At 42.5% G+C, this 72,089-nt stretch overlaps 1 protein-coding gene across 1 annotated transcript; it reads right to left on the bottom strand.

Annotated features, from left to right (window-relative positions):
• Positions 1 to 12,569: 12,569 nt before the first annotated feature.
• RAB43 (RAB43, member RAS oncogene family) lies at positions 12,570 to 49,656 on the bottom strand. The gene is made up of 4 exons (XM_043984117.1): positions 49,578 to 49,656; positions 48,843 to 49,223; positions 21,707 to 21,890; positions 12,570 to 18,538 (listed from the first exon to the last, which is right to left on the bottom strand). The coding sequence occupies exons 2-4, from the start codon at positions 49,044 to 49,046 to the stop codon at positions 18,288 to 18,290; spliced, it is 639 nt and encodes a 212-aa protein (XP_043840052.1). The 5' UTR covers positions 49,047 to 49,223; positions 49,578 to 49,656; the 3' UTR covers positions 12,570 to 18,287.
• Positions 49,657 to 72,089: the final 22,433 nt, after the last annotated feature.

Below are 72,089 nucleotides of genomic sequence, written 5' to 3'. Positions count from 1 at the left end.
TTGGGGTTTTTTTGGCAAAGATACTGGAGTGGTTTGCCATTTCCTTCTCCAGCTCATTTTACAGATGAGGAAAATGAGGCAAGATGGGTTAAGTGACTTGCCCAGGGTCTCACAGCTAGTAAGTATGAAGCCAGATTTGAACATAAGGAAGAGTCTTCTTGACTCCAGGCCCAGTGCTCTATCCACTGCTCCACCTAGTAGTCCCTGGCTGAAAAAAATAGCTTCCAGAATTGTAGAGGACCCCACCAAAATCATGGTGGACAAGATAGTTTTCTAGGGAGTGTATAGAAACTCCCATTTGTGTGTATGAACATCATGCCCAGGAAATGGAGGTGTGGACACCCACACTGGGATCTCTGTGAAGATTTCTTGGAAGCCTGGAGAATCATGGTGTTTCTCATGACTCCATGTCCTGCGAAACTTGTAGATTTAGTGGTTTTTTTTTTTGTTTGTTTGTTTTTGGTGAGGCAATTGGGGTTAAGTGACTTGCCCAGGGTCACACAGTTAGTAATTGTTAAGTGTCTGAGGCTGGATTTGAACCCAGGTCCTCCTGAATGCAGGGCCAGTGCTCTATCCACTGTGCCACCTAGTTGCCCCAAAACTTGTAGATTTGGATAACCATTTGGCACAGTCAAAATGACCGGATGAAGCCAGAGACCAGCAAAACCACTCTTCATCCATTCTGGAACTAGCTACCACTGACCAACGTATGAGCATTTCCATTATACTACAGGAGAAAAAAAGGAAGCTTTGAAAGTCTAAATAGAAAAGGATTTTGTATCATGTATGGAAGGGCCCCAATTTTAAGAAATGGGGTATACCTTTAGAGAGGACAATGTGGCTAAGCAGTCATGTTTTTAGCACAAAGATCTCTGAAAGACATACAGACTGTCAAATCTAGCTAGCTGTGTACATTTCATCCCGTTTGTATGTGACTAAAACCAAAGCTTATTTCTGTTTGCCCAGGTTATTCTACTTAAACAGTTTTAATGAACCACAGCAACAAACAAAAAAAAGCAAGGTAGACCCCCGATGAGTCCTTGGATATATTTCTTCTTCCCCCAGGCTATGCCCTGGCTCTCCATGCTCAGCCTAGTTCTGATAAACACAGGTTGCTAGTAATGGCTCTGTAAACGTCAGTTACCATTTTAAAGAGGAAGGCAATGGAATCACTAACATTAGCTTTCATACCACTAGGGGGCATCTAAGGAGTGATAGAATCAGTAATGCAAAGGAAAAAAAAATGTATTTTTTTTATATGCACAGGAGAAAACAAATACAACTAAAGACATTTTGTGAAATATAATGTATAATTTAAAAATCATACATAGAAATTCATTTCTTATACAATCTTTCTTGTTCTTTGTATATTGAAATGTTGAATTCACAATAAAAAGTAAGAACCAAAAGTAAGAACTCAAAAAAAAAAAGTCAGAGTTAGAAAGGATGTTATAAAATTATCTAGGAGCAGCTAGATGGCGCAGTGGATAGAGCACCAGCCCTGGAGTCAGGAGTACCTGAGTTCAAATTTGGCCTTAGACACTTAACACTTACTAGCTGTGTGACCCTGGGCAAGTCACTTAACCCCAATTGCCTCACTTAAAAAAAAAATTATCTAGTACTACCATCTCATTTTGCAAAGGAGGAAACTGAGGCCCCAAGAGATTAAGTCACATGTTCAAGATCATAGAAGTCAGAGGCAGGAGTTGAACTCAGAGTTAATGCCTTTTGTCATAGGGTATCCAACATATTCATTTTGGGGGGTCTGGTTGTTTGCTACCATCTACATTTCATAGTTTAACAATTATAAATGCTGCTGGGCCCAGGAGGACTGGAGTGCCGCATCTTCTTCCTTCTGTTCTGCTCTTAACTCAAGTCCTAAGGCCTCTAATGAAAAGAGTTATATACCCCCACCATGGTCCCTTATGCCTGGGGGAAAGAATTACTTAAAGCTTAGGTTTGGTTCATATGTAGGGTCTCCCTAAAGTGGAGAGAAGGATACTCAGTGTACAATATAGATCAGGTATGGGACAGGTATTTATTTACTATGCATAAAAGAAATCTTAACACAAAAGGTTCTCATAAGTGCATATAACAAGCATAATTTAATAATATAGGGGCCTATGTACCTATCAATTGAGAAATGGCAGAACAAGGTATGGAATATGAATGTGATAGAATACCAAGGAATGATGAAGAGAAACCTGGGAAGACTTATATGAACTGATGCAGGGTGAAGTAAACAGAACCAGAAGGATAAGATCAATGGATACACAATCCCATTAAATTTTCATTATAAGCTTTTTCACTTCCAATAAAGGCAAATGCTAAAGATCAGGGTTTCTCTTATTGTTTTGTTGATTGTCTGGACTTAATAAAGTAATGGCTAAAATGTTAATAATACAGATTAAACTTAAAAGTGTCCAGAATTTAAAATAATTTTTTTGAAAGCTGATCTTTAAACATTTACCAACATACCTCTGCCCTTTTATTATTATTATTATTATTTTTTGCGGGGCAATGGGGTTAAGTGACTTGCCCAGGGTCACACAGCTAGTAAGTGTCAAGTGTCTGAGGCCAGTTTTGAACTCAGGTCCTCCTGAATCCAGGACCAGTGCTTTATCCACTGTGCCACCTAGCCGCCCCTGCCCTTTTTTTAGATGAGAAAACTGATATCCTTCAAGGTAATTACTTGCCCCAGGTCACATAGTTAGTATCAAATCTGGGACTTTTGCCCTGGTCCTTATAGATTTCAAACCTGGGAGGGGACCATAGAAGTCATCAAGTCCAATACCTTCACTTTTTTTTTTTTTTTTGCAGAGCAATGGGGGTTTAGTGACTTGCCCAGGGTCACACAGCTAGTAAGTGTCAAGTGTCTGAGGCCGGATTTGAACTCAGGTCCTCCTGAATCCAGGGCTGGTGCTTTATCCACTGCGCCACCTAGCTGCCCCCTAGATTTTTTGTTTGTTTGTTTGTTTTTTGGTTGGACAATGTGGGTTAAGTGACTTGCCTATGGTCACACAGCTAGTAAGTATCAAGTGTCTGAGGCCAGATTTGAATTCAGGTCCTCCTGAATCCAGGGCCGGTGCTCTATCTGCTGCGCTACCTAGCTGCTCACCTTCACTTTTTTTTTAGGGAGATGAGAAAACTTGAAATTGAGAAAGGTTAGGTAATATGTCGAAGCTCATACGAGCAGCAAATAGCCAGTCACAAGAGGCAGCTAGGTGGTGCAGTGGATAGAACACTGGGCCTGGAATCAAGAGGACCTAAGTTCAAATCTTACCTCAGACACTTACTAGCTGTGTGACCCTGGGCAAGTCACTTAATTTCAATTGCCTTAAACATCCAGGGCCATCTCTAGTCATCCTGATATATATCTTGCCACTGGACCCAGATGACTCTGGAGGAGAAAGTAAAGTCGGTGACCTTGCATAGCTCTCCTTCACTTAAATCCAATTCACCACAATTCATAACATCACCTACTGATGTCATGGTCCCCTTTGAGAATGAAGGACAAACAACAGCCAATCACAAGTAGCTGTCTGTCCTGATACCAAATCCAGCATTCTTTCTACTAACCTACCCTACCTCACAGTACCTGGTACATAGGAGGTGTGCTTAATACATATGTATGTATGTATGTATGTATGTATGTATGCCTGATGTGGGACAAGAGAATAGCCATTTATCTAACAAAATGTGGGAGGGATATTTACAAATTGCCCAGCAGTGCCAGAAAGAACACTGGACCAGGAGTCAGGAGATCTATGTTTGAGTCCCAATTCTTTTCCTGGGTTGAGTCACCTCTCTGGACTCATCTGCAAAATGCAGATGTTGGACTAAGAGACTATTCAGAAATCTTTCAACTCTTCACAAAGCACTGTATTCTGTCCTGAGGGGGGAGACAGGAATGAAGGATATAGTCACTGTCTTTAAGGAATTACAAACCATTTGGAAATTAAGTGCTGACCCAGATTGAGGGATGGATCCAAGCAGTTGTGTGGTTGTGAAAAACCAGTTGTGAGAGACAACATAGTGTGTTTTTCTCAGAAGAACCATATCCTGGTAGTATATTTTGTTATTTCCTTAGTTTCTAGCTTACATCCTGCCCTTGTATAACTTCAGGCACATGTTGGCTCTACCATATATCTTAGCCCCCCAGCATGAGCTCATGGTCAGCTCATGATCAGAGTGCTATACATCATGCCGTTCTCTGACTGGGTTAGATGCCATGTATAGATTGTAAGTGCTGATGACCAGCCAGTGCAAGTTGGACAGGGATAGGAGGGGGCATTGCATTAGGATCATATATAATACTTGCTTCTGAACTTGTGGGTGTGCACTCACCATACACAGGCATGCACCCTTTCTCATGAGAAAGAAATCAAACTTTTTTTTTCTTTAACTCTCCGACTCCAGGTGTTTATTTTGAGCAGGTGGTCTTTTGTCACACACAGTTAAAACCCCAGTGAAGGCAGAGGTTAATGGAGAAGAGACAGGGACTGGGGTCTTCAGGAAGAATGCATGGAAATCTTTAGCATCTCCTATTTCAATGTGGTTTAAGAAGAGCTGAACTAGGGGCAGTTAGATGGCGCAGTGGAGAGAGCACCGGCCCTGGAGTCAGGAGGACCTGAGTTCAAATTCGACTTCAGACACTTAACACTTACTAGCTATGTGACCCTGAGCCAGTCACTTAACCCCAATTGCCTCACTTAAAAAAAATTTAAAAAAAAGAAGAACTGAGCTTTCAGTTTCCAGGTTTTCTAAAAGGTGTCATTGGCAAGGAGACTAAATAGAAACTTCTCAATGTAAGGTGGACCCTTTTATATAATAACATAAAGTCCAAGGAGTAAGGTAGGGAATCATTGGGAGGGGATAGTTTTCTTGGAGGAGATCCATAAGTCAATCAAGAGTCTGGAACTGACAAAGATTTGTCAGCCCTAGGCAATTCATTGGCCTGGGAATGGAGAGTAGGTGGGGATCAGTCAGTTCTCAGTAAATTTGTAGTTATCACTATAAAAATCTAAAGTAGGAGCTACTACAGGCTTAGGGTGGGGGCTATTATTGGCCAGTCCATGAAAGCCAGAGTGATTTGGGTTTAAAGGCCTAGTTAAGTAGCTCTATTTGAAACAAAATGGCCTGTTTTTTCAGAGCTAAGTTTCAAGAAATCATAAAGGATGGCTGGATAAAAATAAGTAATACACCCTTCTGGTCCCCCAAGAGCTTCTGCTCTAGGAGGCAAGATAAGATTTTCCCTCTTTTTTTTTTTGGTGGGGGAATGAGGGTTAAGTGACTTGCCCAGGGTCACACAGCTAGTAAGTGTCTGAGGTCACATTTGAACTCTGTTCCTCCTGACTCCAGGGCCGGTGCTCTATCCACTGTGCCACCTAGCTGCGCCTATACCAATGATTTTTTAAAAAATTTAGAATATATGGGGCAGCTGGGTGGTGTAGTGAATACAGCACTGGCCCTGGAGTCAGGAGGAACAGAGTTCAAATGTGACCTCAGACACTTGCTAGCTGTGTGATCCTGGGCAAGTTACTTAACCCCAATTGCTTTTTTTTTTTTGGTGCAGGGCATTGGGGGTTAAGTGACTTGCCCAGGGTCACACAGCTAGTAAATGTCAACTGTCTGAGGCCGGATTTGAACTCAGGTACTCCTGAATCCAGGGCCGGTGCTTTATCCACTGCACCACCTAGCTGCCCCCAGTTGCTTCTTTAAAAAAAAGAAAAGAAAAAAGAAAAAGAAAAGCTAGAATGTAAAGAATGACCTAGGATGGATACCAAAGAAGTACTATGGGGGATCAGAAGAGGGGGCGGGAATCAAAGGAATGAGTTGGGTCCTGAAGATTTTGTAGGATGGTAGATAGTAATACCTTAAATTTGTCTAGTTCGCAAAGCATTTTCTCTTGATGCTAAACCAAAAATTTGGAATAATTTAGGGGGAGGGAGTGGGCCACATTTGAGACTTCTTGGAAGCCTGTAACTCATCCCAAGTTTGTTATTTTTATCCTATTCTCCTAGTGCTTCTAACAGTTTTGTTTTTTAGTTTAAACCTCCAGAGGATTGTGTCTGCCTTAGGGAAGGAAAGGGAGGGGCAAAGATGGGAAATCTCCTTTGGTAGCTCAGTGGGGCCAGGCAGAAGAGAAAGTTTAATTGGAAGCCAAGGAGCACAAAGGAGGTGGCTTGCTAGCTGGCCCTGACCTGGTCTGGGACCCGGGAGGCCAGAAGAAGAGGTAGAAGGAGGGCAAAGGGAAGGACTGGTGTCCTGGAGTGACATGGGGCTCTTACAGCTGCACTGCCCACAGCCATGAGGGTTACTCAAAAGAGTCTCTTCCTGGGCTGTGCCCAGGGCTGAAGATGTGTCTGTCACAGAGTTATGAGTGTTATGGGAATGCAGTGGGACCCCAAGAAACCTAAAGATCCCAACCCCCCAAGGAATCCTTGAACTCTTCCAGGGGAGGGACAGCTCTGCCTCCCACCTCAGGAATGGGAGACCCTGGAACACTAATATGTAAGATATGGATAGGTGCTGCATATCTTCCTGATGCCCCATTATTCCAAAATCCCCTCCTTGTTGTTGTATCTCCCTCCCAGTTCTTTGTAATGCCCTTCCCTCCCTTTTGTCTGGTAAAAATACAAAAGACCAGTCTTCTCTTACTCCAGTGGCACAGTCACCAAGGGGATCTGTTCCCCAGCCATATTTCTCTCTCCTAATAAATCTCTTTTTGTTTTACAAGATTTGTGATGAGCCTCCAGTTCTTTGGGTGAGCTAGCCCCCCCCCATCCAGGCCACAAGTATCCCCTCCAAACAGTGAGCACCCAAAGCCTTTCTTGGAGGCCTTAAGGAGTCTGGATTGGCATGGGTCACACCTTCCTGCATGAACAGGGCAGTGGATGTTTGGAAGGGGCTTTTTTGTCAAACCGGAAACTCTCAGGAACTGTAAAAGCAAAGCAACTACCTGCCTCAGCAGAGACTGAGCCCTCTGGGGCAAGTTCCCCTTTTGGGTTTCAGCCTGCCACCTTCAAATGTCAGGGTTCCCAGGACACAGTTAAGTCTTCCTCAAGAGAAGTTTCAACTCAGGGCTTTCCCCCTCTCGTTAATATTACTTTCATAAAATCACAGATCATTTAAATATAGACTTTTAGGGGTCAGCTGGTTTAACCTCTTCATATATTTTTTTTTCTTTTTGGTGGGGCAAAGACGGTTAAGTGACTTGCCCAGGGTCACATAGCTAAGTAAGGGTCAAGTGTCTGAGGCTGAATTTGAATTCAGGTCCTCCTGACTCCAGGGCCAGTGCTCTGTCCACTGTGCCATCTAGCTGCCCCTCGTTTCTAGACCTTTTTAAAAAACAAACAAAACCATTTAAAGTTGACGTTTTTCTTACAATTATAGAGTTGGTTTCAATCATCTCCATCTTTAGGTGAGAACCTTAAGGTTCAGAGGGCTGAAGGGATTTGCTTGAGGCCTCCCAGCTGGTGAGAACGAGCTAGCAGCGGAAGCCTAGCCTGTTTTCTCACTCTTCTGAGTTGAGGGAGAGAAGGGCAGAGGAGCAGAGGGGAGGTCTGTGCCAATAATGAACTTTATAATTTCATCTCTAGCTATGCCCGGGACCCAGACCCTGGACTGTGTGAACCTCTGAGGAACAGACTAGTTCCCCTTCCTTGACCTGGAGAAAAGAGGTCCTGGAGACTGAGCTTGGGCACCCCCAGGGACTTTCCCCAGCTCAAGTTGGGTTTCGTTTTTTATCTTCACAGTTTGTTCTCCTTTCTCTATCACAGGGCTTAGTCAATGAGCAAACCAAGGGACAGGGCTATCAGCACTGCCCCTCATTTGTTGTTTCAGTCATGCCCAACTCTTTGGAACCCCCTTTGGCGTTTTCTTAGCAAAGATAAGTAGTTTGGAGTGGTTTGCCATTTCTTTCTCCAGCTCATTTTCCAGATGAGGAAACTGAGGCAAACAAGGTTAAGTGACTTGGCCAGGGTCACACAGCTAGTGTCTGAGGCCAGTTTTGAACTCAAGGAGATGTCTCCCTGATTCCAGGCCCAGCACTCTATCCACTTCCACACGTAGCTGCAACTCTACTAAATTCAACCAAATTTAGTTGGTTTAGTTTGGATTTCTTTCTAGCTGACTTTAAGTGAACTGTGGAGTCTTGGATAGCCCTAGGGCCCTTGGGATGCTGGCAAATGGGCAGAGTAAGCACTTTAAAGCAGAAATAAACCCCCAAACAAGTGGTCAGAGGTATTCATCTTGGAAACCTGGAGGAATCAAGAGGCCCAGGGGGCACCGTATCAGAGAGGGACTATAGAGACATTGAATGATGGTCTGGTGGCCCCATTTTCCTTCCCCTCAGTCCCTGTTGTGTAGGAGGTGCGTGGTAGCCTTCGGGCATCAGTGGAGGAGAGGACAAGATGAAAGAAAGAAGCTGTATCCGGTCTGAGCTGGAAATCAGTGTTCTAACTCCTGTGTGGCTCTGCCAGTACCCATTGACTGCCCCAGGGCAAGTGACTTATATTGTTGAGGTCCCATCTTTCATTTCATGGTATAGTGCATGGAGAGCTGAATTCAGAGGATTGAACTTAGAAGCAGGCACAGGTGTCTGAATTCTGCTTCTCTCACTGACAGTTAATGTACTACCACTAGGCCACAGTCATTGACTCCATAGCCTAGCAATCAGAGGGCTGCACCATGCCCTGGAGGTTTTAACTCTTTCCTTGCTGTAAGACCTTCCACCCAATCCTTGGACAGCTGACGACAGCAGACAGAGCATGGGGCCTGGAGTCAGGAAGACTCCTCTTGCTGAGTTCAAATCCAGCCTCAGACACTTACTAGCTGTGTGACCCTGGGCAAGTCACTTAACCCCAATTGCCCCGCCAAAAAAAAAAAGTGACTTGCCCAGGGTCACACAGCTAGTGTAAAGTGTCTGAGGCTGGATTTGAACTCAGGTACTCCTGACTCCAGGGCCCTTGCTCTATCCACTGCACTACCTAGCTGCCCCATGAACTTTTTTTTTTTAAGTGAGGCAATTGGGGTTAAGTGACTTGCCCGGGGTCACACAGCTAGTAAGTGTGTGTTAAGTGTCTGAAGCTGGATTTGAACTCAGGTACTCCTGACTCCAGGGCCGGTGCTCTATCCATGAACTCTTCTTAATCAACATTGTTCCTGGAATCTCCAAGCTACAGGTCTCTCGTATCGTATTCTTCCTGTGGCCCTAATCACCATCCTAGTCTCTTTCTGGAAGGAAGGAAACAAGCATTAAAGTGCCTACTATATTGGCAGAAACTAGGTATAGATCAACATCTTACACCTTATACTAAAATAAGGTCAAAAAGGGTTCATGATTTAGACATAAAAGGTGATATCACAGGTAAATTAGGAGAGGAAGGAATAGTTTACCTCTCAGAACAGTTTATGACCAAACAAGAGATGGAGAATATTATGAAATGCAAAATGGATGATTTTGACTACATTAAATTAAAACGTTTTTGCACAAACAGAAGCAATGCATCCAAAATTAGAAGGGAGACAGAAAGCTGGGAAACAATTTTTATAGCCAGTGCTTCTGATAAAGGCCTGATTACTAAAATATATCGGGAACCCAATCAAATTGATAAGAATCCAAGTCATTCCCCAATTGAGAAATGGTCAAAGGATATGAACAGTCAGTTTTCTGATGAAGAAATTAAAGTTATATATTGCCATATGAAAAAATGCTCTAGATCACTATTGATTAGAGAAATGAAAGTTGAAACAACTCTGAGGTACCACTTGACACCTGTCAGATTGGCTAATATGACAAAAAAGGAAAATAATAAATGTTGGAGAAGTTGTGGAAAAATTGGAACACTAATGCGTTGTTGGTGGAGCTGTGAACTGATCCAACCATTCTGGAAAGCAGTTTGGAACTATGCCCAAAGGGCTATAAATACCACTATTAGGTCTTTTTCCCAGGGAGATCATGGAAAAGGACCCACATGTGCAAAAATATTTATAGCTGCTCTTTTTGTGGTGGCAAGGAATTGGAAATTGAGGGAATGCCCATCAATTGAGGAATGGCGGAATAAGTTTTGGTATATGAATGTAATGGAATTCTATTATGCTGGAAGAAACAATGAGCAGAAGGAGTTCAGAGAAACCTGAAGGACTTGCATGAACTGATGATGAGTGAGATGAGCAGAACCAGAACATTGTACCCAGTATCAACAACATTATGTGTTGATCAACTCTGATAGACTTGATTCTTCTCAGCAATACAATGGTCCAAGATAGTTCCAAAGGACTCACAATGGAAAATGTTCTCCAAATCCAGAAAAAAAAAGAACTGTGGAATCTAGATGCAGATCAAACCATACTATTTCTATTGTTTTTTGTTTTTCTTTTTTGCTCTGATTCTTCTCTCATAACATGACTAATGCAGAAATGTTTAATGTGATTGTACATATATAACCTATATCAAATTGCTTGCTGTCTTGGGGAGGGCGTAAGGAGGGGAGGGAGGGAGAAAAATTTGAAACTAGAAATCTTATAAAAATATTGAAAACTATATCCAAATGTAACTGGAAAATAATAAAATATTTATATGGGGAAAAATGTGCCTACTATGTGTCAGGTACCACGGTAAGCACTCTACAATTATCTCATTTGGCTCACAATTCTGGGAGGTGGGTGTTATGATGATTCCCATTTTAGAGTCAAGGAAACTGAGGCTAACAGGTTAAATGACTCGCCCAAGGTGATACAGCTGGCAAGTGTCTTAAGGCTAGATTTGACTCTGGAGCCTGATTCTAGGCTCAGCACACCGCCCCCACCCCCCAATCCACTGGACACTTCTCTTATCAAGGTGTTATTTCTCCTTATTAGAATATAAACTGGAGGCAGCTAGGCAGCACAGTGGATAAAGCATGGGTCCTGGATTCAGGAGCACCTGAGTTCAAATCTGACCTTAGACACATAACACTAGCTATGTGACCCTGGGTAAGTCACTTAACCCTCATTGTCCTGAGCTGCCCACCCCCCCCAAAAAAAAGAATACAAGCTGCTAAAGGTAGCAATTGTGTTTGCTTTTCTATCTCTATCTTAGCATAGTCCTTGGCATGCAGTTAAAGGCTTAAATGTTTTTTTCCTTCATCATATGACCATGCATTTGGGTCTGTTTCCTGATTTGTAAAATGAGAGGGTTTGACTCAATGACCTCTAAAGTTTCTTCCAGATCTAGAGCCCCCACTGGGTTGTACAATATCAGATCATTTAATCAACAAATGGTGAGGTCCCCAATGTATACCACCATCCTGGAGACAGTGGAGGAATCAGAAGTCTCAGAGAAGGAACAGACAAGAGGGAATGATGGCCCAACTGTCCTGTGTTCAGTCCCCCTCCAAGTGCTCAATAAATCCAAAGACATTATTCTTCATCACCTGCTATTACTACACATAATGGCCCTGAGCATCCTATGAATCTAGAGGCCAGTGCTCCGGGGCGCCATGTCTGTTTGAGTACAAACAATCAATCTTTGCACTTGTAAAGAAATCCTAGTATGGACACATGAACTTTCTCATCTGATCTTCACCCTGTCACTTTACAGATGAGAATACTGAGGCTTCAGAAGGCATGTGATTCACCCCAGGTCACATCTAGGACTAGAAAATGTCTAATCCTATATCCTTTTGCTTGGGATCTCCAATCCTTAAGCAAATCAGACCACTGAATATTTAAGATAGAAAAGTCTATGGCAGGGCAGCTAGGTGCCGCAGTGGATAGACCACCAGCCCTGGATTCAGGAGTATCTGAGTTCAAATCCGGCCTCGGACACTTAACACTTACTAGCTGTGTGACCTTGGGCAAGTCACTTAACCCCAATTGCCCTGCAAAATAAAAAAAAAGTCTATGGCTCCAACTTGTTATAAACATAGAGAAACTGAAACTGAAACCTGAGGGAGTCATTGGCAGAGCTGGGATGTATAAACCAGCTGGGATGTATAAACCAGCATGATGTATATTTATGGGAAGGTGCACTGGACTGCAGAACAGGAAACTTGAGTTCTGGTCTCATTTCTGTCCTCTAAATTTGGTGTAACTTTGAGCAAACCAATGTTTCTGGGCTTTGGGTCCCTTTTCTCTAACATGGAGACATCTGATCTCTCAAGTCTCCAGGATCCACATCCCCCACTCCAATTTATGATTGTTTTTAGGGTTCCTTGGCCTATAGTTTTTTCCTTTCTCTTGCCCAAAGGGAGAACCACAATGCTATCTCCCTCTGCCCATAAAACCTGTGTGCATGTACACACGTACACACACACACACACATACACACGTACACACACATACACACATACACACACACACACACACACACACACACACACACTTTTACTTCTGCCAGGAAATGAAGATCTGGCCCGGGATGTGGTTATTTTAGCTTGAGCCTAAAGCAAGTGGGGAAGGCTGATGGAGAAACAACAAAGCTCTCTTTGCATGTCTTCTTTCTTTTTTTTAATGAAATCTGTTTAATGGTGTACAGGGGTGTAGCAAGTCTGCTTCTGCTAAAATTTTCCAAAAGGCAAGTTTCATATTTTTAAAAATAAACATTTTTATTAATAAAGTTTATAAATCCATAAATAGACGAAAAGGTAAAATATCAAAAAATGACTAAAGTATACAAAGTTCACTCTCAAGGCCTCACATTCCAAATTGCCTTGGCCTTATCCGGGTAGGTCAAGTCAAAAAAAGAGAATGGTTTCCCGTGTTCTCCTGAGGAGTAAAGTGACCGAGGAGCTACAGGAGACAGAGAAAGTGACAGAAAAGAGAGAAAAGGGGACCCCAAGAGGTGGCCACCCAACACTGTCATCTCTGAAGTCATTTTGGAAATGAAATAATTGAATTCAATATGAATTAAGAGCTTTCTTCCCTCTTCTGCCCATTGGCAATCCAGAATCTATGCTGGACCTCAACTTTCTGCCCTAGAGGGACAAACAAGACAGACCTCTATCGGCCTGGGGGCATCTATGCTCTCCCCCTGCCAGATTCAGGGCAGATCTATTTGGGGGATGGCAGTTTTCACAAAAATGAAAAAAACAAAACAAAACAAAACCCTAGTCTTGAAATGATACCCCACCCCCACCTCCTCAGAGCAGAGAATGCCCAAATCTGTTTCCAGTTTCTATTTTAAATACAACATACAAACCCCGCTCATTGGACAAGCCATCTCAGCAGATGGCCGGGATTAGACAGTTCAGACACCTGGGAGATGTTGAGGCAAACCCTTTGAACATAAATCATGTTTCTCAGCCCCCCCCCCCCACCCCATGCTAGGACAAGGCCACGGCCATCCAAAGCTTCCCTGGGTCATGTTAACTACAGTTGAAACCCAAACTGGCCTGTCAGAGCTGGTTGGAGATGAAATTCCACCAGAAGCGAGTGTCCATTTCATGCTGTTTGCTTCCAGAACGGCCAACCTCCCCTGCTGGCCTGGCTGGCTACACTGGGCCCTAGCAGTCCCTCCCCCTGCTCTTTGGTAATTTATAAACAAGGAAGAGATTAGAACAGGTTCTCCTCACTCTAGGGGGTGGGGAGGCATCCCAGGGAGGGACATTTAAGAAGGTTGGGGTTCAGCCTAAGCCAAATCCTCTAGCAGTTACCCAATAGTCTCTAGTGGGTAAACATGAGGCTGAAGGAAGGAGGGCTCACTCCTCACCTGCTCTTCCCAAGGCCCAAGTGGAATGAAAACTATTCTGCCAATTCCTTTTAGATCTGTATATTGCATTTGTTGAACACATACTTAAAACCTACCAATGTGTGGGCATTGTGCTAGGCCCTAGGGCAAAGCTAAATAAGATGGGGTCCTTGTCCCTGGGGAGCTATCCATGCAAGACCACTACCACCTCATAGCTTGAATATGCAAGAAATAAAGGAAGGGTGGGAAGGCCTTGTTACCTGTGGTAAGAGGTAGCCTTTAATCAGGGCCTTATGGGATGGTTAAAATTTTGATAGATGGAGATAGTGGGTGGTACACATCAGGGAGAGGTAGAATAATATCAGGAAAGGAACAGTGCAGGGAAAGGGTAAAGTCTAGTTGAATGGCAGGCGGCTGAATTTGGGATTTATTCCGCAGGCAAAGGTGAGTGTATGGGTGGTAGGTATATCAAGGGGAAGGATATCAGAGATGTACTTCAGCAAACCAAGTCTGGTGACACATAGGATATATCCCAGGGGGAAGAGAATGGAAGCAGAGGCCTAGTTAAAAGGTTATTACTGTAATCCAGGCTTGAGGTGATCAAAAAATCTGTAATGGGGTAGGAGTGCCAGGTACCTAAAAGATCCTAAAAGAAGAAGTCAAAGGAATTTGGGAAGTAAGAAAGTGGTCAGAGACAAGGGGAACTCAGTTTCTAAACCTGAGGTGCCACTGAGAGAAATAGCAGAAACTGGGTTGTGTGTGTTTTAAGAAGAAGGGAGTTAGAAACTGGCCTTAATTTCTACTCAACATGGGAGAGTGAAATTCAAGACATAACATCAAGGGAAATAGAGGAAGGGCCCTGGGCCAAACTAAGGGAACAACAGCAAGAAGTTGAAATCATCCTCAACAAAAGCCATGAGAGAACCCTAAACCTCACTCTCCACTGTCCCAGACAACCAGGAATGCCCCTATACTCCAGTCTTGTAGCCGTAGCCGAGCCATACATACAACCAAAGCCTTTTCTTCGGCTCAAACGCTACCAAGAAACACTAAATTTGAACTTGGCTTCTCTATAGGGGTTGAAGAGGGAAAGTTGGGGGGGCTGAGGAACCAACAGAATAAGAAAGTAAGCTACGGTTCTGTCCCTGTGGGTTGACAAAAATTCAACTTGTGCCCTCATAGAAAAGGGGAATTCTACAGTAAATGATGGTCTAACAGCGCCATCCTTAGCTTAGATAAATGGCCATTATTAGGGGCTAAGGTGGGTAGGAGAAGCCACTGGTCTCATTTTAGTCCTAGGAAATGATTTTTTTTCACCTCATCTTATTGTCTACAAAGTCCTTTCCTCACAATAGCCCTGTGAGGTGAGAAAGATCTGGCTCCCAGATACCCATTTTGGGTGGTTTCCTTTCCCAACATTCAGGGCCCTTTTCAGAAAGAGGCCTCTCCTTTCCCCCTTTATACTATTAAGAGGGATCTGGGAATGGAGCAACTCTCTCAAATATGTATCTGAGGAGTAACTGTGGAGACCAAAGGGGACAAGCCAGATGACTTGAGACCAGGCACTTTTTGTTGGGTTTTTAGTGAGGCAATTGGGGTTAAGTGACTTGCCCAGGGTCACACAGCTAGTAAGTGTTAAGTGTCTGAGGCCGGATTTGAACTCAGGTACTCCTGCACCACCTAGCTGCCCCCCAGACTAACTTGGTCCTGGTCCCCCTACCCCACATCATGAAGAGGCAAACGACCTAGTTAACCCCCATCCGTGCTCAGAATCATTATGATTTGATGATTTTAGCAGAAGATTTTGACAGTAGATTCTAGGAAAGCTGAGATCTCAGGGCCCTGCACCTCCTGTTGGCAGCTTTGTGAGAAAGAAGGCTTGGGAGAGGAGTTTGGAGCTTGTGGGGAGGGAGGGGGAAGTCTGGGAGGAGAGAAGAACACCCTTCCTACCCTTCCTTCCCTCCCCCACCCCCTCCACATTCAGCCAACCACCAGGACTCCATCTGGGGTCCTCGCTCCCTTGTTCTGTGTGTAGCTACCTTCTGAGGCCAGAACAGGGCCAGGCCTCAGCATGGCAGGTGTTCCCTTTCTGAAGGTCTCTTTCTGAAGGCTAGCAGCTAGCTCACTCTTCCAATCTGCTATCATTGCTCAGTAATGTCAGCCTGGCTTGGTTCCATTCATCCCCAGGGCTAGCTAGCCTGGAAGGGAGGGTAGGAACAGGTCACAGAGCCTACCTCCTTCAGGGATGAATGGTTGGGGAGGATTCTAATCCTGAAACCCAAAGAAAGGATATGAGGACACAAAGTGGCCTATGATATTATTAAAGTGGGAAGACAAGAGTAGCACAATGGTAAGGTGAGGATGGGTTATTTTTGCCCATCAAAATTCTAAAGAGATAACCAAAATGGGGTACTCTGACTCTAGAAGGCCCCTGAGAATGTGCCCAGATTCAGGAGGTTAGTGGTACCTAAGAGATAAGGCTTGGAGATCCAGCCTTTTCTTTTTTTCCATTAACCAAATAGACTAAAACAGAAACCTGTGTACGTGGAAACTCCCGACGGGTTGGCCATTTCTGTGCAGCTCCCAATGATATCAGTTGGCTGGTGAGGAGACCCAAAGAAGCTTTCAACACTGCTCCTTTGGGTTCACAAATCTATTTTCTTTCTTTTCTTTTCTTTTTTTTTTTGCTAGGCAATTGGGGTTAAGTGACTTGTCCAGGGTCACACAGCTAGTAAGTGTTAAGTATCTGAGGCCGGATTTGAGCTCAGGTCCTCCTGAATCCAGGGCCAGTGGTCTATCCACTGTGCCACCTAGCTGCCCCACAAATCTATTTTCAAGAGACCTACAGTGCCTACAAGAGTGGGGCTAAATTTTGTAGGAAGAATAGAGGGTTGTTTTTAAAAAATCATTTTTCACTTGGAGATAGGATAAAGAACTTTCTCTTCACCAGATCTGAGTCTGAAGGAAAAAGCTAACCTTTCAACAGGGCCTCCCATTTCCTGAAGAGAGGAAGTAAAGGAACAGAGGGGACAAGTGGCCCTTTCTGGCCCTACCATGTTAGAAACCAACAGGGAGCTGGTGCAGATTGGTGCCAGCACTGACCCTCTCTCTTTCCTGTGTGCCACAGACTCAATGATGAGCTGTAGGAAAATGAATGTAAATCCATCTGGAGGATTGGATTCTTTGGATGGAAATCTCCAAGCCTGAATCTCTGTCTCAAGAGAGTGAGTCCTCCCCTCCCCTAACCATGAGCGAAAAGCAGGCTGGAAGGGCCTTACCCTCCCCTCTGCTTCTGGAGTATTTTCACTTTCTGTTTAATGAACAGGTTCACATTTCTTCTAAAAATATAAACCTTCTCAGGAACTGGTTTTCACTGAGAAAGAGAACACATCATGACCACAGCTGCTTTGGGTGAATTGCAACCAAACTCCTCCCACCTTATCCTTGTCTGAGCCTGGCCTCTCCGTCCTCATCCTCCATTCCTGCTCCTCAGAACATCTTAGCTGTTTAACTACCCTTAAAGCAGAGCCACCACTGCTGCTTGGCGCTGGGAGAGAAAGAGACTTTTAGAACCAGGAAAAAGAGCCAAGTTTTCTAAGCTAGAAAGAATAAGTTGGGGCCCTTCCTGCCCTCCTGCTTTGGGTCCTTGGGCTCCGAGCCCAGGGGAGAGGGGAGTCTGAGCTAAGCTGATTGATGGGGGCCAAGATGGCGCTCACCACATCCTGCTCATCCGATTCTGTTGACAGAAGGGGCGGCCCTGGAAAGGGCAGATTGCACCCTGGGCTAAGAAAAGAAACCTGAAGTGACCAGAGTCATCCAACCAATCAAAGCAGCATGAAAATCAAACACAGGAAAGGAAAAGGGAAAAAAGGATCTAAACCCTATTCAAACTCCACTCAGGTGGGCCACTGGGTACCTGACCTTAAAAACACCAACCCCCCAAAAAACACACTCTTGGCCTCATTATAGTCTGAATGATTAGAATAACCATGACAGAAACCAGGATTGGCAAGGGGGAAGTAGGTAGAGACAGAGGAAGGTGAGAATGGTACCTCAGGGATCTCAATGGCTATCATCTCCCTTTCTCAGCTGAGGACAATTCTCTCCACTTGTCCCACCAATTAACTTTGGGAGCTTGGATGGCTCCTACAAGGTGAAGGATTTAAAGGGACACAAGCAAAGGATGCTGGGTTGAAACTTTTTCCTCAAATGAGTTTGGGGGAGAATGCTCTGGCCTCCCTTCCTCTTTTCTGCATCTAAACCAAAGTCAACTAATGAGCAAGCCTACAGTCATCCTTATAGCAAAGGAGCCATTAGGGACCTCAGAGGTCCCCTTCCCCCTAACTCCTTCCTTCAGGGAAACTCTCCCCTTTTGCATTATGGCCATAGCAGTAGACCCAACTGCTTTTAACTATGTCCCTTTAAAAAGGAAAAAAAAAATCGGCAAAGCACAATCAAAACTGGTCTGGCGGCTACAGAATCGTTGGTCCCCCATTTTGGGGCAGGAGTTATTGCAATAACACTACTTAGCATTAGGTCAGAGAAAACTACAGTATTAGCACTGCCTATCATCCCATCTGCGCTGGTGCCTGCCCACCACCTGAGCATGGCACCATCAGCACCCACAGCCCCAGCTTTCTGCCACGTCCTTGCTGTCCAGTTTGATGTTGTCCGTGTTCTTCTCATTGAACACAGGTCCCCCGTGCCTCATCATGAGCTCGGTGGCCACCTTCACAAAGGCTTCCTCTACGTTACTGGAGTCCTTGGCAGAGGTCTCGATGGCACAGAGGATCTCGTAACGCTCGGCCAGAAGCTGGGCTTCAGCCAGCTGAACTTCTCGAAGGTCACTTAAGTCTGACTTGTTTCCTGTCAGGAGAAGCCAGTTTGTGTCAGTTAGGCAGATGGAATCTTCTCTCTGAGGCTTGAGGAGGGGAAGGGAAGATGTGGATAGAGTAGGAAGGAGGCAGACAGGAAGATTAAAAAAACCAGCAAACCTCCCCAGGGGAGGAGAGTTCTGCATACAGTCAATAAGCACTGATTAAGGACCTAGAGGTGCTTATCATCTTCCCCAACACCACAATTAAACTAGCTGCCCCCTAAAACTTCCCTCTTCTCTAAGTCTCTCAATAACACTGCTTTTCCTCTATTTTTCTATACTCCTCAAAGCTACCTCTTTGTATCTCCCAAGCCCAATTCATTACCTAGCAAAGGGCCAAGCTTAATAAATGCTCATTCACTTTTTCTATAGCTCATCTCCACAATAGTCCCCTTCATTCTATTTTCCCTACCCCCTTAATCTGATTATAAAGGCTCCTGAGTAAGTACAGCAATAGGTGCTGGGGAAAACACCAAAAGATTGTATCATGTGGTCCTGAGGTCATGGAACTTCTTTACAATTCATCAGGGGGAGATGCAATGCCCACATGAAATGGAAAAACTATAATGCAGAAGACAGAATGAGTATGAGACAAGATACAAGTTGCCATGAGTCAAGAAGAGGAAGAGATTGAAACTGGGGATGAGGGGGGCAGCACAGAAGGCATTTGAGATGAATCTGGAAGAATAGATGAACAATGATTCTCATCTGCCCATCCAGATGGGAGATGCTTCACATACTGGGGGTAGAGATCCAATAACTCACTTGTTGAGTACCCCAACCTGGTTTAGCCTGTCTGCTGGGTGGTTTTACCAGGGTGTGGCCCCTGTGCATGCTACAGCTTCTTGGAGCCACAGGAGAGAGTTGGGTGACAGGTAGACCTCAAAAGGTAGATGAGCAGCCTGACGGCTCAGCAAGCCCTCACACCAGAGGTACTAGTCGTCCTCCTTGAACACTCCATACACCCCCATACAATTAAGAGCAATGACTGGACATTTCAAGAAGGCAGATTTCAGGTTAACATAATGGAATTGGTTTTGCTTGACTGTGCCTTATCTGCTACAAGGGTTTTGTTTTTCAAATGGTGAGGGGGAAGGTGAGAGGAAGCAAGGGGTAGTGACAAAGAAAGGATACTGGGGCAGCTAGGTGGCTCAAGCACTAGCCCTGGAGTCAGTAGGACCTGAGTTCAAATCCGGCCTCAGACTTTTAACACTTACTAGCTGTGTGACCCTGGGCAAGTCACTTAACCCTCATTGCCACCCACACACACAAAAAGGATACCAAAAAGTAATGTACAGAAAAGAACAGAATGAAGGTCAGAAGAAAGCAGACAAGAAGCTTTGAAGAGTGAATTTATTTATATACTTATACACATATATTTATATATGCGAGATGCAAGTATATAATAAATTTACCTTTCAAAGCTTCCTACTTGTCTGTTTTCTTTCTTTCTTTCTTTCTTTCTTTTTTGGTGAGGCAATTGGGGTTAAGTGACTTGCTCAGGGTCACAGGGCTAGTAAGTGTCAAGTGTCTGAGGCCAGATTTGAACTCAGGTCCTCCTGAATCCAGGGCCGGTGCTCTATCCACCACCTAGCTGCCCCTGTCTGTTTTCTTAAAATGGGCAATGGATTTGGAGTCAAAGGACCTGAGTTCCAATTCTAGTTCTACCACTTAATACTTGAGTGACCTTGGATAAATAAATCACTTAACCTCCCTGGGTCTCAGTTTCCTGAAGTGATGGCTAAGGTCCTGAGTTCTAGATCCAAGTTCCTATGAGGTTAAGCAGGGGACACAAATCTTGCCAGCATCTCTGTTCTGAGAGCACTTTCTATAAGGTAGTGGTGACAGAAGTCAGAAGATGAGCGAGTGGGTAGTAAGTCATGGTGGCATCTGATGGAGACCCTTTTTTCCCCAAGAACATGGGAGAAGAAAAGAGAGAACAGATGGCAAGTTTGATGGAACAGAAGGGTCAAGGGATTTTTTTTTTCTTTTTGGATTGTGGAGAGCTAAGCATGTTTGTAAACAGATGGATAGGGACCAAGAGAATGGGAGAGATTAAAGACATATCACGTGGGTAACTGACAGGACAAAGTTCTGGAGGAGGGGCAGGAGAATCTAGGGATTCTCAAAGTATAATTGAGAGCTAGGCAGAGGTGTGAACCTTAGCAAAAGGGAAGGTTTCCTTTGAGATGGGAGGGAAGGAGGTTTGAGGAGAAGCAGGAAATTGAGGGAACTGAAGAAAAATGACTTTCATTTTCTCAATAGAACTGGCAACAAAATCGTGACCATGGAAGGAGAAGGGCTGAGGGCTTACAGAGACACTTGAAATAGTCATGGGGAATCAGTAAATTCAAGTGCTTAATAAATTATTGAATGAATGAAGTTTAAGTATGGAAGTAGAATAAGGTCCAATAAGAAATGCCTTTTGAGTAAACAGCTTTTTTTCCTGGACTAGCTGAGTACCAGTGGCTTGCAGTAGGGGTTTTGGAGTCAGAAGACTTGGGTTCAAATCCTGGCTCCCCCTTCCCCCCCTACCCCCCCCCCGAAGATTCTGGGCATTTCATTCCTCACATCTTGTCCTACATAGAAAATAAGAGGATTAGGTTTGGTGACCCCTGACGTTCTGTCCAGCTGATTCCTGGATTCAAGCTTGCATTTCAGGACCTAGGGCAGGTCAAAAGCTAATCAACTAATTGGCACTGTCAACTCACCTTTGCACTAATGACCACCGTGACATCCTTTTTTCACTCCTGCTCCCTACCCCAGCTAGCCCACAGTTCCAGTCTCATATCACATTTTGAGAAACCCCTGGTGTGCGTGTGTCCAAGAGAGACAGAGACAGACACACACAGACACACAGAGAGACAACCCCCCCCCACAGACACACAGACACACACACCCCCTGAGGGTTGCCCTAAAGGTTCTAAGTAGGACTAGAAGTGAAGATATTTGGGTTGAAACTCTGGCTCTACCACTATGCATTTGGGCCTTAGTTTCCTCTCCTATACAACAGAGGATTAGGCTATAACACAGCAACCCTACTTGGGTTAGGTGGCCAAAGCACTTGGTACACTGTAGGTGTTTAATAAATGCTACTCTACTGAATTGAATAGATTTGACTGCCCGGAATTCAGAGGAAAGAAAGTCCTATAACTCACCAATCAGTAGCTGGACTATGTTGGCGCCTGCATACTTTCTGACATCCTCAATCCAGTGGGGCACAGAGTGGAATGAACTCTTTTTGGTGATGTCATAGGCAAGGATGGCTCCATTGGCGCTTCGGTAATAGCTCTGGGTGATGGTACGGAAACGCTCCTGCCCAGCTGTGTCCCAGATCTGCAACTATAGGAACACAAGGGAGAGATCTAATTAGGCACCAGTGATTGTAAGAACCAAATGAAACCAAGGGACATAAAGGGCTTTGCTCACTACTGGATGGGCAGGGAGACAATACAACAAACAGGAAGAAATGTAGCTGTTTGCAGCTTTGATCAAGCTATACCAATAGCAAGGAAGGACTCTGTTGACCTGGCTAGTCAGGACCCCTAGCAACATATAGTATCCTTGTTGGAGATCTATCTGCTCCTTAGCCCTGACCAGCCCAGTCTCATAGAAGGATTCCAGTGAGAGGGCCCAGGGAACTGGGCAGAGAGTACACGACATAACTCCTGGTTTGGGACAGCAAGCAACGAAGGGAGTGGGCACCTAGGTTACCGTTTGCCTCATGCTACCCAGGGAGTTGTACCTTAGCCAAGGTCCTAGGAGTTACTTTCTGGCTTTTCTATTTTGAATAGTCCCCACAGTCTCATTTTGTAACACCCTGGACTACTGTTCTCATAACACAGAAAACCCCCCACCATCTCCATGAGTCTCATTGAGTCTCAATGAGTCTTCTCAATGACTCATTTCTTAACCAGAACAATAAATAATCCTATTAACTGTCACTGATCAGGAGGTCCAGAAGGGCCTCTTTAAGCCCCACTACTCACAAGACAAAGGTAGCAACTCTAAAGTCGACCTTGCAAACTCCCAAGGAGAAACTGAGAAGTATCCAGAAGCCAAGATGGTCCCTGGGGGGGGGGGGGAAGAATCTACCACCTAGCTTTGTGGAAATGATCTTGTTTACCACATCCTTGTCCACCCATCACAGATATAAACTTTCATAAGGGAAGTTTCACTGGGATACTGGGTAACTCTGTGCTGACCAAAGTCCATACCACGCCCAATTCTGTTTGTAACGTTGCTATGGGTAAAAGATGTGGCATACCTCATTGTAAGACATGAGGGTCTTACAATTCCTGTTTCCTCATGCCTTTCCTTAGCCCAATAGTGACATTACCTAACATGAGCCTCTAAAACTACCAGTAAGGGAAAACTGGGAGATAGTATGGCAGAAATTAGACCAATATCTTACACCTTATACTAAAATAAGGTCAAAATGGGTACATGATTTAGACATAAGAGGTGATACCATAGGTAAATTAGGAGAGGAAGGAATAGTCTACCTTTCAGATCTTTGGAAAGGAGAAAAGTTTATGACCAAACAAGAGATGGAGAATATTATGAAATGCAAAATGGATGATTTTGATTACATTAAATTAAAAAATTTTTGTACAAACAGAAGCAATGCATCCAAAATTAGAAGGGAGGCAGAAAGCTGGGAAACAATTTTTGTGGCCAGTACTTCTGATAAATGCCTCATCTCTAAAATATATAGGGAACTCAATCAAATTTATAAGAATCCAAGTCATTCCCCAACTGGAGAAATGGTCAAAGGATATGAACAGGCAGTTTTCTGATGAAGAAATTAAAGTTATATACTGCCATATGAAAAAATGCTCTAGATCACTATTGATTAGAGAAATGAAAATTAAAACAACTCAGAGGTACCACCTGACACCTATCACATTGCCTAAAATGACAAAAAAGGAAAATAATAAATGTTGGAGAAGCTGTGGGAAAATTGGAACACTAATGCATTGTTGGTGGATCTGTGAACTGATCCAACCATTCTGGAGAGCAATTTGGAATTATGCCCAAAGGGCTATAAAGCTGTGCATACCCTTTGACCTAGCAATACCACTTTTGGGTCTTTTCCAAAGAGATCATGGAAAAGGGAAAAGGACCCACATGTACAAAAATATTTATAGCTGCTCTTTTTGTGGTGGCAATGAATTGGAAGTTGAGGGGAATGGCTGGACAAGTTGCGGTATATGAATGTAATGGAATACTATTGTGCTGTAAGAAAAGATGAGCAGGAGGAATTCAGAGAAACCTGGAAGGACTTGCATGAACAGATGAGAAGAAACAGGAGTACATTGTACCAACATTATGTGTTGATCAACTGTGATAGACTTGATTCTTCTCAGCAATACAATGGTATAAGAAAGTTCCAAAGGACTCATGATGAAAAAGGCTCTCCAAATCCAGAAAAAAAAAAAAGAAGCTGTGTAGTATGGATGCTGATTGGACCATACTATCTCTTTTGTTTTTGGTGCTGTTGTTTTTCTTTTTTGAGATTTTTCCTTCTTACTCTGATTCTTCTTGTATAACATGACTAATGCAGAAATATATTTAATGTTATATATCAGATTACCTGCCATCTTGGGGAGGGGGGCAGGGAGGGGTGGGAGGGAGAAAAAAATTGAAATTGGAAATCTTATCTAAACAAAGATTGGAAACTTAAATAAATTATTTAATAAAAAACTACCAGTGAAAAGGTATTCCTTTTGGAGGAGTGGGGGTGGGGAAAGAACACAATATAGGGACCATAACAAAACATCAAAACCCTATTGATGGAAGAGCTGAAGCTAAGAGACTGCTGTCCAGGTAGCTGATTCTAGGAGGCAAAGGTGGATTGTCTGAAAAATACCCCACTCTTCCTCCTACCCTGTCCCAATGAGAAAACCTATGTAAACTGATGCAGAGTGAAATACATCTGACACACAACCCAAACTATTTATATAAGAACAACAACATTGTAACTTTTTTTTTTAGTGAGGCAATTGGGGTTAAGTGACTTGCCCAGGGTCACACAGCTAGTAAGTGTTAAGTGTCTGAGGCTGGATTTGAACTCAGGTACTCCTGAATCCAGGGCTGGTGCTCTATCTACTACGCCACCTAGCCGCCCCCAACATTGTAACTTTGACTTAGTTCTTTTTGTTTGCTTGTTTTTGAGGGGCAATGGGGGTTAAGTGACTTGCCCAGGGTCACACAGCTAGTAAGTGTCAAGTGTCTGAGGCTGGATTTGAACTCAGGTACTCCTGAATCCAGGGCCGGTGCTTTATCTACTATGCCACCTAGCCGCCCCTGAAAGACTTAATTCTTAATCTTGAATGCAACAAGTGGTATTGTAATGAAACCCGCTACTTACTCACCTCCTAACACAGGTCACAGACTCAAAGGGTGCAGATTGAGATGTTTTTCATTTTGGACACGGTCAATGAAGGAATGTTTGCTTGACTATGCCTATTTCTTTCAAGGACTTTGTTTTTAGTTTAGTTTTTCTTTTTTCCCTTTCACTGGGGGGTGGAGGGATATGTATATTTGTTCATTGTTAAGAGACCCAAGTAGGTCTAAGACTATTATTTAGGGTTCAATGAACAAATTTCCACAAAAATGTTTTTTTTTTTTTTACACACAACCACAATACAATTCTACTTGGAAAAGAATCCCAGGTCTGCCACTCACTGGTAATATGACCTTGGGCAAGTTATACAACCTCTTTGGGCCTCAAAATTTCCTCACTAAATCAGCTTTCATTTTCACCCTTTATATACTATTTGATGCATTTAAAAACATTACTCAGGAGTTCTTGAACTTTGTTCAGACTTTTACCCGTGAAATTTTCTTTACTGCCAACCCAAAGCGAGTTCACCTTGTGTGGCTAGCTAGCTCACCCCTCCCCCAAGACCAAGTGGAGAGTTAGGTGCCTTGGTCAACAAGAGGAGAAGCCACTGTCAAAATGTTAAAGCTTGTCATGCACTGGAACAAAACATTTCTCTGCTTCTCCCATCCGTCTCTTGCTCTGTCCCTCCTTATCCATTCTACAATTAGGGCCACCTTTACCTTCTCCTAGGTTTCAGAATTAAGTCTTCTTCCCCATTACATTCATCCTCTTGCCCTAAAAATTCCTATTCCTTTGGTGCTAGGTATTAAGAAAACAAACTAAGCTACAAGATATACCTTAAGCATTTATAGATGAATGATTCAGTTTTAAGGTACTAAGGTATTAAGTTTTAAGGTTTTTTTAATCTCTCCCCAAGCATCCCAATAGAAAATCTCTAGTCTGGGCTGCTAGGTGGGTCAGTGGATAGAGCACTGGCCCTGGATTCAGGAGTAGCTGAGTTCAAATCCGGCCTCAGACATTTGACACTTACTAGCTGTGTGACCCTGGGCAAGTCACTTACCCCCATTGCCCCTCAAAAACAAGCAAACAAAAAGAACTAACTCTTTCAAAGTTACAATGTTGGGGGCAGCTAGGTGGCGCAGTGGATAGAGCACCGGCCCTGGAATCAGGAGTACCTGAGTTCAAATCCAGCCTCAGACACTTAACACTTACTAGCTGTGTGACCCTGGGCAAGTCACTTAACCCCAATTGCCTCACTAAAAAAAAGTTACAATGTTGTTGTTCTTATATAAATAGTTTGGGTTGTGTGTCAGATGTATTTCACTCTGCATCAGTTTACATAGGTTTTCTCATTGGGACAGGGTAGGAGGAAGAGTGGGGTATTTTTCATTGCCCTGCAAAAAAAAAAAAAAAAAAAGATCTCTAGTCCAGCCTAATTTTCTACAGATAAAGAGGTTAAGTGACTTGCCCAAAGTCACACAATCAGTAGGTATTTGAGGCATAATTTGAGCCTTACATTTTCCCTTGTGATAAAGAAACATGATTAAGGAAACAATGACCACACTGACAATGTTTAGAAATATATAATAGTCTTTCTAAGAAGTCTGCCCCTTCTCTGTTCCCAAAGAGAGAGCTGTTTCATTATCTATATTCTAAATCTTGTCAAGTTATTTTGTATTAAGTTACCTGTTAACTAGAAACATTTTGCTCCTCCTTATCTTCACATTATGTGTCTTTTTCTTATTTCAGAAGTAGACGCAGCAATAGTAATAGCTTATTATTTATATGGTGCTTTCATATAATGGTCCTGCAAATTAATCTACCCATTTTATGGATGAGGAAATTGAGGCTCAGTTAACAATACCAGTGATAATCACCTGATTCTAAATCTCTTTCCACTATTCAAAGCTTTCTCATTTTTTCCCTTTCTCTGTCTAATGACCACCTAGAAAAACAATTACATGTTTAAAAAGATTATATCAGTCCCTGGCTGTATGTAACCCTGGAATGAATGATGTAATCTCAACTCCACACAGTATCATCTTTATGGTGTTCTTTTCCTCCCAAGAATATCATGCCTCTGTAAGCTAATTTTCCTGGGGAAGGACTCGTGGAGAGGCAATATACTGTATGTAGTGAACAGTGCTGGATCCAGGAAGACCCTGTTTCAAATTCCACCTCACACACTCACTAGCTGTGTGACCCATGGCAGGTCACTTCCCCTTTTAGTTTCCTAATATGTAAAATGAAAAGATTGGACCACATGGTCTTTACAGGATTCGTTCCAACACTAAACCTCTGGTCCCACAGTGACTAAAGAAAAGGAAGAACCCCCCCCCCCTTTCAATGCAAACAAGTTTGAGAATGGAAAATAATTCATAAACGAATATATGCTATATGATGCTATCCCTGTCAGTTATACAGGAAAAAAACATGTGTGAATAAATAGTAGCTAACATGTATATAGTATCTTACATACAATTATCTTTACAACAAGCTGGAAGGTAGATGTTAATATTATCTCCATTTTACAGATGAGGAAACTGAGCAGAGATTAAGTGACTTGCTTAGGTTTAAATAGCTAATAAGTATCTGAGGTGGAATTTGAAACAAGGTCTTTCTTCCTGACTTCAAAGTCCAGCTCTTTTCTCTATTAGCTATGTTATTTTATATTATTAGAAAATGCCAGCTATTTACACAGGAATAATGTCAGGCTTCAAGACAAGCAGCTCACGTACAGCTTAGACTTTCAAGCGCCGCTCCTTATTTTTTTTATAATATCCCTTAGTTATTTGGAATCCATACAATTTTCCTGAAGGATCTTAGATCACACAAAGAAAAAGGAAAAGGACCTAAATGTACAAAAATATTTATAGCAGCTTTTTATGGTGGCAAAGAATTGGAAGTGGAGGGGATGCCCATTAATTGGGGAATGAACAACTTGTGGCATCTGACTGCGATGGAATACGCCATGGAATGTGCCATAAGAAATTACAAGGAAGGTGGTTTCAGAAAATACCTGGCAAAACCTATATGAACTGATGCAAAGTGAAATGAGCAGAACCAGAACACTATATATAGTAACAGTATGATTGTACAATGATCAACTGTGAATGACTTAGCTATTCTCAGTAATACAATGATCCAAGACAATTTCAAAGGCCTCATGATGAAAAAAGTACTATGCACCTCCTGAGGGAGAACTGATGTATAATTTTCTTGCTTTCTTCCCTGACATGACTAATATGGAAATGTTTTGCATGATTTCACATGTATGATTAATTGATGTCATTTTGTTTGCCATCTCAGTGTGTGGGAGAGGAGTAAAAGGAAAGAATTTGGAACTGAAAATTTTAAAAGAAAAAAAAGAAATAAAAGAATCTAATATCACTAGCTCATAAAAGCAGAATTTAGTTTATGCTGAATAGTAAATGTATCTGTAATCCAGGTATAACACCTCAAGTCTTCTGTCTTTGTTTTTTTGGGGGTTTTTTTGTGGGGCAATAGGGGTTAAATGACTTGCCCAGGGTCACACAGCTAATACGTGCCAAGTGTCTGAGGCTGGATTTGAACTCAGGTACTCCTGAATCCAGGGCCAGTGCTTTATCCACTGTACCATCTAGCTGCCCCCCGCTTTGTTTTAAATCAAAATCACAATGTATCCATAAGGATATTACCTTAACCCCTGGAGAGGTTAGCAATAGTCACACAGCCATATTAAGTCATCTTTACTCCAAGACTGCTATCCACTACCCTCTGTCTCTCACCAGCACTAACAGGCTACCTTCTAAGTGAGCCAAACAATCTCTGAGGGGCAGGCAATCACTTAATGTTCTTTAGTATCCCCCAGCTACCTAGCCCAGTTATCTCCACAAGAGATGCTCAAAGCGTCCAAGGCTCACTAACGTTAAAAGATGTAAATTTAGGATGAAACAAACTACAAGAAAGGAGTAAATTTGGTATCCTGGGGGTTAGTCAATCCTGAAAATAGAAATAATCTCCAAAAAAATATGAACAAGGATAAAAGATTTAAATGCTTAAAGGAGGGGCAGCTAGGTGGCGCAGTAGATAGAGCACCGGCCCTGGAGTCAGGAGTACTTCAGTTAAAATCCAGCCTCACTTAACACTTACTAGCTGTGTGACCCTGGGCAAGTCACTTAACCCCAATTGCCCCCCCCCCAAAAAAAGTGCTTAAAGAAAGTTGGGCTCTTAAAAGTTACAGATGCATAAAATATTGGCAATGATGGTAGAGATTACCTTGCTTGTTTTAAAATAAGAGGAAACAGGCCCAAAGGGGTAGTCATTTACCCATGCTCACACCCAGCTAGGACCCAGAAGACCCAGGACTAAGATGTTTATTCTCTCCACCTCTGAGGCTGACATCAAGGAGGAGAGTCATGATTCTCCAGTCTGACCTGTGGTGTCCTCAGAGACCAAACAAAGACTGGGCCAAATGGCTTTGGCCCAGCATAGCTATTTTTGTGTTCTTAAGTATAAACTTCTTCTCAGGGGTGGGCATACAGCCCTCAAAAACCCAAAAGAATGGTGGACACTGCCATCAAAGCAGGATGGGATGACTGAAAGGCTATTTTAGTGGGGGTATGTATGAAGACCTGGGTTCTAGCTTTAGCTCTGCCATTAACTTGAAGTATGGCCTTCAGCAAATCATTTCATATGTTTAGACCAAGGGACAAAAGGTTGCCTGTGTCCCAATCCACCACTCACCCCTGTGCACATGGCCTAAGGCAAGTCCTTTCCCATCCTTGGGCCTTGCTTCTCATCTGTTAAAGGAAGGTACCAAACCTGATGAACTCTGAACTCAATCTAAGGTTCTCCTGGGCTCTAGAATTACTCTTGGTAAATGCTTAATTTGATAGATGGTGCAGAAACTTCAGTGGTGTTGGGCTGAACCACTGAATGGTCTGAGAGAAGGTCTGACCCAATGCTGAGTTCATGAGTGCTTTCGTCGTATTCATATTCAGGGCAAGAGGAAAAAACAGTGAGCTAGGCACTGGGGCTCAGATTTGTCAATCTTTGTCTTTTTTTGGCCAGGACTTTAGGATAATGGAAGAGATAAAAAGTCAGTGAGAGTCAAAATGGCAGAAATGCCACTGACCAAGCTTTCCAAGAACCAAACTTGGAAACTGTCACAATCATTTCACTATAAGACTGCCCCCCCCCCCAGGATGAAAAAACAAGGGGAAGGAAAAGAGGAAGTCAATTACTTGGCCGCTCCCCTTATAGTGCAGACCCACATGACCACCACCACCTAAGCCACTAGCCAATTACCTACTTAATTAGATCCCTATTCTTATTAGTGCTCTAACTCAATATGAAATCCCATCCCTCTGACTAAACAGCAAGACCTGATACTTCAGTCTCCAAAGGACCCCAGGGGAAAGAGAGATGTAAAGTTTAATGAGGCTGATTAGACAGTGTTCACTTTAGGGAGCAAGCAGATCGAGGACTATAACACCCAGACAGGTCTCAGCCCAGAATTATCCTTGCCACCTTTCACTTCATCATTATTTCACTCCTCTAAGCATCCTTCCCAGAAATCTAAGGTGGCTTCCCCCATTTCTTTTTCCATAGCTGCCCCACCTCCCTCCCACACCAACCTCTCTGATCTCTACCAAGTCTATGATGGCTAAATGATCTCAAACTCAACACTGATTGCTCTCCACACCCCCTAGTTTCATAATACTGTCTGAGGCATTCTTTCTTCTCTTCTCTTTTTTCTTTTTAAATTATAAAAGTATTTTATTATTTTCCAGTTACATGTAGAGATAGTTTTCAACATTTGTTTTTATAGGATTTCTAGTTTCAAATTTTTCTCCCCCCCCAGACAGCCAGTAATCTGATATAGGTTATATATGAATAACATTAAACATATTTCTGCATTAGTCATGTTATAAGAGAAGAATCAGAGCAAAAAGGAAAAACCCCCAAAAAGAAAAACAACAGCACCAAAAACAAAAGAAATAGTATGGTTCAATCTACATCCATATTCCACAGTGTTTTTTTTCTGGATTTGGAGAGCCTTTTTCATCATGTCTTCTCTTTTTTCTAACTGAATTTTCCTTTTCTTTTCTGGGGGGTGGGTGGATGTTTCTTCTCTCCTTTGCCCATTTACTTTGTTTAAACAAATTCCTAAGCCCAACCAAACTGCACTTGGAAACTCAAGGTTGATTAATTCACACACAGTTGATGCCTCAGGCTTCTGTCTTTCTGAAATTGTCTCTCACTACCCATCCCCATCTCCAAACAAACTATGGGATCACATGATAGACTTCAAACTACTTAAAACAACAGCCAAGTCTAAACAGCTACATGGACTCCCCCCTCCACACATCCTATTTGAACAGTTCTCTGCTTACATTATCTAAACAAACCAAGCGAATCAACACGGACTTTGGATTATAAAATTTATCCACTCCCTGTCTGTCCCCCCGTCCCCCCCCCCCCCTGCCTTGTTTAATAAATCTTAACTTCCAGTTAGCAAACCAGCCTTTAAACTCTTCTCTGTTCTTCTCTGGGAAGAAGGGACTAGGTTGAGCAAAGGTGTAATCCTTCCATAAATTTGTAAGGAAGGATCCCAGGCAGCAAAGGAGGCAACCTTGGAAACTGTCCAGATCACCCTGAGAAGGAGGAAGTTTAATAATATTTGAAGAAGTGAACCAATTGCATTTCCCTCTCAACCTCCCTTTCAGCAGGGGTTAGCCAAGAAAGACCCGGAAAGAACTTTTGTGGGCCCAGGAGGTCTTGGGGTCTTCTAGGCAAATTTACAGTGTGAACCTCAGAACTATGGTTTCAGAGCAATAATGAGCCTAGAGAGGTAAATGTTAAGAGGAGCTATGAGAGTAGTTCTCAAATATCTGGAAGGCTGTTGTGGAAAAGCGCTGATAGATACCCTTGTGTTTTGCTCCAGAAGGAGGAATTAGGGACCAATAAATAGTAATATGGCAGTTAGATGGTACAGTGAGTAGATAAAGTACTGGGATCTGGAGTCAGGAAGATTTATCTTCTTAGAGTTCAAAGTCACTTCCTAGCTGTGTGACCTTGGATAAGTCAGTTAACCGTATTTGTTTCAGTTTCCTCATCTGTAAAATGAGCTGGAGAAGGTAATGGCAAACCGCTCCAGGATCTTGGCCAAGGAAACCCCAAAATGGGGCCATGAAGAGCAGGACATGACTGAACAAATATGGTAATACAGGGAGGTAGATTTCTACTCAGTTAAGAAAGGACTTCCCAAACATTACAGCTGCCTAACAATGGAGCAGGCAGCTTCATGAGCTCTCCCCCTAACTGGAAATATTCCAAGTGGAGGCTTGAGCACCAGGATATTGTATCATAGAACCCCAAGAGATCAAAATGAGGACACTCCTTGTCACGGTTCCTCTTGAAATGTGGTACTTAGCACATTAGATATGGTCTGGCTAACAAGTTGGCTGAGTAGCTAGATGGTGCAGGGGACAGAGTGATAAGCCTAGAGTTAGAACTTAATGAGTTCAGGGGCAGCTAGGTGGCACAGTGGATAAAGCACTGGCCCTGGATTCAGGAGGACCCGAGTTCAAAGCCAGCCTCAGACACTTGACACTTACTAGCTGTGTGACCCTGGGCAAGTCACTTAACCCTCATTGCCCTGCAGCAAAAAAACAAAAACAAAAAAACTTAATGAGTTCAAATCCAGCTTCAGACATTTAGTAGCTGTATAACCCTGGGCAAATCATTAACACTGTCTGCCTCAGTTTCCTCAACTGTAAAATTAGGCAACTGTGATGAGGGTTAAGTGAGTTAGTATTTGTCGAGTGCTTAGCACAGTGCCCGACACATAGTTCATTGTTGTTGTTCAGTCACATCTGACTCTGTGACCTATTGGGGGTTTTCTTGGTAAAGATACTGAAGTGGTTTGCCATTTCCTTCTCTGGGTCATTTTTACAGATGAGGAAGGAGAGGCAAACAGAGTTAAGGGACTTGCCTAGAGTCACATAGCTAGTCAGGTCTTCTTAACCCCAGCCATGTACTCTATAAAATGTGCCATATAGATGCCCCGGCATACAGTTGGCACTTAATAGATGCTTTTTTTCTTCCTTCTAGGGAGAGGCTGGGATGGTGATTAGGGCCACTGGAAGGATATCATGATAATACTACAGCTTAGACCTTCTAGGAAGGTTAAGTAACAATTTAATGAAGCTGGATACAATGCATTTAAAGCTATCACCCAGGCTGTAGAGATTAACACTTATCTTGTAAAAAAAGCTTATCTCTTTCCTTATTTGCTGAACTTGGAGTCAAGACCTGAGTTCAAATTCTACCTCAGACACTTAGCAGCTGTGTCTATCTCTGGGCTTCAGTCTGAATTATAATATGGGGATAACTGCATCTGCCTCATAAAGCCCTTTCACCTTACAGTGACATATGCTAGCTAGATCATTAAGTGATTTTGCCAAAGGTCACTGGACATCTGTGGAATATGAACCCAGCTGATTCTACTGTCTATAAATGCTAGGCAAGTCCTTTCCACCATGTCACGTCTCCCACTTAAAACATTTTGGTAAATACCTGCAATATGCAGTCAATAGGTGATTTTTTTTCTCATATGTGGTATCACATAGGTGCAGATGACTAGGTGTTAATTGGTGTTTTGGCATCTCTCTCATCCTAGAACTGCTGAGAGGATAGTAACTTCCTATTAAAAAAAAAATAATAAACCCTAGAACAGGGAGAAAAGAGCAGCCAGGCCAAGGAAGTACTTTCTAGGGATTTCATAATGTCCCCACTGAGTAAAATTCTTATTTATTTCTGTATAAAATTATCCTTGCTTATTAGGTTAACAGGACATCACCAGGTCTATTATAGCACTTTGGCTAAGCACCATTCCCCCCCCCCCCTTTCATCTAAACAAGAGGCTTGGGTTGAACCATTTTTCTCTCCAGTAAAAAGGGACAGTGGAAATTTCCTTGCTTCTCCAAACTAGCAGAGAAACTCAGAAGACTCTGTTCCCAGGACAACCCTTATGAAAACTGGTCACACTGACCCAAATAGAAATTGCTATTTTTCATCACCTCCTAGGACAAGATGAATCAGAATTGGGAGTGTCATTTGTGACCTGAGTCTACCCACAACCCTTTTGTGGAAGTCTGACTGTCCAATTTCACTTCTCCAGGGATGGACTTCCAACCACCACAGACCAAAGAATTAGGTGGTGAGTGGAAAGAACTGCTTCCCCAGGTTGTGGATCTTTTTAAATTTTATTTTCTTGCCCTCTTATTTCTCTATACATTCATTCTTTTTTTTTTTTTTTGCAGGGCAATGGGGGTTAAGTGACTTGCCCAGGGTCACATAACTAGCAAGTGTCAAGTGTCTGAGGCTGAATTTGAACTCAGGTCCTCCTGAATCAAGGGCCAGTGCTCTTTCCATTGCGCCACCTAGCTGCTCCCTATACATTCATTCTTAGGGAATGCTTTCTTAGGATAGCATGAGTCAAGGTAAAAGGGTCATTCTCTAGGACAACATGGCCGGATGGGAGAGACTGGATTTGTATTCAGAAGTCCAGGATTGGAGTCCCATTGGTGTCAACTGGTCTTGTTTGAGTCCTCCCTTCCTAGTGGCCGGCTTCCTATATGACCTACAGCAGATCACTTTATTAATTTCCTCTCCTTGGACCTCATTTCCTCTAGCAGTCACATAAAGGGGGTAGACTAGAAAGTCTACTGAAAGCAAGGATGGTTCATTTTTTACTTTTCTATTCCCTGTTCTTAGCTCATTATTGATTGACTGATTTCAACCTGGAAAACCTGATTCTCCTAAAAAATCCTACTTTTTATTCCATTTTTATCCACCAAGGGATTTCATGGCTTAATTGCAGGCATACTCCTCTCAATAACAAGTCAGGGTCCTAAAGCATCAAAATGACTATGCTATCATGACAAGCTTGGAAATTCAACAATTATATTGGGTTTCCAATGATTGATGGATATATATGGATATGGTCCTCATCTGTAAAATGGGGATAATAGTACCTACTTCCCTGGGTTGTTATGAGGACCAAAATAAGATATTTATAAAGTGCCTTACAAACCTTAAATCCCTCCATAAATGCTAGATCTTATTACTAGTCCCACAAAAGGAGACAATTTATATAGGAGAAAAGGCGCTGACTCTGAAATCAGGACTTATGGGGGCAGCTAGGAAGCGCAGTGGATAAAGCACCGCCCTGGATTCAGGAAGACCTGAGATCAAATCCAGCTTCAGACACTTGACACTCACTAGCTGTGTGACCTTGGGCAAGTCACTTAACCCTCATTGCGGGGGGGGGGGGGGGGGGGGGGGGGGGGGGGGGGGGGAGAGGAGAATATCAGGACTTAAGTTCCAAAAGTAACCCTCACACTTAATACCTCTGTGACTCTGGCAAATTATTTTTTTTTATTTATTTATTTTTTTAGTGAGGCAATTGGGGTTAAGTGACTTGCCCAGGGTCACACAGCCAGTAAGTGTTAAGTGTCTGAGGCCGGACCTGAACTCATGTACTCCTGAATCCAGGGCCGGCGCTCCATCCACTGCGCCACCTAGCTGCCCCGCAAATTATTTACCCAAACTTCAATTTCCTTATATAAAAAGAGGTGTTAGAGTAGAGGACCTCTGTCCTGGAGGGCAGATGATCGTATTTACTTTTATATCTTCCTTAGCATCATCCCATTTGGCCAATTACATTAGACAACCATTAGTTTTAATTAAGCACCTTTGATATTTGAGGCACTGTGCTAGGCACAGGCGTCAGAAGACAAAACAAAATCCCTAAAGTTTATATTCTGGGGGGGGGGGGGAAGTGACCATAATAAGTACACCAGTATAATACACAAAGGAGAAATCAGGGAAAGCTTTAGAGAGGGAGCCTTGAAGAGATACAGAGAGCCTGAGAAGCAAAGATAAGGGAGTGCATTCCAGGCATGATGAATGCCTTGTGCAAACACAAGGAGGTGGGAGATGGGATTACTGAGTTTGGGGAAGAGCTAGTATCCTAATTTTTTCAAATGCAGAGATTGGGAGTGGGGAGAGTATGAAATAAGGTGGGAAAGGTAGGTGAGAGCTGGAGTCCCTTAAATGCAAGGAATCTGTATTTTAGCCTTATAAGCAATAGGGAGGGGGCAGCTAGGTGGCACAGTGGATAAAGCCCGGCCCCTGAATTCAGGAAGACCTGAGATAAAATCTGGCCTCAGACACCTGACACTTACTAGCTGTGTGACCCTGGGCAAGTCACTTCAAACAAACAAATATAAGCAATAGGGAGCCACTGAAAACTTTTTATGCAAGGGAGACATGATCTTACCAATAGTGCCTTAGAACCTGGCAGCTAAGTAGGAGATGGACTAGAGAGAGACTTCCAAGATCAACCAGTTATTACAATAGTCTAAACCCTAGCTTCTTAAACTGTAGGTTGCACAAGGGGTCGAATAACTGAATGTGGGGGTTGTGGAAAATTTCAAAACAGTAAAAGGTTATGTATACCTATTTTATATATCTATATACCCAGGGTTGCATAAAAATTTCTTGGGTGAAAAGGGATCGAGAATGGAAAAAGTTTAAGCCCTGGTCTAGATAAGTGATTCAAGCAATTCAACAAGATGTATCTTCCATAAAAAGATACACACATATATATAAATTCACATTTTGAATATATGGCACTTAGGTGGCTCAGTGGATAAGAGCCCGGGGCCTGTAGTCAGCAAGATCTAAGTTTTAATCTATCCTCAGCTGGGTGACCTAGGGCAAGTCACAATCTCTGCCTCTTTTTTCTAATAAGTAAAATGGGAATATCATCTACTTCCCAGGAATGTTGTGAGGCTCAAATGAGATAATAGTTTTTCATAAACCCTGTTATGACAGAGATTACATATGACTCATCTGTGTCTCACCTTTTACTACAGGGTCTTACATACACTTCTTAGGGGCCCAGGATTTCTAGTTCAACTTTCATTTTACATGTAGAAAGAACCAGAACTTCAGCAGTGAATTCACTTTTTTTTTTTTTTGGCAGGGCAATGGGGGTTAAGTGACTTGCCCAGGGTCACACAGCTAGTAAGTGTCAAGTGTCTGAGGCCAGATTTGAACTCAGGTACTCCTGAATCCAGGGCTGGTGCTTTATCCACTGCGCCACCTAGCTGCCCCCAACTATTATTCTTAATGCCACATTATGGATGGTGCAGTAGATAGAGTGCAGTGTTTAGAGAGTCAGGAAGACTCTGAGTTCAAATCCAGCCTCTGACACTTACTAGCTTTGTGATTCTGGGCAAATTACTTAACCCTGTTTGCCTCACTTTCCTCATCTGGAAAATAAACTGGAGGAGATGGCAAACCACTCTAGTATCTTTGCCAAGAAAACCCCAAATGGGATCATGGAAGAGTTGGACAGAACTGAAAACAACTGAACAAAGCCTTTGGGAATTCTGGGTTGTAGGGGGAGGACTTGAGTCAATTCACCTAATACAGACTAGTCATGTTGAAAGCTACACAGGGTTCTAAAAGGTTATTTTTAACAAAAATGGCCAATATTTGTCCTCAAACTGGCCCCAGTTTTGAGTTTGTTTAGCCCATTAAAAAGCACCAGGTGGGGGGCAGCTAGATGGTACAGTGGATAAAGCCCCAGCACCAGCCCTGGAGTCAGGAGGACCTGAATTCAAATCCGACCTCAGACACTTAACACTTACTAGCTGTGTGACCCTGGGCAAGTCACTTTACCCCAATTGCCTCACCAAAAACAAAACAAAACAAAAAAAAAAAGCACCAGGTGAGGCCACAGAGATCATTTAGTCCAATTCCCCCATTTTGCAGGAGTAAATGGAAGCCTATAGAGATGAAGTGAGTTGCCCATGGTCACACAACCAAATCCAAATGCATTCTTCATTCTAAGTTTAGAAACCTGACCTCCAACAGAAAACAGAAGAACTCAATTCTCTAGTGATGTCAGCAAAACACGTCCCATCATGCCTCAGACTTCAATTTAGGACCCAGGGACAGACACCACCATGCCAGCTAGCCTCAGACCTGTCCAGCCAAGTTGAGAGGATTACTAAGAGGACTCTAAGTTGATGAATTTTTTGGCCACAACCCTCAAAGACCATCTGTTAAGATGTAAGGCTCAGCAGATCAGATTTAGAGCTGGAATCAGGTTTTAGAGGCCATCTAGTACCCCCCTTTCCTAAGACCCTCCCCCCAACTTCATATCAGCAAGATTAGGAGGCTTGCCCAGTTACATGGCCAGTATCACAGACAGGCTTGTGATCTGTGTTGGAAAGTGATGTATACATAGTAACAAAAATGACAGATCCTTACTGGTTTGGGTTTTTTTTTGGGGGGGGGGGACAATGAGGGTTAAATGACTTGCCCAGTGTCACACAGCTAGTAAGTGTCAAGTGTCTGAGGCCAGATTTGAACTTGGGTCCTCCTGACTCCAGGGCCTGCACTTTATCCACTGTGCCACATAGCTGCCCCCAGATCCTTTCTGTTAAGAATACAACACATACATTCAAAGAAGTGTTTCTGCCTTGGGAGGTCTCTGGAAATCACCTGAAAATCAACTTGGGGAGCTAAACTTATTCAAACAATGTTGTCCAAATGCTGCTCAAAATACATCTCTTCTCTGAGCTAGAGGCCAGGTGATGCAGAGATGCAAGAATCACACATACTTTTCAACTATAAACATCACCAAATTTGTTTTCAACGAGGGATAAACTTCACCAACCCCATTGGTCAGACTTAATTCTAAATGTTCTGAGGCTACTTCAAAAACAAAAAAACAAAACAAAACCCAAAACACCCTTACTCAAAAGATTTCCCAGACCTGAGTTTGCCAAAAATGAATTTTAAAATTCTTAATGTTGTGGAGCCCTTACCCATCTCCTGCCCATCCAGAGGATATGTAGATCATCTTTGCTTACTCATAACTCAATGCTGGGAATCCACCCAATGGCAGCCCCTCTTGAATAGATTTCCCTCCCCCCGCCCCAGGAGACAACATGGGATCTCATCAAGGGACAGTCACTTGGGTTTGGTATTTGCCTTGCTGTGTTGACTGTGACCTTGGGCTTTAGCCTTCAATAATCAAGTTTTTAAACCTGCAAAAATAGGGTTATTCATTGCCCTATGAACTTCACCAACCCCTTGCTAATAAAATGTTTGTTTTCCTGAGCCAGGAAATTTCATCAGTGTAGAGAACGTTAGGGGCAAAAACCTCTACCCTGGTACTTGCCCTTTCAAGTTCTGAGGGCTGTCTGGGGCATTAAAAAGTTACCTAACTTACCCACGATGACATATCTAGCTATTCTCAACTCCAGTGCTCTAAGCACTGCATCTCCCCCCTGCCTCTCACTGTATAAAACATAAAATATTAACTTTCATTTGTTTAAAAAACCACTCTCATCTTTTGAAAAATCCTATTTCATAGATGAGATTGCATTAAGTCCAAATTTTGTATAAACAAAATTTAAATATTTAAACATCACCTGTTTCACTGCTTTGAACTTGTGCCAATTCTCTTGATCTGGAATGGTTCTTTGGTGGAGTTTTGTGTTTTTGGTTTTTTGCACAAGAGAGTGATGCATAATTTATAAGTCATTGGATTTAAAAATCATGTAAAATTTTAAGAGGCAGGAGGTACCATTAAACTTGGAAGACAAAGATCTGAAGTTCAAATCCCCCTTCAGATCATTACTAGTACTATGACCAGTCACTACCGTCTCAGCTTCAAATTTCTTATTTCTAAAATGAGGATAATTACAGCATGGATTGTATTGCAAACCTTTGTCTATATAAAGATAGTAACAACTTGGCACAAGTGTTATCTCATATGATACCAACAACTCTGGGAGGGCAGCTAGGTAGAGCAATGGTCATACTGGATGTAAAATCAAAACTTTCTAAGTTCAAATCTAGCCTCAGACTCTTGTGGCACATCTAATAAGAGGCCTCTACCATTTGTTGGGCAGCTAGGTAGCTAGAATACCAGGCCTGGAATCAGAAAGATTCATCTTCCTGAGTTTAAATCTGGCCTCAGATGCTTAGTAGCTGTGTGATCCTGGACAAGTCACTTAACCTTGTTTGCCTCAGTTTCCTAATCTGTAACATGAACCGGAGAAGGAAATGGCTAAACACTTCAGTATCTCTGCTAAGAAAACCCCAAATGGGGTCACAAAGAATCGGACGCAACGGAAACAACTCTTCGGAAAGAGGTATTATTAGCCTATTTTATACCTAAGGAAACTGAGGCTGAACGGTTAAGCTACTTACTCAGAAACACACGTATCTAAGTGTCTGAAGCAGGATCTGCACTCAGGTTTGCCTGACTCCAGGTCCAGTGCTCTAACCACCAAGCAATCTTGCCTGTGGTAGGGAGTTGCCCAAGGCATGTACAGCTGACTTATTCAGGGTCACCCAGCTGGCAACTATTCAATCTTCTCGATAAAACAAAACTGCTTAAGAATTCAGGCATATTATGTTTGCACACAGCACCACGAACAAGAAACATTTCTTATCTGTTCAATCCAAAGGCCCAGCAGGATCTCTTTAAAAACTGCTGGTAGCTCTTGGCTCTCGGGAGTTATAACAAGGCATGAATCTACTTCAGCCTGCTCATTTCCTCAGTGGATTCTGGAGTCAGAGAAGGGTGGTTTGTGGAACCAATGTGAGATGTGGAATCAAGTGCTAGGATTCTTTGGGGCCCTGAATTTCCTCATTTGTTCAATGGGTTGATGGAACTCATCTTTCAGAGTCCACTTCAAATTTGTCCATTTTCTGTGATCCTGGTCTCAGACAGGCTTTGAAGGACTTAAAAAGTTCCTGCTGTGAGGCTAATGATAATAATAGCATTAATCTGGCATAATAAGGGTCATAAACTCCAAGGTACTAATGAAATGCCCCCCCCCAACTATGAATTTCATCTGCCAAGCGGAACTAGCTGTGTGACCCTGGGAAAGTCACTTAACCCTGTTTGCTTCAGTTTCCTCCTCTGTAAAATGAGATGGAGAAGGAAATGGCAAACCACTCCAGTATCTTTGCCAAGAAAACCCCAAATAGGGTCACAAAGAACCAGACATGATTGAAACTTAATAATAGGCAACTTTGGGGGTGGAAACCACTCCCCTGGTACTTCATCTTATAAGTCATCTGAAAGTTGTCTGGGGCTCTAAAAAAGTCAGTGACTGGTAGTAGCTGGTGGCAGTGGACCTGAACCTCAATCCTAAACTTGGGATCAGGATTTCAAATCTGGCTTCATTAACTTAGTAGCTGTGTGACCAAGCAAGTCACTTAATTTGTTTGCCTTAGTTTCCCTAACTGTAAAAATAGAGACAATGGGGGCAACTAGGTGGCATAGTAGATAAAGCATAAGCCCTGGATTCAGGAGGACCTGAGTTCAAATTCGGCCTCAGACACTTGACACTTAATAGCTGTATGAACCTGGGCAAGTCACTTAACCCCCATTGCCCTGCCCCCCCCAAAGAGACAATGGCAACACCTTACTTTGCAGGGTTGTTACCAGAATCAAATGAGATATTTGTTAAAAAAAAATGCTAGCACCTGACACACAGTAGGCTATTATTTATAGAGACTATGTTATATAATTATCTCTAACTTCCATTATTACCACCTCCCAAATAACCTGGAAGTCTAATACTTAGATTCAAATCCCACCCTCATGACATATACTGTGGTTCAAACCAAGTCACAACTTCCCAGCAGCCCCCAAGTCTCAAAGTCTAAATTGTGTATAAAGTCTTGATGGTGGAAGGAAGAATTTTCCCATTGGACACCCATGAAACCAAAGGTCTGGTGGGGTTTGGGGGTGGTCAGTTGTAGACACTGCACTGGACTTGGGAGAAAACCATCAGGTAGATTGGTACCTGCTCTCTTCAAAATAATTCAGGTTTTGAAATAATGTTTCTTTTTGAGTCATCAGCTCTTTGGGCCCATATGAGAAAGCTTATGGACCCCTTCTGGGATGGATGTTTTTAAATGCATAAAAGAAAATACTTAGATTATAAAGGGAACCAATTATTTTGGAAGTGCAGCTTTCAAATTATTTTACAAGGTCAGGTTAGTTTAAGAGAACTGCATACGGATCACAGAGAAGTAAAATGATTTTTGTCCAGGATCATATATGTAAGGAGATAGGACTCAAAACCTAGATTATTATACTACATCGCTTCCTACTTTACCCACTGGAGATACTGAAAAGAATTGACACAAAGCCAAAAACAGAAGTGACACATGAGATATATCTATATCTTGTATAGACAACAGAATGTAGGCCAATATTCCTGAGGTCTCATTTATAGCCCATTATCAAGAAATTACTCCCTACTAATGAGTCATTTATGGAGTGACTCGAGAGCACATTCCCCAGAACAACTTGAGTACCAGTGAATGCAGTACTATCCCTATTCACAAACAAAGAAACTGAGGCAGCGACCCGAGAAGTGCAAACAGATAATAAATGACTAAGATACTAATCTGTCTTCTCTTTTCCAATCCAGGACCCCTCCCCCCTTTCACCAGCTTGACCTAGTCCCTTCTTCCAGGCTTTGTGGTTTTTTGATCATACAGCATAGTCAATAATGATTAGGAACTGTGAGATACACAGAGGCATTTGAAATAGGGGTTATACAAGAAAATGTGTGTGTGTGTGTAGTCATACAATTTAAAATGTAAAAAAGCAAAAAATGAAGGGTCCCCTCCTATCAACTTTTTTGCTAGTCAGAGGCATGACTTGGAGGTCCAAGATTCAAGGCCAGATTTAGCCACTTACAAAGCTAGGTGGCACAATGGATACAACACCAACCCTGGAGTCAGGAAGACCTGAGTTCAAATGTGGTCTAGCTTTTTTGTGACCCTGGGAAAGTCACTTAAGCCCAATTGCCTGACTTTCCCTCTCCCTTCTCTCCCACCTCTCCCCCCCCCCCCCCCCTCTCTCTCTCTCTCTCTCTCTCACACACACACACACACACACACACACACACACACACACACACACACACACACACATCCCAAAACAACCCCACCAGATTTAGTCACTTACTAGTCATTTGATCCTTTCATCAAATAATTTAAATCTAAGCCTCAGTTTACTTGCCTACAAAATGGGGGTCTACACTTGTAGTACATATCTTACTGAGAAAAAAAGCACTTTGTGCTGCTTCCAGTGAGGTTTTCAAAGTTTTCTTTCTTTTTTTTTTGCATTTTTAAAAAAATTGCTTTTTTTTTTTTTGGTAATGCAATTGGGGTTAAGTGACTTGCCAGGGTCACACAGCTAGTAAGTGTCAAGTGTCTGGAGGGTTTCAAAGTTTAACAAAGAAAGGCTTTCTAATACTGTACTCACCTTAAAAATCACTGCATTAACTATTCCCAAAATGGAATAATCATTATGCCTGAGAATTATTCCTTGAGAGTCCTGGGCTCTTTCATTTTTGTCATTCTATTTTCAGTACTTAGCACAGTGCTTGGCGCATTGTAGACCAAAAAGCCCCAAAACAAAACAAGACACATTGAAAAGAATATGCAGACCACACTTATCTATATAGGGGGTTGCTCCTCTTGCCTTCTCAATGGGTTGAGGGAAGACAGGGGAGAATTGAGAATTGAAAACAACAGAGTTATTGGGGGCAAAAATTCAATACGCATTAAGGAAAGAGACTGGTTTGAATTCACACACCCTCCCCCTTCAGGGTTAAAAAAAGACCTTACTTCCATATATTTCTTTTACTCTTCTCAAAGTCATTGCCTATATTTCCAACATTGTCATCTGGTAGATAAGACAGTATTTTGTCATTCTTGTTTATTAAGTGAGGCAGACCTTAATGATAGTAAGACCATGAAGTGCCCATCACTTCTGCATGGCTTGGCATGCATATCAAATGTTTTGTTTTCCCTTTGATGATGTGCCCCAAAGCATGGTTTACTTTGGAGAGGAGGCACCCGAAATTAAATGGTTTTTGTTGGTCAGCCCACACTGACCTAGAATCTAGAATCTCTTATCTAACAGTATAGATATTTTCTAACTTATTTTATTCAAATCATGTCAAAACCCAATCAAAGTTTCATAATAAATGGAAATGTGCCACAACAAAACAGATGGGAGGGCAGTATTAGGAAGGGAAGGGTACAAAATAAAAAAAAACAAAACCTACTTTGGGGGGCAGCTAGGTGATGCAGTGGATAGAGCACCGGCCCTGGATTCAGGAGGACCTGAGTTCAAATTCAGCCTCAGATACTTAACACTTACTAGCTGTGTGACCCTGGGCAAGTCACTTAACCCCAATTGCCTCACCAAAAAACCCCCCAAAACAAACCACTACCAATGACCTTTGACCTCACCCCTTCCCAGTTCTCCAGGAATCTATTATCATTTGTTAATAAAACTGTCAAAACTTGAACATTTCTGCAGAGGTGAAGCATAGGGAGAGCTTTGGAATGGGTATTCCCTTAAACATAAAGGCCTGAGCTCTGACAAAATTTCCCCAAAATAACAAGTTAATTCTTTAACTTGAGGTTAGAGAATTAGGGGTATGGATCTATGAAGTGCTTCCCTTAGATGTATGTCCTCCTGTGCATTCAGAAAATATTTTATGCAACAGACCTCTGTGCTCTTACAGATAAGAGGTCAAGTAGTAGCCAGGGGGATTCAGACCCAGTTTGGATTTCAGGGGGATGGCCCGATTCTCCCACAATGCACTAGGCAGGAAGGTCATAGTAACCTCACAATTCATCCTAGCCCATGAGGCCTTAGGAAAGCATTTTCTGCTAAATCAACAGTTTCTGGATTCCTTTTCTCACAGCAATCTATGGGGCCAAAATTCTACCTACTGTAGGTTGGAGACTGACCTACTATAATTTAAACAGCACTTGAAGCTGCTATTTTATTCATTCTGCCACTGTCCCCAGGATTTGGCCCGAAACACCCTCCCTCTTTCCCTTCAGCCCTGGCTGAAAAATCTTCTAAGTTATTTAAAATCTACTTTCCCATCTTTTTAAATGGAGTGCAGTGAAAATAACTAGAAATATAAAACTTGAAACCTGGATAGGACTTCAGAGGTAATCCAGTCCAACCCCCATTTTACATATTTGGCCAAGTGAGGTCCAAATAAGTCATCTGATGTGCCCAAGGTTATAAGTTAGTTACGCATCAAGGTAGAGCTTTTATCCAGCTTTCATGATTTCTAGTCTAGGTTTTAAAAACCATTTTTGGTTCATGATCCTGGAACTTGCTGTGTCTCAGGGTCACTGACTCCCAACAAAAATGCTTATTGTAAATGGTCAAGGAAGCATGGAACATCATGCTGAGTGGGTGCTGGCCCAAGGACACATCCCAGAAGTATTTTCTTTTTGTAAATTTTAAATTAAGGGGGCAGCTAGGTGGCACAGTGGATAAAGCACCGGCCCTGGATTCAGGAGGAAATGAGTCCAAATATGACTTCAGACACTTGACATTTACTAGCTATGTGACCCTGAGCAAGTCACTTAATCCTCATTGCCCCACAAAAAATAAAATAAAATAAAATAAAAATAAATTACATTAAACCCTGACTTTGTTTTTCTTGTGAGTTGGTTCCTTCTCATAAAAAATCTTTCTCATAAAAAAAAGAGCTAAGGATTGTAGTTATCATTACAGAATACTAGAGAGCTAGGCCCCAACTCCTTCATGGTTTGGATTAAAAAGTGGGGTCCAGGGAAATTGGTTTATACAAATTTTCACAATGAGAAATAGTAGAATTGGGAAGATTACCAATCTGAGGTTCTTCCCACCGTACTCTCCATTCCAGTTAATCCAGGTAGCTTTGAGCAGGTTAAGACATCTTTGGGCCTCAGGTATAAAATGTGGAGGTGACTGGCAAAGGTCACTTCCGTTCTTACTTCTTTATTTTTAAGGGGTGACAAAATCTTATGCTTTCATTGATACAGGAAACTTCTAGTGACGAAGCTCCCTCGGCCAATGCCAAGTCAGCATCAGCATCTGTGTTGTTTTTTTTTTTTTGTGGGGCAATGGGGGTTAAGTGACTTGCCCAGGGTCACACAGCTAGTACGCGTCAAGTGTCTGAGGCCGGATTTGAACTCAGGTACTCCTGAATCCAGGGCCAGTGCTTTATCCACTGCGCCACCTAGCTGCCCCAGCATTTGTTTTGAAATGATCTTAAGACTTGTTTGGGACACTGAGTCATCAAGTGACTTGGACAGGGTCATATCTCCACTATATTGTCAGAGACAAGACTTTCAATTACTATCCTAATGTGATTAAGTATGAAGAATATAAAGAAACTTGGAACAACTTTAGTTGAGTAAATGGAGGAGTCTGATGGGGGAGGATGGACAGGAAGAATGAATGAGATAAAATTAAGACTCCTAATGGAGACTTTGTTAATTGAAATGAATTTCAATGCCGATAGTTACTAAGCAAGTTTCTTTGTACAGATATTCAACGTGAAGTTTCTGTGACATTTTTCTTCACAGCGTTATTAAAAATTTCAGTGAACATCAAAATCCCCCAATGTCCCGAAATGATCTAGGCTTTCTTTGGCTGTCAACGGGTAGGCACCTGTTGACAAAAGACCATTTCATGCTCACCATGAGAAAGAGAAATGACTAACCACCTACCCTGCATAAACTTGTGCTCTGGGGCATAGTACACCAAGAGCTCTCCCCTCTTAAGTACAGGCTGTTATCACTGACTGGTAAACAGGCACAACCTGCCCAGATCCCAACCAGCCACAAATGTGGTAATACAGTCTCAGGAGGCCACTACAGATGCTTGCTGAGCAGGCACAGTCTGGGAGGTTGGAAACCACCACCACTATTTATACCTGTATTCTTGACACTCTTCTCTCACTCCTCCTCCCCCTAACCCCTCTCCACCAGCTGGCACAGAGCACAGAAATATCCACCAACTCCGGAGCACCACCCCCTCCCACACCCACATCCAAAACACCTGGATGGGCCACCTGTTCCAAGGCGAAAGTCACGGATCACTTCTTAAAGTTACTCAGCAGTTTTTAATAGCTGTCCTCCCCTCCCCTAACTAAACACACCATTTAGAAAAACATGGTGACTGGATTCTTTGAAACAAGAACATCATCTTCTGCTTCCTTTGTGACTCCTACTGGTGTTCTCAACACTAGGGTCACAAAAATACTATTGACTTAAATGTTTTATCAAAGTTTCTATAAGGAAAAAGGAAGGCAGATATCTTCCCTTTTTCTCAGAAACAAAAACCAAGTTCAGTACTCTGACCAAGGTCAATAGTGAACTAAGACATTAACCAAGCAAGCTGGGTTCTGGTTTTAGATGGACCACTCAGATAAAGGATTGTTTAATTAAGTAATCAATAAACACTGTGAAGCACCTATCCTATGCCAGGGACTGTGCTAAGTGCTGGAGATACAAGAGCACCTTCAGACCCTCAGTTTCTTAATCCATCAAATGGGGAGAATGGGCCCATTGCCCTCACAAAAGCCAAATGTGAACATAGATGGAAGTGTGCTTTGTAAACTGGAAAGTCGATGTGAAATGTTATTGGGAGGCAGTTGTGTAGATAATCTAGGCACAAATTGCTTCCACTTCTGCCAGAGTTATCTTGGTAATTTTCTGATTTTACTTTGTTCGAGGGCACTTGACCATCTGCTTCTTCTGGACGCGTATCAGTGGGGAAGCACATAATCTATAGTCACATATGAATTTATACGAAGGCGTTTTTTTCCCTCTCACAGTAGCCCTTGGGAGGAAAAAAATAACCTCCATTTTACGGGGGTGGGGGATGTGTAGGGTTCAAGGTCACACGACTAATAAGTAACAGGGTTAGGATGAGTTCTAAGTACTAAGTATCTTTTCCACCTCTCCACACTCTGCCCTGTCCCTTAGGCTATATTGCCAAAATTCACTCCTACCCTCCAGTAATTTCCAGAGTTTTCCATCTATGTAAAATTCCTGAGCAGCAGCACTAGGGTCAGTATTTTCAGAGACCTGCCCACCCATCTCTCGAGGACTACAGGGGGCCCTCTAAGGGTGGGGAGGGTGTGGACTTCCTTAAACCACTTCCACCACCTAATAGCCTAAAGAAGCTTCTGTCTAGGTCCCAGACAGGGCGGACAGCTTGGCAGGAAAGTTTCTATCCCTAGGCAGATTTCGTGACCGAGTTTATTTCCAGCTCACCCCTCTCATCCTGTGAAAAGCACCCCCCCTTCCTTTTTGGAAGGAGTGAAAGGGGTGGGAGGGGGAAAGGCTGGGGATTTTATTCTGGGTAAGTTTCTCTCAGTTTCTGAGATCCGGTCAGCTAACAGTGGTCCAGGGAACACCAAGGAAGAAACAGGACATGTCAGCAACGAATGGAGACCAAACTCTAAATGAACCCCAAGGCGAAAGCTTGCTGTGACAAGAGGGTGGAGGAGGGGGCGGCCGAGTGGAGCCAAACAGGATTTGAAAGTTTAACATTCTAGGAGAGTCTTGGCTGTAACAAAGAACACTGGAAAATCTCTCGTTGTGACCACTTCTAAAAGAAACCGAAAACTCCATCCTAACTTTTTTACAGCGCCTACCCCTTCTGGAGAGAAGAGGGTTAGGACGAGAGGACCCAGCAGCATCGGGACCGCTGGTCAAGGCCTAGGTCAGGAGGTAAGAAGGCAACAGAGAGGTCCCTCCCGGGAGAAGGCACAGTCCTGCCCCTCTTTCCATCCCCGATCCCCAGGGCACCAGGCGATAACACACATACACACCCTCCCCCCCTTCCTGAAGGCCAGGCTCGCTTTGGGGGATTGGGGGTAGGGGAGAAACAAAGCTATCGGAAACTCGCTCCCCCATGCCCAGAGGCCAGGATCCAGGGGCTACCCCGGAATCTGGCACACTACCCCTGCCAGGAGCTGCAAACAGGAGTCCCGGCTTCCCCTCCCGACCTAGCTGGTCGGCCCCACCTTGACCCGCTTTCCCTGAATCTCCAGCGTCTTCATGGTGAAATCCACACCGATGGTGCTGCCCTGGCGCTCCGAGAAGCTGCCCGTCTTGAAGCGCTGCACCACGCACGTCTTGCCCACGCTCGCATCCCCCACCAACACCAGCTTGAACAGGAAATCGTACTGCTCGTCCGGCTCCCCCGGGCCCGGCCCCGGCCCCGACATGGCCCCGGCCCCGCGGGGACAGGAGGGCACTGCAGACGGGCGGTGGAGATTAGAGAAAGAAGGCCACGGTCTCCGCGCAAAGACAGCGCACTGCCGGTCCTTTCCGCCGCTTTCTCTCTTTCTGCTCCTCCTCCCAACGACGTGGAGCCGTCGCTGCTCAGGCTGCCGCCGCTGCACCTGCGGAACAGACACCACGGAACTGCCGCCTCGCAGCCAGGCTCGGCCCCAAGTCCAGCCCGGCCCCGAGCGCACCGCCTCCTGCCCGCCCCGTCTCCAGTCCGGCCCCTCAGCACCGCCCTCTCCGCAGCTCGGCCCACAGCATCGCCGGCTCCTCGGTCAGGGTCCCGGGCATCATCCCTGCCCCCTCCCCCACCCCTGCTGAACGCCTGCCCCCATCCCCTCCGGACCCATCCTCAGTCCAGTCCTCAGCCCCGCCCCCATCCTAGTCCGGCCCCCTTCTGGCCCCGCCCCCATAATGCTCCTTTGCCTCGCTAGTCTGGTCCCTTTGCGCAGCCCGAAGCACAGCATCACCTCTCCCCCGTCGGACTCCTCGGCATCAGTTTTCCTCGCCTTCCATCCCCCAGCCCTGCGGGACCCTCTCTCCCCAAACTGGGCAATACCCCACCCCAGTCGAGTCCCGGACCCCTCAGCCCCACCCTCATATAACCCTCTCATCCCCTCCCTAATCCGAACCTTCCCTCCATCCCGCCCCCTTCCCGGCCCTGCCCCTTAGCCCCGCCTCCATCATTCTCTTCTTGCGTCCGGCCGCGTAGTACCGTCCCTAGCGCTATCTAGCCCAGTCCTGCCCAGACCCCCCCCAACACCCCCCCCCAACTCGACTTCTTGCAGTTCTCTTTCCTATTTCCCCCGACCCCACACCCCCTTCCGACCTTCCTCTGTAGTCCTCTGCATTAGGCGGACCTTTCTGCATCATCCCCACCCCCACACCCCAGAGTCCCAGCCCTTCCTCACTCTGGCCCCTGCGCTCCGCCCACTGTTCTCTGCCCCTTAGGTTGGGTCTTTGCTGACGCGAGCCTCTCCCCCTCCCTCTTTTCCTGCCTCCGGGGGACTTCGGACGTGAAGAGTCCTGGGGCTTCCTGCTAGTTGCCGAGAACTTTAGCTTGACCTGGGTCGTATGAGGTCAAGTCTAGGTTTCTGGGCCCAGAGAGGGCCATCTGAGCTACAGTAATCCTATATGCATGAATGCACTTTAGGGCTCATCCGGTCCAGACCCCTCATTTTACTGAGAAGAAAACAGTCCCAGAAGGAGGAAGTGATTTGATTTACCCAAGGTCATATAGCTGACCCAGATTAATAATGCTCAGCTCTTCTGACCTCCTGAGTTCTGAGGTTCTTTTCGCTCAGACCCAAGCTGCCTCGGTCATTCTCAAGTGTGAGCAAAAATCTAGTGCCCCAAGGAAAACTGTGACCATTTGTAGGGCAAAGCATAACGTCTACTTCACTAACCTCCAGTCATGAATAAAGGTGAGCCATAATTATTACAAGTCAAGTTAACAAGCTTAATATGAAGTGCTTCCTACACACCTTACAGCCTTACTCCCGACAGCCCCTGCACTCAGGTAGCTCTCCTTAGATTGCACATTTTGGTTAAGGAAACCACTACACGTACATACTTTTTTCCGGCCTTCATAAAATACCAGGGGCAACTAATATTGAGATGAACTTAAGGTCACCTTCCACGCTATTTTTAGAAACACTCCAAAAGGTTGCCATCTTTTTACTGGAAAACCATGTACTTTGTCTTAATGACGAGAGTTTGTGGTCATTTTAGTGTTTTGCTGTCACATAATAAGCGTTTAACAAATATTTGTTTAATGAATGGGTATTTACTTTCTGGGGTTTTAGCAACCTGGAGTTTTTCAGAACACTGCCCATTTTGTGATGACCCCTAAGCCCTAGCTAGAAATTGTTCCCTACCTAAATTTTTTTTTTGGTGGGGTAATGAGGGTTAAGTGACTTGCCCAGGGTCACACAGCTAGTGTCAAGTTTCTGAAGCCGGGTTTTGAACTCAGGTTCTCCTGAATCCAGGGCCAGTTCTTTATCCACTGCACCTCCTAGCTGCCCCAATTATTTATCTTGATGTACCCCATAACTGTTGCTGGGGCCCCATCAGTTCAACATTCCTGCCTATAACTTTGTAGATTATGAAGTCAACAACAACAAAAATTAAAATCCATGTTACTTACAGCCCTGGGTCTGCGTGTGGTCCTTTCTGAAGGAATTCCTGATCTTACAAAATATTATTTAAGAGGTTAAGAAATGTGGCAATGACCTTGAAATCATTGAACTTGCAGAGTTTTCCACATGATGTACTGAGTAAATTGGTCTGTGGATATGCATAATATGGAGGTGATTTATTTCAAAAGACAAACAAGAAGCCACTGGAAATTTTTTAGACTTATTGACTCAGATTTGACGTTATATTAGAATATTGACTAATGAAAGGCCTAATTACTCAGGAATGGTAGAAGACTTTTCTCCCCTTTTCCTCCTTGGTGGAAAAGAAAATAATGATCTATTTGCAAATTACTATACACCCTGAAGAAAATCTCACTGGGGGCAATACAATTTTCAAAGCAGCGAAAGATCGATTTTCTAGCATCTGAGAGAGAGAGAGAGAGAGGAAGATGCTAAACTATGGGGAAGGGGGGTTGAGGGCTGGGGGTGAGGTGGAATTCTTGGTTTGAAAAAAGGCTATTGAAAGGACATTGGCAACTAACTCATGCTTACTTTCCTATCATCAAAGAATTGTATGATCAGAAAAAGATGTGGGCCTGATCAGAATCTTCAAACAAATGTTATAGGTACCAGATAATAGATGAGTTAGATAGTAGATGGACTGAAGAGGCCCACAGGACATGGATAGGTTCTCTAGAGAGTGTAGGGGTTGTGGCTGCATGTAGCCAGCTCAATTTTTTACAAGGTCAGAGAATCGGGTTTTGAGTGACACTACAAAAAGGTAAAGAGTTCACTTGCCCGAGGAGGCTACATTTGTCATAACCTAAAGCTAGGAGTAAGTGAGCAAGCATTTATTAAAGCCCCTGCTATATGTCTGGCTCTGTACTTAAACTCGGGGGTTACAAAGAAAGGCCAAAGCCAGTCTTGCTCTGGAGTGCAAACATCGAGTGTCTAGACAAACAAGATATTAGAATCCTAGAGGGGAGGCACTAGTATGGCCAAGAAGCAGAAGGTGAGGGCAGCTAGGTGTCGCAGGAGATAAAGCACCAGCCCTGGATTCAGGAGGACCTGAGTTCAGATCTGACCTCAGACACTTGACACTTACTAGCTGTGTGACCCTGGGCAAGTTGCTTCACCCTCATTGCCCTGCAGGAAAAGAAGAAGAAGAAGGAGGAGGAGGAGAAGAAGGAGAAGAAGGAGAAGGAGAAGGAGGAGGAGGAGGAGGAGGAGGAGGAAGAGAAGGAGGAGGAGGAGAAGGAGAAGGAGGAGGAGGAAGAAGAAGAAGAAGAAGAAGAAGAAGAAAAAGAAGAAGGAGGAGGAGGAGGAGGAGGAGGAAGAAGAAGTTGGGAGATGGATTATCTTGTGCAAGAAACAGTAGAAGGAGGGCCCTTAGACACCTTTCAAGGGCTTCATTTTATGTACAAAGGATGAAAATGAGGGCCAGAGAAGGGAGGTGACTTGTTCTAGGTCACCCAGGCGAAAAACAGCAGATCTGGAATTCCAGATAAGGCCCTCTAGAGCCAAATCCTAACCTGTTGCCATCGTACTTGTCTACCTAATAATCAGTTTCATTGTGGGTTAGTGAAGTCTCTGGCTTCCAAAGGGTGATATCTTCAAAGCCAGAACAATCTTCAAAGGTCCCTTTGACCTTGATGACTGACTGGGATGTTCCTGGTTACACCTGCTCCAGGAAGATATATGGGAGTACAGGGACAAGATAAATGAAGATTGAGAAGTGGGGCTATACTGCAATTTACACTATTATCTCTCCTCCACCCTACCCTTCCCCACTTCACTATTACTATCCAGGGTACTACCATCCTTCCAATCACTCAAGTCTTATCATGTGCCTGGATGGTACAATGGACAGAGCTCTGAGCCTGGAGTCAATAAGACCTGAGTTCAAATGTAGCTGCAAACACTACTTTTATTATGTGTGCAGGTCACTTAATCTCTGTTTGCCTGTTTCCTCAACTATAAAGTGCTGATAAGAATAGTACCCACCTTCTACGGTTGTTGTAAGGATCAAATGAGATAGGAGTTTATTAAAGGCTTTTCCCTGTTATCGTCCTGTCAACCTGAAAATTAATTTAAAAAAATCAATATAACAATATTAAGGTCTTTCTTTCATCAGGGCAGAGTAGTTATAACTAGCAATACCACTCTAGCAGGTGCTAGGAGTACCCAAAGATGGGAAGAGGGGCAGGGTTTATATGGGGTACCAGAACAGAAAGAGTGAAGACTTCCTTTGGGAAGATAAATTACCTCTTAAATTTCACCAGTTAAGTTCTTTTACATAACAAGCTGAGAGGTACATCTGACATATGTAGGGAATCGGAGAGGGGAAGGCACCAGCATCTCAAAGGACAGGTCAAGGGCTCCTAGGGAAGGGAAGATTCGACCCTTGTCTTGAGGAAGCCTGCAGCTCAGCAGGAAGAGGGGAAGGCGTAGGGCTTTGTGAGCACTAGGGACAGCCAATGTAAAACTTGGGCTCAGGAGATGCAATGTGGTTTGCAGGGAACATGGAGAAGGCAAGGGCATGTAGCTGGATCCTAGACTCTGCAGAATAGAGGGAAAGATAAGTGGACTGGAAAAGTGGGGAGGGGCCAGGTTACCCAGAGTTTTAAATCCCAAACATTTGATCCTGGAGGGAGTAAGAGCCCACTGAGCAATCAAGAGTCAATAAACTCAATAAACGTTTATCAAGCACTTACTAAGTGGTGGCAGGTGCTAAGCACAGGGGATTCAATTACTGAAAAAGGGACAGACCTTGCCCTCAAGTTTACAATCTAAGGGGAAAAGACAGTACCTCAAAGGAAGATGAAATGGGAGGAGGAGAGAGAAGATTAAAGGGCAGGGTGGGAAAGTTAGAGAAGTTTCAAAGGAGTGAAACCACCTGAGAAACGAGGAGGGAATGACCTAATTACATCTATGCTTTATTTTATTTCTAGAGGCAGTTGGGGTTAAGGGGCTTGTCCAGGGTCACACAGCTAGTAAATATCTGAGGCTGAATTTGAACTCAGGTCTTCCTGACTCCAAGGCCAGTGTTCTATCTACATAGCCAGCCCTGAGATCTATAGTTTAGAAAAATCACCTTGGAAAACTTAGTAAAGGATGGGTTAGAGTGGAAGTGCTTGCACATCCCAGATTACCTATCTTCTCTCTATATGAGGCAGCTAGGTGGCTCAATGGATAGAACCCTGGTCTTGGAGTCAGGAAGACCTGAATTCAAATGTGACTTCAGACAATTACTAGCTGTGTGACCGTGGGCAAGTCACTTAACTGTTTGACTGACTCTGCTGGAGAAGTAAATAGCAAACTACTCCAGCATTTTTGCTAAGAAAACCCCATGGCTAGTATGGGCATCCATGGGGTCACTAAGAGTCAGTCACCACTAAACAGTTCACTCTATAAGTCTTTTTTTTTTTAATTAAAAATTTTTTTTTAGTGAGGCAGTTGGGGTTAAGTGACTTGCCCAGGGTCACACAGCTAGTAAATGTTAAGTGTCTGAGGTCAGATTTGAACTCAGGTACTTCTGACTCCAGGGCAGGTGCTCTATCCACTGCACCACCTAACTGCCTTTTATAAGTCTTTTATGTATCTAATTATTTACATGTTCCCGCCCTCATTAGAATATCAAGTCCTTGAGGTCCTAGACAGTTTTTGCCTTTCTTTGTAACCCCAGGACTAACATAATACCTGGCATATTATGAGCACTTAATAAATGTTTGTTATGTGCAGCTAGGTTGTGACCTCAGACACTTACTAGCTGTGTGACCCTGGGCAAGTCACTTAACAAGCATTTTTTTTGAGGCAATGGTGTTTTTTTAAATCATAAAAGTTTTTTTTTATTATTTTTCTGTTACATAAAAGAAAGTTTTCAACATTTGTTTTCATAAGATGTTGAGTTCCAAATTTTTCTCCCTCCCTTCCCTCCCCCCTCCCCAAGACAGAAAGCAATCTGATATAGTTTATATATGTACAATCACATTAAACATATTTCTGCATTAGGTATGTTGTGAAAGAAGAATCAGAACAAAAGGGAAAAACCTCAAAAAACAACAACAACAACAAAAGTATAAACAGTACAGTTCAATCTGAATTTAGAATTCATAGTTCTTTTTTTCTGAATGTGGAGAACATTTTCCATCATGAGTCTTTTGGAGTTGTCTTGGATAAATTTTTTTTTTTTTTTGTGAGGCAATTGGGGTTAAGTGACTTGCCCAGGGTCACACAGCTAGTAAGTGTCAAGTGTCTGAGGCCAGATTTGAACTCAGGTACTCCTGAATCCAGGGCCGGTGCTCTATCCACTGTGTCACCTAGCTGCCCCTAAAATGTTTGGTTTAATAATAATAGCTAGCATTTTTGTAGCGCCTTAAAATCGGCAAGAACTTTACATGTGTTTGTCTCATTTGATCTTCACAACTACCTAGTAAAGTAAGTACTATCATCTTTCCATTTTACATATGAGGAAATTGAGATACATAAAGATTAATTAACTTGCCCTGGATCTCATAGATCAAAGCTTCTTAAACTGTGAATCTTGTAACTGAATGTGGGGGTTGTGAAAAATTTGGCAGCACTAGAAAGTAATGTATAACTATTTTATATACCTATATATCAAGGGTCATGTAAAAATCTCTCATGTGAAAAGGGGTTGTGAGTGGAAAAAGTTTAAGAAGCCCTAGTATAGATAGTGTCATGGGAAATAGGTGGTATAGGTCCTTAGGTATTCCTCTTTAAAGAATTACACCCTCTAGCACACAATCCAATAAGTCTTTTTTTTTGGGGGGGGAGGGCAATGAGGGTTAAGTGACTTGCCCAGGGTCACACTGCTAGTAAGTGCCAAGTGTCTGAGGCTGGATTTGAACTCAGGTCCTCCTGAATCCAGGGCCAGTGCTTTATCCACTGCACCACCCAAAATGGTCTTTTATTTAGGCACTTAGAGAAAGTAACCAAGAGGGAAGTCAAAGACTTTCCTTAAGGGGAGAAGATATCTTAGAGATATCTTGCTCTTCAAACAGAAGAAAGGCAAAAGCTTTTATAGAGGACTGATAGGGGAGGGGGGGAAGGGGGGGATGGATGGATGGGGTAACACCTGACCATGGAAAGTTCCTTTTGGGGGTGGGGAAAAGCTTGAATGAGGGGTGGTGGTCCTGACTTCTGGAGTTATCTCTGTCTCTTGGCACCAATCAGGCCGTAGCCATGCCTAATGGGCTTATCTCCCTTACTTCTTAGGTGTGTCCATCCTGATAGCTAGTTGTCCAGTTTAAATAATAGCCCCTTAATTCCTCTATATCTCCCAACCCCATATCAATAGTAAATATCTGAGACGGGATTTGAACCCAGTTTAGCTTGACTCCTAGTTCAGCCTTCTTTACTGATCTTCCACCTCATTGCCTGGGTGGTAACTAACCCTTGGAGGGAGTACTTGTTAGGGAATTCTTCAACCTAGAGATTCTAAAAGCTTCTCAGAGAGTAATTCCTCCCACCCCGGTGTGGTCAATAGATCTAGAAGCAAGGCTCCAGTTATCTTAGACAAGAAGATAAAAGGACAGGTGCTTGCTGGGTGCACAAGGCAAAAAGAGTCTCTGGGGAAGCTGCTCAGATTTTTGAGATTGAGTAATAGGAATAGGATGGTAGGTGATTTGGGGGAGAATGTGTTAACCTTGGACTCTTGGCAATTGCCAAAGATCAGCTTTGTTCCCGTGGGGATGTTTTCTCTGTAGTTAAGGTCAGAATATCCTGGGGCTGGGTGTGTGTGTGTGGGGGGGGTGGATGTCTCTAAGACAGTGAAGGCCTCCTGCTAGAGAGAAGTAAAGCTGGTCCTGTCCTTGCTAGTCAAAGGGTTTGTCTTTATTTATTGAAATGACCCTGTCGTTCTATATCTTTGATTTCTAAAGTTACTTTTTCTGAGATGTTTCCCTCAAACTCAGTCTACCATGTGCATATTGTTTGTTGTTGTTTGTCCCTCATTCTTTTTTGTTTTGTTTTGCTGGGCAGTGAGGGTTAAGTGACTTGCCCAGAGTCACACAGCTAGTAAGTGTCAAGTGTCTGAACTCGGATTTGAACTCAGGTTCTCCTGGTGCTTTATCCACTGCTCCACCTAGCTGCCCCTTGTCCCTCATTCTTTTTGTTTTGTTTTTTTGTTTTTTGGTTTTTTTTTGGTGAGGCAATTGGGGTTAAGTGACTTGCATGTCTGAAACCAGATTTGAACTCAGGTCCTCCTGAATCCAGGGCCAGTGCTTTATCCACTGTGCCATCTAGCTGCCCCCCTTGTCCCTCATTCTTGAAGAGGACCATGACATAGGTGGTGATGTCATGACTTGCCCTGAATTGGATTTAAGTGAGAAAGGACTGTGCAAATCTCACTCTCTCCTCCAGAGCCATCTGGGTCCAGTGGCAAGACATGCCAGGATGACTGAAGATGGCCCTGGGTGTTTAAGGCAATTGGGGTTAAGTGCCATGCCCAGGGTCACACAGCTAGTAAGTGTCTGAGGTGAGATTTCAACACAGGTCCTCCCACCTTCAGGGTCAGTGCTCTATCTACTGCACCACCTAGCTGCCCCTACCTCCATATACCTGATTTCCTAAACTTAGCAAAATAGAAAATCTTTGCTGGGAAAAGACATTCAATTCAATAAACTTTTAAAAAAAGCATTTGTTTCCACCCAATAGAATAGCTTCCTGAAGGCAGAAACTGTTGCATTTTTGCCTTTGTATTCCCAGAGTCCAAGCAATGCTTGGTCTATATTAGTTGTTTTGTGCAAATCGCTTTGCTTAGTGCTGAAGAAGGTACAAAGTTTAGATCAAAATCCATGAAACTTACAGTGTAGTAAATAACGAATTCTCCTATCCTAAGGGCTGGAGTTTCTAGTGTTCTCCTATTAAATATTCTTTCCTAATGAATATGATTTCTGGCATTATCACACAAAATGTGCTCACTCTCTCTATACTCTAGAAGGAGAGTTCTCTTATTGTATATGAAAAGAAATGAATTCTATACTTTACCAAGCATGTGCACATAAAAAAAAGAGATAAATTAATTCATTTCAATAGGATAATATGGTTATTTATAAAAAATTCTGTACGGGGTTAGCGAGTTTCTTGTACCAGGCAGAAGTATGCACACCCTAGGTTGGAAACCCCTGATTGTAGGAGACAAATACTTTTCCCACTATTATACTGTAAACTGAGGATAATAAATAGGACCTTATCTTCCAGGGTTGTGCTTAGCACAATATGCTTATTCCCTTCCTTCTCCCCCACCCCCCTAATTGCAGATAAAGCTTGAAGACTACAACTTGCAGAGAAAGTGCCAATTTATATTGGTAGAAGGCATTTCTTCACCTGGGAGTTCCCTTATACCAGTGATTCTGAAACTTCTTGGTCACAGGACCTATTTTTAGTCTTGTTGAAAACCCTAAAGAGCTTTTGTTTATGTGGGTTATTTCTATAGATATTTATCACATTAGACTAACTAATAACATTTAAAAATATTTAATACATTTTAAAATAAGAGTAATAAAAATATTACATGTTAACATAAATAACACTTTTACAAAAGTAGCTATATATTTTTTTTAATTGTGAGAATAGTGACATCACATTTTAAAAAATATCTTTCATGTCTGGCTTAATAAAAGATAGTTGAATTCTCATCTCTGCTTCTGCATTCAATTTGTTGTGATAAGTTGCTTTAGTTGAAGTATAGGCATAAAATCCAGCCTCCCACAAATACATAGTTGGAAAAAGGAGGAGGATTTTAATGGCCTTTTCAGTTAATTATGGATATTCTTTGAGATATTCAAACCAGGCAAATAGTATTTCTTTTTGGTTAATTGCACTGTGGAATCTAAAACCAGATCAATAAACTTTTCATAGTCAGTTATATTAACATCTTTGGTCTTGTACTTTGAATCCTTAAAGAGGTCTTTTACCCCTGCATGGTTTTGCAACGTCATGTATTAGTTGTTTGGAAAATATTGATCCAATGAGTTATGCAAATCTTCCAAATGTTGACACATTCCATTGTACAATACAAAAAAAATCATATTCGTTAATATCACTGGCCAACCCTATCAGAAAAATCTTTAAGTATTGGGAAGCTGCCAAACTTACAGTAATCGATACAAGAATTTCAAAATTTTAATTTTCTCTCCAAAGCTCAAATTTTATAGTTGGCAATCTTGTTTGTTGTTTTTCTCAAAGTGAAAGGCTCACTGTTCATTATAAAGAAAATGCCTGCCAAATGTCCAAGTCTGAATAACCATAGCTTGTCTTTCAAATAAAAGTGGTGTCAGTTCTGCTCACAACTTAAATAATTAATTATACAAGTAGTGTTCCTGAGACAACCATCTTAGTTGGGTATGCAATTCTTTCTGCATATTTTCCATTTTGTCCCACAATATTAAAAGAGTGTAATCAAAGATATATTCAAGGGTCAAGATTTGATAAAAAATAATTTTTATTGCTTCATTAAGGACATTTTTCCCAAATTATTATTTATTACTATTAAGTATTGTAACAATTTCATTACAATCCCATTTCATTCAGTGGCCAATTTCAATTCAATTTATAATATAATCAGTTCAGTTTATAATTAAAAGCTTTACATGAAAATTATCACACTTTCTCCTTGCAACCTAAATATTAACAGAGAATATGGCTTTTTTGGGGGGGCGCGGGGCAACTAGGGTTAAGTGACTTGCCCAGGGTCACACAGCTAGTAAGTGTCAAGTATCTGAAACCGGATTTGAACTCATGTCCTCTTGAATCCAGGGCTGGTATTTTATCCACTGCACCACCTAGCTGCCCCCACTGAAACATGGCATTTTTAAAAACTTCAAGTGTAGGGTGAAGAATACAATGATTATTCTTACTATTGCTTTAACTGATCCTAGGGGGACAGCAGTTTTTCCCATGGTTGCTTTTGTACTGTTAGTACAAATGTCAACACAGTTGTCCCTAGAGAAACTGTCAGATTCAAAAAAGTGATTCACCACTTCAAATATTTCAGCATATTTTTCAGCGTATGGTGGAAGATGTATTGATAACATTAGGCATCCTTGAAGAAGCAGACTAGTAGGAGAGATGTTTTGGAATAGGATTGGTTTTGTTTTTATCATCTCTCAAAATTTTTCAGTCCACAAACATCTATTAAGCAACTGTTATGTGCTTTGGTTAATTGATCTGCTCTGTGTGATCTGGGCTAGTGCTGGAGAACTACCAAACCTAGGTTTGTGGCCAAGCATTCACATCAAAAATCTTCAATGATTAGTCGGTGCTGATTTCTGAGGAATACAAGCAAAATCGCAAGTCCACTCATGTTTGTAGATGTGTCCATTTCGAAGACAAATGTACAATTCTGCAGATGCTGTATTAATTTAGTCTTTGTGTGCAGCTAAAGCATTGTTGTTGTTGCCATCATCCATTGTCTGTCTTTCTGTCTTCTCAAAGAGGACCAATGACTTCAGGAGGCTGATGTTTTGACTTGCACCTGAATTCACAGGTTATGTAGCCTTTGGAAAATTCCACTGTATACTCATGAGAGAATGAAAGTAAAAGAGGAAAATCATGAACATAGTTCATTATTATAATTACGAACATAGTTTTGACTTCCCAGGTCCCCTGAAGGGGGTCTTTAGGACCTTCAGTGTCTGCAGACCACACTTTGAGAACTATGAGAAGTGATTATTTGGAATCAATATCTAGGAGATTCACTCCTGACTTGCCCAGTCATTCCAAAGTCCTTCTTGATAAGATAAATTCTACTCTCCTTGGTCTTGGTCACAGCTAAAAAGCTCTGGAAATCTTTTTTTCCCCCTTCCCTCAGGGCAATGAGGGTTAAGTGACTTGCCCAAGGTCACACAACTAGTAAGTGTCAAGTGTCTGAGGCCAGATTTGAATTCAGGTCTTCCTGAAGCCAAGGCTGGTACTTTATCCACTGTGCCATTTAGCTGCCCCTTGCTGGCCTCTTAATAAAATGATTAAGCCACCCAGAAGTGTCTCATATTTTTATTCATCACAGAAACACTGCCCTATTCCAGTGAAGTCATGGGTCTAGTTCCTACCTCCTGTCCTATCTTCGTCAATGGGATCGTTGTCTCCATTGTTGCTACATGCCAGATCATAGGATCTGTACTTAATACAGAATAAGAGGCTACAGACTTGGTATCATTGGAGGATACTCTTTTCTACTTTAGATTCTTCCTCAAGAATCACTCATCACTAGGGAATTATCCTCCTGGTATATACACCCAGTCTTGGTTCTCTCACTTCATCTGTAGCATCTGCCCTTCTGATTGAAGGGCAGAGCCAAAACCTCTATTTAAGGAGGGGGCCTGGGCCAAACATCTGTTTCTCACATTGCTTTGGGAATTTTTTTGATTTCTCTATCGGGTACCTCCTGGCACCTTCTCCTCACCCCCCTTCATCCTTTTTGCTTTCAAGCTTTCTTTTGTATGTTTTCTTCTCCCATTTAGATTGTAAGCTTCTTGGGGGCAGAGACTGTCTTTTTTTTTCACATTTGTATCCCCAGTGCTTAGCCCCATTCCTGGTACAATAATAGAGGCTTCATACATGTTTATAGACTGATTTTTTTTTTGTAACAAACATTGATTTTATTTTTTCCAGTTACATGTAAGGGTAGTTTTCAACATTCATTTTCATAAGATTTAGAGTTCCAAAATTTTCTCCCTCTCTCCCTTTCCTCCCCCCTCCACAAGACAGTAACAAATCTGGTATAGGTTATATATGTTCAACCCACAAGTGCTCTTTTTCTCAGTTCTTTCTATGGGAGTGGATAGGATGCTTCATCATTAGTCCCTTGGGATTGTCTTGGATCATTGCATTGCTGAGAGTAGTTAAGTCATTCACAATTGCTCATCAAACAATACTGCTGTCACTATGCACAATGTCCTCCCAGTTCTGCTCATTTTATAAATTCATATAAGTCTTTCCAGGTTTTTCTGGGATCATCCAGTTTGTCATTTCCTATAGCACAATACTATTCCACTACAATCATAGCACCACAGCTTCTTCAGTCATTCCTCAATTGATAGACATTCCCTTGATTCCCAATTCTTAGCCACCACAAAGAGTTGCTATAAATATTTTTTGTACAATTTTCCCCCCTTTTCTCTTTTTCCCAATTACTATTGTTAATGGTTTCCCTCCATCCTATTCCCTTCCCCATGATATTTAACCTATTATCTATCTTCTTTCTGAGGCTGGGTTTTGGCTGGGGTCTCCCTGGGTCAGGGGTGGATGCTTTGTCCACTGTGCCACCTAGCTGCCCCATGATGACATCTTTAGGGTAAAATTGAGGGGTGAGAGGAATGCACTGGGGGGGGGGAGGCAGGCAGAGGTAGCATGGGGTGAAATCCCACATGAAAGAAACAGGAAAGGGCTTATGGAGTAGGGGAAGGGATGGGGGAGGAGCAGGGCAGTAAATGAACTTTACACTCATCAGAATAAAATCAAAGACCTTAATCTCATCAGAGTTGGCTCAAGGAGGGATTAACACACACACAATTGGTTGGAGTAATCTATTTAATCTGGGCAGTAAATGAGCCTAACACTCATCAGAATTGGCTCAAAGACCTTAATCTCATCAGAATTGGCTCAGAGAGGGAGTAACATACACACTCAGTTGGGTGGAGCAATCTATCTAACCCTGCAGGAAAATGGGAGGGGAAGGAAAGAAAGAGAGAGGGGCAAGAGAAAGGTCAGTAGATTGGGGGAGGGGACAGACCAAAGCAAATCCTTTTTGAAGAGGGATAGACTGATTTTGAGAGATGATAAAAACAAAAACAACCCAACAACCCTGTTCCAAAGCATCTCTCCCCCTAGTCTGCTTATTCAAGGACGCCCTATGTTACAGATACATCTTCCACCCTATCTTTTACAGGTGAGTCAGACAGCAGTTAGGTGACTTGCCCAGGGTCACACAGGTAGAAATAATCTGAGACCATATTTGAACTCAGTTCTTCCTGACTCCAGGCCCAGCACTCTATCCACTGAGAAATCCATCCAACTGTCCCTAAATCAGGGTGAGTTAATTTCTTTTGTTTCTTCCTTGCCCCAGAGTGTGGGTTATGTATCCCCCCCCCCCCCACTCCCACATGGTCTGCATCTCCTGATGTCTTTCTGAACCTAGGGATAAATACACACACTTTTTATCATTTGTCCTTTCCGTTCCCATCACATTCCCTGGCAGTGAGAATATGGACCATGACAATTTCCTTGAAGCTTGAATGAGTCTTGAGGAAGCACTTAGTCACACTGGAAGAGAGAAATGAAATTGGAGATATTTTCTCTCTCTTTTTGTATTATGTTGGAGCAAAAAGAACACCAGTTTTGGAGTTAGATTTGGACTTAGCTCCTGGTTCTTTCTAACTTGGTGATTTTAGGTTAGTCATTTACTTTCTCTCTGGCTTGAGTTTCTCTATACAAGGAGGGATCTGAACTAGAGCAAAAATCCTTAACTTTTTTTGTGTCGTGGAACCCTTGGGCAGTGAATCCAGTGAAACCTATGGACTGTTTCTCCTCTTTCTAAACACATAAAATAAAACACATCTACAAAGCCAAAGATTCGTGAAAATAGATGTAATTTTTTCCCATCCAAGTTCAAGGTCCCCTGAAATTTATCCCCTATGGGGGGAGTCTATGGGCCCCATATTAGGAACTTGTGGACTAGATGATACCTCAGGTCCCTCCCAGCTCTAATTCTATGATATCTCTCTCTTAAGGGCAATGAGGGTTAAGTGACTTGCCCAGGGTCACACAGCTACTAAGTGTCAAGTGTCTGAGGCTAGCTTTGAACTCAGGTCCTCCTGAATCCAGGGCCAGTGCTTTATCCACTGCGCCACCTAGCTGCCCCTCTGGTCAAAAATTCCAACAGAACTAAGCAAGGTCATCAGCTATGTTGGGGAGGCAAACTTGTGGCACAGTGGATAGATTACTGAGTTTGGAGTCAGGAAGGTCTGAGTTCAAATCCAGCTTCAGGCCATAACTGGCTGTGTGACCTTGAGCAAATGATTTAACCTGTGTTTGCTTCAGTTTCCTGAACTATAAAATGGGGATAATAATGGCATCTACCTCACAGGGTTATTGTGAGGATTCAGTGAGATAATACTTATAAAAAATATGAGCACCATGCCTGGTACACAGGAGATGCCATATAAATGTTTATTCCCCTCCCTGTCCTATTGTCTCCCAGCTTCTGATTAAGGAGCCCTGTTTTCTCTAGCCTTTCCCTCCTGTCTTTTCTCTTTTTCTGGAAGCCCTGTCTCTAGCCTTTGAAATTTCAAGTAAAGTATCCCAGATATTGTATATCTAGCCTTTTGTACTTTTCTCTCCTCTCCTTAGTCAACATTCTTCTCCAGGGCTTTGTCCTTTGCCTTATGACTTTTTTTTTTAAATTTAGTCCCCTTTATCAAAAAGAGCCTGTTAGCCCATCCACAGGCATTTTCACTGAGTCCTCTTCTCCCCTTGGCCCCTTTTCAATACCCCCCATTCAGATATTCAAAGTACAAAATAACACGCTACAATGATGACAGAAGAAACATGGAGAGAAAGTCCTGGATTTTGAGTCAGGGGATCTGAGATCCAAGGTCCTTGCTATCCATATGATCTTTGTGAGTCCTTTGCAAGGCCCAGTGTCTCTTGGCCTCAGTTTCTTCATCTATAAAATGAGAGGTTTGGACTAAATGAACTCTATGGTTCCTTCCAGGTCTAAACCTGTGATCCTACATGGTAAGATGTCTACATGGTAAAGGCAAGTCCCACAGACTCCAAGGAACCCCTGTTGATTTCCATTCTCCAGTGGATCCAATAGTTTTATCCATATGGGTAATCCTGTAATGTAGACCATAATCCAGCTATGCCTGTCCATTCCTTGAGACTCTTGGCCATATTTCTAGATCTTCTGTGCATTCAGCAGAGAGGCCTACTCAATGTGTTGGAAGATTCTTCTTACTCTTGGCATTGTGATGATACCATAGGAGCATGCGGGGCACTGGGAGTCTAACTCTTGCCATATCAGCATCCCATCTTTTTGTTGTTGTTGTTGTTGTTGTCATTGAGTCATTCCGTCCTGTCCAACTCTATGTTACCCAATGGGCAAAAGTTCATGGGGTCTTCTTAGCAAAGATCCTGGGGTGGTTTGTCATTTCCTTTTCCAGTGTACCCCTATTTCACAGATGAAGAACTGGGACAAAAAGGGGTCAATTGACTTGACCAGGGTCACACAGCTGGTAAGTGTCTGAGGTCAGATTTGAACTTAGATATTCTTGACTCCAGGCTGGTGTGCTATCCAGTGTACCACCTAGCTGTGCCCATCTTTCTTTTTTTTAAGTATACATTTATTTGATGACATATTTTATACCACTTCTTCATAATTCCATATTTAAAATGTGTGGTAGGCTCTATATGCCTCTTCATTGTTCAGTAGGTGAGCCTCAATTTTAATTGTTCAGAGACTATGGTCTTCTATAAATTGCATTATCAGGATGTTGATATAAAAAATGGTCCTTGTTTCAAGGAGAAGGCATATATATGAATACACATACTCATATGCATATGAATACATGCATACATATTCAGGCATATGCATGGGCACACAGGCATAAGAATGCAGGCATTCATATATGTACACACAAACATACAAATACACACATGTATGTTATATTCATAGACACATATACAATATACATACATACACTGATGGACATCTAACTGCATATCATAGTCTAGAAAATGGGTATTCATTATCTACTTGGTTTTTTCCTGGGTAGATAGGTTAACCTCGTTTGAGTGATTATGAAACTTGTCTAGGAGGCTCTGCAGTATTTTGGGGATTGATCCAATTAGTACCATATCATCTACAAACAGGAGCATCTGGAAGACCTTAGCATCTCTAAGAAGTGTTGCTTTTGGGGGGCAGCTAGGTGGCGCAGTGGATAGAGCACCAGCCCCCTGGATTCAGGAGTTCCTGAATTCAAATCTGGCCTCAGACACTTGACACTTACTAGCTGTGTGACCCTGGGCTAGTCACTTGACCCCCCATTGCCCCACAAAAAAAAAAAAAAAAAGAAGTGTTGCTTTTACTTCTACTTAGCGCCAGATCCCCTCTATGGCAGTGGTCAACATACCCAGCAAACATATGCCTCCTAGTTTTAAGCCTCAGTTGAGCTTAATGATCCAGAGAAGGTCATTGAACAAAGTTATCTTGGCTGTGAAATCTTTAAAGAAATTTTGTGTGATTTTGGCATACACATGGGTAATCAATCCCATAGGGAAACAGTTTTCTACTAAGTCAAATACTTTGATATACTAAAAAAACCAAAACAAAACATAACAACACCCCCCCCCCAACAGTAAGCACAGTGCAATCTTGTACTATTTAAAACTTTGTCAATTGTGTGATAGCGGAAAATATGGTATACTTTGTAAAAGCCTCCCTTCTTCTTCTTCTTCTTCTTCTCCTTCTCCTTCTCCTTCTTCTTCTTTTTGGTGAGGCAATTGGGGCTAAATGACCTGCCCAGGGTCACACAGCTAGTAAGTGTTAAGTGTCTGAGGCTGGATTTGAACTCAGGTCCTCCTGACTCCAGGGCCAGTGCTCTATCCACTGCGCCACCTAGCTGCCCCCAAAACCTCCATCTAATGCCATTATCAACAATACCCTTGATCCACTCAAAGATTATTCTCAAAAAAATCCAATACAAGTGGGAAAGTAGATATATGGATCATCATTTATTGACTCTTTAGTGAAAACAATAAGGTCTGAGGTTTTTTTTTCTCTCCATTTCTTTGGTAATTTCACTTCCTTCAGCTACCTTGAGAATTAATCCTTCAAGGCCCTAAGAATTGTGATGCCTCCAACCTGGATCTCCTTTCTGTTTACTTGGCTTAGTCCAGCTAGAAAGGTTTTTGTTTTTTTTTCAGCGTCATCTTTACTTCCTCATCTACAACTGTTATGTTAACATGGAAATGTGACTCTAGTAGCCTTGACAATAAAATGAAACAAAACAAAAAAAACTCATAAAAGTTTTTGTAGATCTTCTCCATCTTCCATCTGTTTGTTGTTCTCCTTTGAGATTCGTTCTTAGATGCCCTTGTGATAATACTAGATTTCTTCAGACTGGTTTTTCCCTCCCATGCCTCCTGTTGCCTTATGAAGTAATATTGCTCCTGATCTTTCATCATCTTTCCTAGTATGATTTTTTTAATCTTAAAAGCATTTTATTATTTTCTAGTTACATGTAAAGATAGTTTCCAACATTTGTTTTTATAAGATTTTGAGTTCCAAATTTTTCTCCCTCCTTCCCTTCTCTCCCCCATCCCAAGACAGAAAACAATCTGACAAAGGTTATATATGTACAATCACATGAAACATATTTCTGCATTAGTCATGTTGTGAAAGAAGAATCAGAACAAAAGGGGAAAAACTGAAAAAAGAAAAAAAAAGTAGAAACACTATGATTCAATCTGTTTTCAGATTCCAGAGTTCTTTTTTCTGGATGTGGAGAGCATTTTCCATAATGAGTCCTTTGGAATTGTCTTGGATCACTGGAATTGCTGAGAAGAGCTAAGTCTATCACAGTTGATCATCACGTAATGTTGCTGTTACTGTGCACAATGTTCTCCTGGTTCTGCTCACTTCACTCAGCATCAGTCCACTTAAGTCTTTCCAGGGTTTTCTGAAATCTGCCTGCTCATCATTTCTTACAGCACAATAGTATTCCATTCCTAGTATGATTTTAACAAAGCAATTTTATTCTAAGCAAGTGTTGCCTTTGGTTGCTATAGTTTTCCTCTTGACAAATAACTTAAGAGTTGACTGAATGAAATGGTTTTAAGCCTTTTGGATTCCTTGTTATGGCACTTTGATTTACATCAATTAAACTTTTTGCAATGAAATTGTTGTAAGAGAGTGTCAATGTTCTTTTCTCCATCTGTTTCCCATTTTTAGCATCAATAACTTATCTAAATAAGTCAGGTTATAGTTGTTTTATTTTAATACCTTTTTTATGGCATCAGTTTTGTTCTCTTAGTTTTGTATTAATCTTGAACTTTGCACTAAGAAATTGGTGAAATAGTCAATTAATTAATAGTCAATTAATTTTATAATGACTCCCATACCAGTGACAAGTTGTTTCTTGTCTCTTACAAGGAGAGGGGAGGGAATAAATATTTTTATAGTGCCTACCATGTGTCAAATACAAAGGACATTTTTTTTTTTTTTTAGTGAGGCAATTGGGGTTAAGTGACTTGCCCAGGGTCACACAGCTAGTAAGTGTTAAGTGTCTGAGACCAGATTTGAACTCAGGTACTCCTGACTCCAGGGCCGGTGCTCTATCCACTGCGCCACCTAGCTGCCCCCAAAGGACATTTTTTTAAATAAAGTATTTTATTTATTTTTTTCCTTTTACATGTAAAGATAGTTCTCAGCTTTTGTTTATACAAACTTTCCAATTTCAGATTTTTCTCCCTCCCTCCCTTCCCTCCCCCCTCCCCTAGACAGCAGGTAATCTGATATAGGTTATATATATATATATATACATATATATATATATAATTAAACATATTTCTGCATTAGTCATGTTATAAGAGAAAAATCAGAGCAATGAGGAAAAACCTCTAAATAGAAAAACAACAGCACCAAAAGCAAAAGAAATAGTATGGTTCATTCAGCATCTATACTCCACAGTTTTTTGTTTTTTTCCTGGATTTGGAGATCCTCTTCTATCATGAGTTCCCTGGAACTCTCCTGTACCGTTGCATTGGTGAGAAGAATATAGTCCATCACAGTAGGTCAACACTCAATGTTAATGATACTGTGTACAATGTTCTTCTGGTTCTGCTCATCTCACTCATCATCAGCCCACGCAAGACCCTCCAGGTTTCTCTGAACTCCTCCTGCTCATTGTTTCTTACAGCACAATAGTATTCCATTACATTCATGTACCACAACTTGTCCAGCCATTCCCCAATTGATGGGCATCCCCTCAACTTCCAATTCCTTGCCACCACATAAAGAGCAGCTATAAATATTTTTGTACATGTGGGTCCCTTTCCCCTTTCCCCTTTCCATGATCTCTTTGGGAAAAAGACCCAAAAGTGGTATTGCTAGGTCAAAGGGTATGCACAGCTTTATAGCCCTTTGGGCATAATTCCAAATTGCTCTCCAGAATGGTTGGATCAGTTCACAGATCCACCAACAATGCATTAGTGTTCCAATTTTCCCACAGCTTCTCCAACATTTATTATTTTCCTTTTTTGTCATTTTAGGCAATGTGATAGGTGTCAGGTGGTACCTCAGAGTTGTTTTAATTTGCATTTCTCCAATCATTAGTGATTTAGAGCATTTTTTCATATGGGAATAGATAGCTTTGATTTCTTCATCAGAAAACTGCCTGTTCATATCCTTTGACCATTTCTCAATTGGGAAATGACTTGGATTCTTATAAATTTGATTTAGTTCCCTATATATTTTAGAAATGAGGCCTTTATCAGAAGTATTGGCCATAAAAATTGTTTCCCAGCTTTCTGCTTCCCTTCTAATTTTGGATGCATTGCTTCTGTTTGTACAAAAACTTTTTAATTTAATGTAATCAAAATCATCCATTTTGCATTTCATAATATTCTCTATCTCTTGTTTGATCATAAACTGTTTTCCTTTCCAAAGATCTGAAAGTAGACTATTCCTTCCTCTCCTAATTTACCTATGGTATCACCTCTTATGTCTAAATCATGTATCCATTTTGACCTTATTTTAGTATAAGGTGTAAGATGTTGGTCTATGCCTAATTTCTGCCATACTATCTTCCAGTTTTCCCAGCAGTTTTTGTCAAATACTGAGTTCCTATCCCAGAAGCTGGAGTCACAAAGGACATTCTTACAAATATCTCATTTGCAGTTGAAGAAACTGAAGCAGAGGTTTGGTGAGTTGCCAAGGACCCATGGATAGGGACTAAGCTAACTGGGAAATAGCCCTGGGCTTGGAGTCAAGATACCTGAGTTCTAGTCACACCTGTTCACTTCAGAGGAAAAGAAAATCAGCTAGGACTCAAGGAGTCAAAGGAACAATCTAATTAGGAGGATTTGAACTTGGCTCTTCTTGACTCCAGTCCCAGTGCTCTATCCACTGTGTCACCTTTTAAAAGATAAGTAAATTCATTTTTGGTGATATTGTTTGGTGTCACTGTAGTCAGTGTCTTTCAATTCTTTTATCAAAGAAAGTATTCATTATGTATGGGCATGAGGCTTCTGTGGCATTTATAGGTACTTTGCCTTCCTCATTCCTTATCCCCTACTCACTTTTTCCAGTGTATTTTCAGGCCATCTCAGCCTGTGTCACTTTGCATTTTAGTCCCTGAATATCAAAGCTGATTTAATTAGAAGGCTCTTCATGAGTTCCATAGAACTGTATCCCCTCATTGGGCAAGGATGTCACATTTAAAGTACCCATTACCAAGTTCAAATGTATGTATGGTCCAATGGTGTCAAACTCAAATAGAAACGTTATGGATCCCTGTGGGCAGCACATTGGTTTGGAAAACAACAAATTGACATTATTTATGTTGTGTTGCATTTTTGTTTATTTTGTTAAACACTTCCCAGTTATATTTTAATCTTGTTCTCCAGTACTCTGGAGTTCTAGTTGGATACTTCTTCCTATAGAATTGACAGCTGTGAACTTGTTTAAAAACTTTTTTATAACTGTATTTCAATATAATTGAATGCCTTTTTAATACTATGCATCTATTTTATTTAAGAAGATGATTCTGAGAAGGGGCCCATAGGCTTCACCAGACCATTAGAGGGGTTCATGACCCCCCAAAGAAGTAAAGAACCCAATCTGTAGATAGCATTTCATCTCAGAGGTGGGTTGGCCCTTATAATCCATAAGGATCTTCCCAGCCCCAGTGTGCTTTCACTCACTAACACTAAAGACACATTGATTATTCTTCAGTCTTTTCTGAACCATTAAAGAAGCTTTTAGATAGAGACAGTTTCTGCTCATGCAAGTACACACAGATGCAATGATGTATGGCCATCTTTCCTCTCCCTTCTGAACAGCACGGAGATCATATGTTATAAGGGAAATGACCCCTGGCTTGGCTCAAGTCTTGGCTTCATCCACTTTAGAGAAGATAAGTCCTTCAGGGGACTAGCCAGGAGTCAGACATACAACCTTATTAGCAGCTTAGTCTGGGACTGGCTGTAGAAGCAATGTCGCATATGCTGTGATACCCAAATGGATCTATGATCTCATCAGCATCTCCTCCAACAGTGAGGACCATCATCCATCAAAGCCTTTCTGCCCTGCGTGACTGTCTCATCCAGGGCCTTCTATCAATTTGTTACAGGGAGTCTAGTCAATGTCCCAAAAGCCTTCCTCACTTTCTCTTGAAAGCATGAGGATCCCAGTGGCATATAAGAACTGGGTATCAGTTTTCTTTTACCCATTTCCCTTTTAGATCGAATATTTTTGAGGACAACCTTTACTACAATTCTACTTCATCATCCCTTATTTGTTATGTGTTGAAGCCCATTCACTAAAAAAGGGGGGGACAGGGGCAGCTAAGTGGTGCAGTGGATAAAGCACCAGCCCTGGATTCAGGAGGACCTGAGTTCAAATTTGACCTCAGACACTTGACACTTACTAGCTGTGTGACCCTGGGCAAGTCACCTAACCCTCATTGCCCAGCAAAAAACAAAAACAAAAATAAAACCAAAAAGGGAGGGGGAGGAGGGACAGAAGAGATGAGTTATCTATCCTCTAGATTATAAATGATAAATAAGTAGATAAGATAGAGAGAATTTATTAAGCACTTA

Source organism: Dromiciops gliroides, chromosome 1 (assembly GCF_019393635.1).
Source record: "Dromiciops gliroides isolate mDroGli1 chromosome 1, mDroGli1.pri, whole genome shotgun sequence".
Lineage (NCBI taxonomy): Eukaryota > Metazoa > Chordata > Mammalia > Microbiotheria > Microbiotheriidae > Dromiciops > Dromiciops gliroides.
Note: the sequence above shows the minus strand (reverse complement) of the source record. Positions and strands in the feature narration are given on the sequence as shown.

What these genes read in the sequence shown, in the direction of transcription:
- RAB43 (XM_043984117.1), bottom strand. Translation starts at nt 49,046, where the DNA reads ATGTCGGGGCCGGGGCCGGGCCCGGGGGAGCCGGACGAGCAGTACGAT. An exon ending in TTCAGGGAAAGCGGGTCAAG is followed by an intron (nt 21,891 to 48,842) that starts GTGGGGCCGACC and finishes GTGTTCCTATAG; the next exon opens with TTGCAGATCTGGGACACAGC. An exon ending in CATAGTCCAGCTACTGATTG is followed by an intron (nt 18,539 to 21,706) that starts GTGAGTTATAGG and finishes TTCTCCTGACAG; the next exon opens with GAAACAAGTCAGACTTAAGT.